A 72,089-nucleotide genomic window follows, 5' to 3' on the forward strand; every position below is an offset into this window, starting at 1 on the left:
TTATGGTTGGTTAATTTCAAGAGAGCTCAGATTCCTCCAATGTTCAATTCTGTTGGAATCTGATCCTGGCTGGAGAATGCTTGAGCAAGTAACCTCTTTAAGTTCCGGGCAGCATCTTATTTGGCTTGGTTGTCTTTGTACTGTTTGTTTTGTGCTGTAGTACTTACATGGCACCTTTAATGGCCCGCAAGCCAGCATTTCACCCCCAGAAGCCTCCTGCCTCTCACTATGCCTTATATCTTTCCCTTGAATGAAGGACTTCAGCAGGTCTGGTCCATACTCACCATCCCCAAGAGCTCCAGACGGTTAAAGCTGCACTTACAGTCTGTGCATGTATGATGTCATCTTGGGAAAATGTTCATTAGTCTAAAGAAAACCACTCCTTTATGTTATAAGAAGGACGTTAAGAGCCCATATCTAGTTTCTACATTTCCTCAAGCTACCAGAGGATGACGTCTGTCACAGCTATTAGAGATGCATTTTATAATGAGCATAGTGAGATGTTGCCGAAAAAGAATCCATACACCCTCCGGTTTCTTAGAAGCTGTTGAGTTGTAAGTTTTAATGTTAATGTTTTGGGAGAGTAGGTCTAAGGTGTAGCATATTAGAAACGTTAAGCATTTTTGACTAGGCCTGGGCAGAGCTCGCGGAGTTTCGTGGAGTGGTCCAAAAAGTCAGTGAGGTTCCGCGGAATCCCACAGATGGGCAGAGCTGCTTGACGCACCCGTTTGCACAATGATTTTGAAATCCAGTAGTGCGACAAGCATTCTCGAGCTGGAAACTGCACTCAAATGGCACAACGGGGTTAACATTTGAATAGGGATTAGGATTAGGAAATTAGGAATAGGTCATCTTAATACTAGTACTATAGGTGACCTGATTTAGAAAAGTACAATGTTACTGCATTTACCTTTGCCTGTTAAAATAAGTTGGGGAAATTATTAACTGTAACACTAATATTTTTATTTTATCTTCTTTATTTATCACTTCAGAATCCAGGGGCAAGAAGAAGGCTAGCAGTACGGTGGAGATCAGGGAGCCAGAGGTGCCACCATCAGTGTCAAGACAGGTGGAAGTTCCACTACCACAACCACCATGGCCAACTCCAATGCATCTCCTGGCCCCAGTAAGTCCTCCTGGTAATAATATTATCAGTTCCCTAACTTTTACCGCTCCACATTTAGAATAATTTTTCCCTTTTTTGTTTTTACTGTGTATGTCTCTTAATTCTTTCCAGCTCCTCTTTGTTCTATCTAGTGTTTGTTAACTTCTAGTTATCCCTGCATTGTCTTAGTTATTTTCTATATTTCAAGTTTCTGTAGTTGACTTCCCCCTGTCTATACAAGTCTGTCTGTAACTTCCTTTCTTCTGCGATGTCATTAAGCCTCCCCTCTTCCCTTATACATATTTTGGACTGATACTGTAAGACTATGAAAACTGATTTTAGGACAGGCACTCTACGGTGAAGATTGCATGCCCAAGTAAGCTATTCTATGCATGTTTGCTGAGAAGGCTTTCTTTGTATTGCTCGTGCTCAAACAGTAAAACTAGAGAGTGGACATGGTCATGGGTGGATCCCCTCAATGTTGTGTATCTATTATCATTCAATTGTACAGTAGTATACCAGCAGCTTTGATGACAGTGCAGCATGGTTGGAAACTAGTATAAGGAATGTCCAATTGCATTTGCCAACGAAAACCCTATGTCCTTCATTGACCAATTATTCCACCCCTTCATTGCACTTCAATGACTCAAAGTCATCATAGCTCTGCCCCTCTATTACAAAACGGTGTTGGTTGGCTTGACTACCTGGCTTTTTAAACATTGACAACCAAAATGCCCAAAATTATATTTTTGATAGAAGATAGTACAACCGAACTGTAGCGATGTATTGTGGTTGTATTTTGTTAAAAATTTTTATAATAGAGGAGGCATATGAGGCATCTAAAATGTGTCATTTTTATCTAGCCACATAGATTACCAGTGCTGTGGTTAGAGGCAGCATCAGCGGAGCTTATGAGGCGAGAGTCTGAAGGGGAGTCCCAGCGATGGCAGAGACGAGCGGTTATAAGTCACATTGCTTGCTTATTGACAATTACTAGTATACTCACTGCAAGGGGGTCAAGAAACCCCCACTTTAGCAGCTACAGCAGTGGTTGAATACTTTATGGCCTCTTCTATCTGCAACTCAGCAGACCACAGCTCAGAATGAATGCTAAAAATTCTGGGTTGATGAAAAAAGGGAAATAAGGATGGGTGAAAGCTATATAAGTGAAAGGATGTGTGTGTGTGTGAAAGGATGTGTAGGAGGGTCATAGGATTGGTGAAAGGGTATGTAGGTGAAAGGATGCCTGCCTGGGTGGGTGAAAGGGTTTGAAATGCTAAGGTGTTTTAAAGCAGGATAGGTGAAAGGGTGAATGGGTGAAAGCATGTGTGGATGGATAAATAGATGGATTGGTGGATATATGTGGATGAATGGATAGCTTTCAATGGTGAAAGACTGGATGAGAGAATGCAAAGCTTAAATGGCGGGTATCAAAGAGTGAAGACAACTAGAACAATGAAATGATGAATGTATAATTAATTGAATTAGGATAAAAAGAGCTCTTCTGGAGAGGGGTTTGCTCACCTACTTCGCTTGCTTGGAATGGTTTTATCAAAGCTTTGGTTCAACGTTGGGGTGCATTTATGTATTCTTCCTTGACTTATTATTTGTTAAGCGAGGCAGATATGTATCCCACCCATCATCAATCCTCACGTCCCTGCCCATGGCATTTTGCCAGTGCCACCCATGACCTAACTGCTGCATTGTTATTCTGCACTGCAGTGTTGGCTGTGCAATGTGCATCTTCTTCAGTTAATGTGGCAATTACAAAGTTTTCAATGCATGACAAAGCAAAAACAAGGTGTGTTTCCCTTCCATCCCACGGCCTACTCAGTTACCTCCTAGCACTTCACTCCTTTATTTTTTCCTAAGTTCTAGCCCATCCTACCAAAAAATTGACAAATTCATTATTGACATATGCCTCATTTTCATTTGCCTCTTTGGAGTCAGGGAAACATTGACAGACATTTTATAGAAAAGCAGGACCATTGGAGTTAAAGTAAGAAAAATGTCCATTACATCTGCCATAGCTGCAGACTGCAGAGAGTAGCAAATTAACGACTACTGATGTGCTAGTTAGCATGCCTCCAATAATTTAGCAGAACAAGAATACTTGCACTCCATAGTGTATTATGCCTTACTCATTAACGAGAGGTCATTTATTATTATTTTTCCACACAGTGTCTGTTTAGTGTATTATTAGAAAATCCTTTAAAAAAAAGAACAGTTTTTTAAAACTGATGTGCTGTTTTTTCTGCTTTTATTCCTTTCACCGAGTTAGTGCATTTGCTTTTTATGTGAAGCATGCGTGGGTAAAAAATGGCTGTCACTCTAATCACATCAAATCTGAATCTGAATGGCTCTAGGTGACCAGCAACGTACTGCTACTGGGCCACTATATAATGTTAAACAAGCACTTTGCACAGAGCATTTTTTACAATTTGTCTTTTTTCTGTCTTGATATAGCTACTCCTGCTGGTCGGCCACCTACCAGCAGCCTACCAGGCAGGAGCTAGCAGTCCAGCTGTGGCAGCAGAGGTTGATGGCCTAATGGGCAGAATTTTAGTGGCTGGTGGTCTTCAGGAGGAGGAGGTTGCTGCCACTGCCCATGGCCCAGCCTGCTGTCAGTGCCTACAGCTTCCCAGAAAGAACAATGCCAGCACTGCCAGCAGCTGGCAGCCGCCCCCTTCAACCACCAGTGATGCTCATGCTCAGTGTCAAGCTATCCACGTCGTCCCTTACCTTGCCTTGATAGAAGCCCTCTAGGATGACGCAGATGATTTCGCAGAGACGCAAGGGACCAACTTCCCTGATCACTAACTAAAACTTACTGGTTCAAAAAGTTACAGCAAGGATTTAACTAGAAATTAGGGAGGAGGGCCGGTACTGGACGTTGAAGTGTTGAGTTTTGGGTCTTGCTGTCGACCTGCGAAGCAACAAGCACAAAAGACTTTACTATTCAGATCCAAAAGATTTCTCCTAGCTATTCTGAGTCTTTTTAACTATTCTAGTCTAGGCACCTAAATTCTGTCCGGATGCTTTGATGTTCCCCTACCTGCGATCAGTAAGATGTTGGCGTTCGTCCAGTATTTCTTTCTAGGTAGTGGTGATGAAGTCGTCAGACGTCCTCTTGGATAAGTGGTCAGCTTGTAGGTGGTCAGCTTGTATGATCAAGTAGTACTATGCTGAAAATAAAAGGTTGGATTACTTTACATTCTTTAAAGGACTTTTCGCAAAGCTTTCTTAACTATTCTATAACTTACTTGCAATTAACTTCTTGCTTCATAGACTTGGGGCTCTTGTATGTTTCCTCTAGTTTTCAGGAAAGATAAGCTTAGACCAAAAGGCACACAAAATCCTATCACCTTACATCAGGTACAAAACTAAATTCGCAATCTAAAATATAGCACAGAATATTACACTCATGAAATCAGAAACAAAAGTTCTTCCCTCGAAAACTGAGATACTAAAATCAGAAATGTCCAAAGTCTCTTCCTTGCATTGTCTTCAGCTAGTTTAGAGTTCCAAAAATTATTGTTGACCTTTCTTGCGAAGGGCGCCTTTAACAAAAAATGAAAGTACTTAGCTTTCTATCACTTTGTCTTTCAGGGTCTTCATTCCGGTTGCCAAAGAAGAAGCGCCTTGAAGAGGAGCTGAGTAGAAGTCCTGCCGGTATTGAAAAGCCTTCAGGTAGGTTCCAACTCCAGACGCGACCTTCTCCGGTGGAAGTCAGAAGGCAAAGCGCCTTCCAGAAGACTGGGTGCGGTTTAAGTACTGGACCGCACCCAGCCCCTCCCGGTTACGCACTTAGAACGTGCGCGAAGACGAGGTCTTCAGATCCCTTCTGGACGCGCACCAAAAGGCGCGTGTGAGGGATGCGGGGAGAGAACAACAAAACCTTCTTAGAGCTAAGGCTCGGTTTTCAACAGCGCCAAGTCCCAATTCCTGAAATATAACAGATTAGACCACAGAAACCTGCGCAAGGCACAGTGAAAGCATGAAAGTTGAAAATACAATAAGATATAAGGCAAGAATAACAAGTTTAAACGCACCCAAACACACTGACTTTGAAGCGTGCGGGGCGCACGGGACAGGGGCGGGTTTCAAAAAGGGAAATGCTACACGTGCCTAAAGGGTATGTGTACTATATGAAGGGGGTCGTGGAAAAGGGGGTCGAGGAATCATGACAGTACTCCCTCCTCAAGATCCCCCCAAGAACAGTGGAAATGGGTTTTGGCTTATCTGGGTATCTTAAATGAAAGATTCGGACCAATCTAGGAGCATTCTTAAGATGTTCTAGGGGTTCCCATGATCTTTCCTCAGGACCATAACCTTTCCAGTCTATGAGGTAAAACAGCCTTCCCCTAACTCTTTTAGAATCCAAAATTGACTTCACTTCAAACTCTGGATTGCCTTCAACAATGATAGAAGGCGGAGATCTAGAAATACGAGTTTGGGGATGGAAAGGTTTAATTAGAGAGACATGGAAAACAGGATGTATTAAGTACTTGCGAGGAAGAGTCAATTTCACACAAACCGGGTTTATTACTTTTTCAATGGAAAAGGGGCCAATAAACTTTGGATTAAATTTCCTGTTCCCTTTTAATTTCAATTTTTTTGTACTCAACCATACTTTATCCCCTACTCCATACTGAGGTTGTTCAGATCGATGTTTATCCTTGGCTTCTTTTTGGGATTCTTTTGCTTTGGCCAAGTTGAATTTAGCTTCCTCTTGAATGGTAAACACTTTGGATACATAGTCAGAAACTGCAGGTACGGAATCATTGATGTTGTTAAAATTTTCGGGAATGCTTTTTGGATGAAAACCAAAATTACAGAAGAAGGGGGACATTTTGATGGAAGAATGTTCGGAGTTGTTGTAGGCGAACTCCAAAGGACTTAAAAGATCGGACCATTCTTCGGAAACATTAGGCAACATACAACGAAGATATTGTTCTATAGTTTGATTAGTTCTTTCAGTTAAACCATCAGTTTGGGGATGATAACCAGAGGATAAACGAACTTCCATATGTAACAAAGAACTCAGCTTTTGCCAAACCTTAGAAACAAATTGGGACCCCCTGTCCGAAATTACAACCGAAGGAATTCCGTGTAGTCTTATCACATGGGTCATGATTAAGTGAGCAAGCTCCAATGCAGTAGGAAGCTTTTTTAAAGGAATAAAATGGGCCATTCGGGTGAACTGGTCTACAACTGTCAAAATTGTATTGAATCCCTTCTTGGTTTCAGGTAGTTCGACTATAAAATCCAATGATATAGTATGCCAGGGTTGAGGAGGAATTGGTACAGGCATTAACAAACCACTAGGAGCCTGATGAGAAGATTTGTGTTGAATACAAATGCTACAAGTTTCTACAAATTGCTGAATGTCTTTAGACATAGAAGGCCACCAAAACTTCCTTTTAATAAGTTCCATAGTTTTCAAGATACTCGGGTGGGCTGACAAAACAGTATCATGATGAAGATGAATAACGGATTTTCGAATCTTTTCATTTGGAACGAAAATCAAATCATGGACCATCATCAAATTGTCTTTCTCAAATAGAAAAGGATGATCTCTTTTCAAATGCTCTAATTCCTTTTCTTTCAGAGCTTCTTTGATGTCATTAATGATGTCACTAACAGATAAACTTCCCTGAAAACAAGAAGTTGGGATTACAGGATGAACAATTTCAGGTTGATCTGGAACCTTATCTCCAAGTCTAGATAAAGCATCCGCTTTTAAGTTCTCTTTTCCCGGACGATAGGTGATTACAAAATTGTAGTCATTGAAGAACATAGACCAACGTAATTGTCTAGCAGATAGAGCCTTTACAGATCTTAAAGCTTGGAGATTTCTGTGGTCTGTATAAATCGTTACAGGATGACGAGCTCCTAATAGGTAGTGACGCCATTCTTCAAACACTGCTTTTATTGCTAATAACTCCTTATCAGCAATCGCATAATTTTGTTCAGCTTCTGATAATTTTCTTGAAAAGTAAGCTATAGGGTGCATTTGGCCGGTATCAGAATTTCGTTGTGAAAGAATTCCGCCCAATGCAAATTGAGAGGCATCAGCTTCCACAATAAAGGGTTGACTGGGGTCAGGATGACATAAAATTGGAGCCATAGTAAACCTCTTCTTTAGGTTCTGGAAGGCTTCTTCAGCGACGGGGGACCATAAAAATTTGACTCCTTTTCTCAACAACTTGGTAATGGGTGTTATAATTTGAGAAAAGTTCTGAATAAATCTGCGGTAAAAATTTGCAAACCCTAGAAAACTTTGGATTTGTTTCACAGAAGTGGGACTCGGCCAAGTTGTTACTGCTTCTACTTTTTTAGGGTCCATTTCTATTCCCTCTGGGCTAATAATATAGCCCAAAAAGTCCACTTTGGAAACATGAAACAGACTCTTTTCCAATTTTACAAAGAGTGAGTTTGAAAGTAGTTTTTGAAGAATGGCGCGAACCTGTTGAACATGTTCTTCCTCGGAATCAGAATAAATGAGAATATCATCTATGTAGACTACACAACAGATGTCAATGAACTCATGTAAAACCTCATTTATAAAAAACTGGAAGGCGGCAGGAGCGTTACATAGACCAAACGGCATCACTTGGTATTCGAAGAGACCGAATTTTGTACGGACTGCTGTCTTCCATTCGTCTCCTTTCCTTACCCTAACTAAATGGTAAGCTCCTCATAAATCCAGTTTCGTATAAATCTTAGCCTTCTTTATTTGGTCTAAAAGTGTAGGAATCAAAGGTAAGGGGTACCTGTTCTTAATGGTCACATTGTTTAAAGCTCTATAATCAATACACGTGCGCAACTCCCCTCCCTTCTTTGGAATGAAAAAAAGAGCTGATGAAACTGGAGACTTAGAGTGTCTAATGAAGCCGTTAGCAAGATACTCATCTAGATATTCTCTCAGATGAACATTTTCTGCCTCCGTAAGAGCATAAATTCGACTGCAAGGCAAGGTTGCTCCAGGCATTAAATCAATCCTACAGTCGAAATCTCTATGTGGTGGAAGGGTGTTGGCTTTTTTTTTGTCAAATACGTCAGATAGGTCATTATATACCGATGGAACCCCTTCCAAGATTAGTATATTGGGTGATTCCATTCCAAAGTCAAAACCTTGAATCACATCCTTAGATCTCTTAATAAGGAAGCAATGATCTGTGCAAGTAGAAGATTGAAAAGTAATTGACTTGGTTACCCAATCTATGATCGGGTTATGTTTTACCAACCAAGGTATTCCTAAAATCATTTTAAATTCTGGGGCATCAATAATGTTAAATTGTATCCTTTCTCTATGTATAGGAGAACAATCCATTTCCAATATTTCGGTCTGTCTATTTACTGGACCCGAAGTCAATTCTTTGCCATCCACAGCTCTGACGGTTTCTGGATGGTCCTTTAACAAAGACTTAAATCCTAACTGAAGGAAGAAATGAGAGTCTATAAAATTTCCGGTAGCTCCAGAATCTATAATGGCTTCAACCTGTCTAGAGTAAGATTCTGGAAGCAGACCTCGAAGTTCTACTAGAATTGAGAAGTGTCTACAACCGATGGGAGGAAGAGTTGAGGCCAAACTAGAGAACAAACCCGATAAACTGACCTCTCCCTTTACCGAGCTTTCTAGTTTTCCGACTTTTCTTGTGTGATAGCTAAGTCAGATGATTTGGTTTTAAACTTATTTGGTCGTGTGGGACATTCCTTCACAAAGTGTCCTGTCTTTCCACAATACAGGCATTGATTTAATCGTCGTCTCTTTTCTTTCTCCTCCTTTGATAAGGGACCACGGATAGAACCTATTTGCATAGGTTCTACAGTATCAGATTTAGAACTAGTTTCTCGGTTAGGTGTAGATCTTTCCTTAAAGAAAACTAACTTATGTTCAGACTTCCCTCGTTCTCCCTTTCTTTCTGAAATACGGTGATTCAATTTAACCACTAAGTCGATGAAAGCACTTATATCTTCGGGAGGATCTAAAATCTGGGTGATCATATCCTTTAATTCGTCCCTCAATCCTCTGTAGAAGATAGAGACTCTTTTGTCGTGAGGCCAATCTGCTTCTAAAACCAAACGGTTAAAGGTAGATATGTAATGTAATAAATCAGATGATCCTTGCTTTAAACCTAAAAGCTCATTATCTGCTGACTGAACAAATAGATGTTTAGCAAACATCTTCTTTAAAGCCCTCTCAAAGTCCTTAAAGTTATACAAAATCCGATCATCATTTTCCACTAAGGGGACTGACCAAAGGGCTGCGTCTCCACCCATGTAAGATAACATGAATGCAACCCTGGAGGAATCATCAGGAAAGGCTGTAGTCTTTGCTATAAAGTGCAAATGACATTGTTGTAAGAACACTGAGAATTTGTTACAATCCCCATAAAATCTCTCTGGAGGGGCTAAAGGGGTTGGTACCGGAGTCACAACTTGGATTTGCGTCTGAGAACCTGAATTGGAGGAACCCTGGAAAGTGGCTGGTTTCAAGACTGACTTCTGATGCACAGAGTCTTGGAGAGAGGACAAATCCCTTCGTAAAGCAGCGTTATCCTGTCTAATTGCGTCTAACACTGTGGCCAAATCCTGCAGGGTGATATGATCCATTGCGTCTGGGCGAAATTATCAACGTGGGCTTTGCCTTCTGTCAAGCTATCCACGTCGTCCCTTACCTTGCCTTGATAGAAGCCCTCTAGGATGACGCAGATGATTTCGCAGAGACGCAAGGGACCAACTTCCCTGATCACTAACTAAAACTTACTGGTTCAAAAAGTTACAGCAAGGATTTAACTAGAAATTAGAGAGGAGGGCCGGTACTGGACGTTGAAGTGTTGAGTTTTGGGTCTTGCTGTCGACCTGCGAAGCAACAAGCACAAAAGACTTTACTATTCAGATCCAAAAGATTTCTCCTAGCTATTCTGAGTCTTTTTAACTATTCTAGTCTAGGCACCTAAATTCTGTCCGGATGCTTTGATGTTCCCCTACCTGCGATCAGTAAGATGTTGGCCTTCGTCCAGTATTTCTTTCTAGGTAGTGGTGATGAAGTCGTCAGACGTCCTCTTGGATAAGTGGTCAGCTTGTAGGTGGTCAGCTTGTATGATCAAGTAGTACTATGCTGAAAATAAAAGGTTGGATTACTTTACATTCTTTAAAGGACTTTTCGCAAAGCTTTCTTAACTATTCTATAACTTACTTGCAATTAACTTCTTGCTTCATAGACTTGGGGCTCTTGTATGTTTCCTCTAGTTTTCAGGAAAGATAAGCTTAGACCAAAAGGCACACAAAATCCTATCACCTTACATCAGGTACAAAACTAAATTCGCAATCTAAAATATAGCACAGAATATTACACTCATGAAATCAGAAACAAAAGTTCTTCCCTCGAAAACTGAGATACTAAAATCAGAAATGTCCAAAGTCTCTTCCTTGCATTGTCTTCAGCTAGTTTAGAGTTCCAAAAATTATTGTTGACCTTTCTTGCGAAGGGCGCCTTTAACAAAAAATGAAAGTACTTAGCTTTCTATCACTTTGTCTTTCAGGGTCTTCATTCCGGTTGCCAAAGAAGAAGCGCCTTGAAGAGGAGCTGAGTAGAAGTCCTGCCGGTATTGAAAAGCCTTCAGGTAGGTTCCAACTCCAGACGCGACCTTCTCCGGTGGAAGTCAGAAGGCAAAGCGCCTTCCAGAAGACTGGGTGCGGTTTAAGTACTGGACCGCACCCAGCCCCTCCCGGTTACGCACTTAGAACGTGCGCGAAGACGAGGTCTTCAGATCCCTTCTGGACGCGCACCAAAAGGCGCGTGTGAGGGATGCGGGGAGAGAACAACAAAACCTTCTTAGAGCTAAGGCTCGGTTTTCAACAGCGCCAAGTCCCAATTCCTGAAATATAACAGATTAGACCTCAGAAACCTGCGCAAGGCACAGTGAAAGCATGAAAGTTGAAAATACAATAAGATATAAGGCAAGAATAACAAGTTTAAACGCACCCAAACACACTGACTTTGAAGCGTGCGGGGCGCACGGGACAGGGGCGGGTTTCAAAAAGGGAAATGCTACACGTGCCTAAAGGGTATGTGTACTATATGAAGGGGGTCGTGGAAAAGGGGGTCGAGGAATCATGACACTCAGACAGCCTTTTCCAGCGAAACATCCTGCAGAGGCTGGCATGTCTAGAAAGTAAAACGGCAAGCATTGAAGGGCACTTCAAGAAACTTCGGAACCACGCTTAGTGCCCTCTTCTTTAGCCCCTTTTTCAATATTTATTTTGGTGGGAGGGACTTGTTATGGGTGAAGAGGGTGGGGATTGGGATGGGAGTTGGGGAGGGACTGTTTCTTTAGACTTTTTGTTTTACATTGGTTGGTGACGGGAGATTTGTTTGCTGAGAGAGGTGGGCCTGTTTTGGATGGAGAGGGTAAGTTTACAGTTGTTTTTATTGTTGAAAATTTAAATGAAATAATATTCTTCTACTTTATGTCTGAAGTAGTTGTTTTGTGTTTTACTTTTACTTTGCACTGCTGCCTTTTTGTACAGCCTGCTTTTAATCTGATTTCATAGTGTATGTGTATAGGATGGCAGTTAGTTATACCCCTATCCTACTACTCCCTGTAACTATATTATTAATTGAACATTAGGGGTAGGATATGCTGCCATTGCCTTTTATTGCTACAAGAACCGAGATAAACAAGCAAATTCAAAGTAGTACTTTCTGCAGTAGAAGTTAGTTACTTACTAACTAAACTAGTTCACTTCACTCAATACTTCTCTTACCTGAATATTTTCCCAGGGTGCCTTCTTAATGTGGTGACAGCAGAAGCAGGCTAGTGTGCTAACAGGAAAGGAATCACAAATGTGAGGTCTCACACTCACCTAAGGGAGCTCTAACTGTAGGTTTACTCAAAAGGATTATCAATCAACGGCAACTAAATTGAAACCAAAAGAAAAACACACAGCTTTACAAAGAGTGAGACAAAATACTACCACCATGACACAATAAAGAAAAGAATGCCTGATACTATTACAAACACTAGCAATAGTAACTTATTCTGAGCAAGGGGAGCTATTTTTAATTTAAAACTAAAGTTATGAAATCCTGAAGGAGAGGTGGACTCTGAGTCAGGAGTGGATTCGACAAGCTTAAGCATTTACACAACACAAGGCCCGAATGATGATGTTAACAAATGATATCTCTATATCTAATCTAATCTCTTTTTCTGCATAGGTGTTGGCTATTGCTGGGATAATAGAAGATCCTGTAGTAAGAGGGTGTCAATTTCACCATATCCACCCTACAAGTGTTTAATGCATTTAAGGTGCAAACTAAGTCACACCTCAATAAATCACACAGCCCAAGGAAAGAGGGTTAGGGATTTGAGGAATGGATGGCAAAAGTAATTTGAGTAATGGTATGACAGAGACAAACACTACACAATATCACAATATTCATCAGGGTGATGAGCAGCACATCATCAACAATCTGTTGTGGAAAGAAATTAAGAAAAGTAGTAAGACAGTTTGATAAATGGTTTGCAAATAACCCTTCAGCTCAGAGACCTAAGTTATTACCAAAGCTAAATGTTCTGTCATTTATGCTTCAAAAACATAAACGTATGGAGTAGGGAACACTTAATAATTGCAGTCTGAGTGTGCTGAGGTACTGTCCGAAGTGATAAGTGCCTGGACAGTGTATACCTGAGCAATGTGCATTCAACTGGCCACTTGAGATTGAACAGGGACACAAGCATCTGGGTTACTGAGAGAATGCAAATGAAGGCAAATAGGAAGGGTGTTGGTTTGGTTACTCAAAGGATTGAAAATGGTCTGGTGCACTACCAAAGTTGAGGTACCAGGAGGGAACATTTGAGGACAATGAGATGGTGTCAGAGGCACAGAGGTATGGTGATCCTAGTCTCACTCTTAGGGGGGGCAAAGTTCATAACAATGTTTACTGTACAACCGTGACCAAATTGTGTGCAGCCTGGCTCCCTCTGTAATTAGTGATCCCACACAGTTCTATAAATTATGATTGGTAAAAGAAACATTATGCTGTTTTGCCAAATTAGTTGGTGCATCTGCATTCCTCTTGGAATGTCTGTCTTGGGTGACTGGCTCAAACGGTCCAGTGAGGTATGCAGGATTGTTATGGAGTTTTTGCCTTTTGTGGAGGAGAAGGAGTGGCCTAAGGATTGTAATATAAAAATAAAATTCTAGAGTCAAGGAGAAAGACAAAAAGTAAGCTTCATGATGAGTGCACCAACTACCAAGACTTAGAAACAGAGCAAAAGCACAGACTACTACAATCATTCATTTTATTACTTATTGGAGATCGATTAATTGAGAAGTGAGAACAATTGACAACCAATCACAGACAAGTCACTACATGTACCGGGCCGGTCAATCTCACAACTGTCCTCCTAACAAGTAGCCCAGTGCATGCATCATGTGATGATGATGTGGCATCACGACACAAGTCTGTCTCAAAAGCAACGTCCCCCAACCACAACTTCATAAAATAAGTTTCACATTTGAGCCACCACACACACGCTCAGCAGCATTTCACAAATCAATGCACCTCTCTCCAGTCCACAGTGCTGAGTAGGCCTCAGAGTCATCATTTTTATTTAAAGGTTTGTACCACGCTAGAATCGACTCCCGGAGGAGTATCTCTGCGCCCACCGCAAGGAGAGGTAAAAAAGAGTTGAAATCTAGGGGACTTACTGAACCTGAAACAAAAAGGTTTTTAGACGTTTTCTAAAGATCAGATGATCGGTGCAAAGTTTAAGAGACTCAGGAAGTTTATTCCAAAGGCAGGGTCCAAGCAAAGACAAAGCCTTTCTGCCCTGTCTTACTTTTTTAACAATTGGGACTTGCAGCAGAGATTGATTGCTGGAGGGTACGTACCTGGTTGTAGGGGATGAACTTTTCCGCTAAGTACGAGGGGCCTAGGCCATGAATACCCTTATGAACCACACAGCAAGTCTTGAATTTGACGCGTTGGAGAATCGGCAGCCAGTGTAGTTTTTCTAGCAAGGGGCGTGAGGAGGATCTAGATGGAGCATTCAGGACCAGCCTTGCAGCAGTGTTTTGCACCACCTGAAGTCTGCTGAGAACACCCTCATTTGCCGATGCCAACAGCCCATTACAATAATCCAGGCGACTGAGCACCAAGGCCTTGACCAACGTCTTCCTGGTTGTATCTGGGAGTAAAGGGAATACTTTGCGAAGTAGCCCAATTACATAAAAAGAGGATCCAGCTGTCTGATTTACGTGGTCTTTTAAAGATAGATCTCGATCCAGCCGCACGCCCTGGTTCTTTACCACCTGTTTGGGGCTAGAGACGGGTCCTAACTCTGGGGGCCACCAGTCTGGTGTCCACAGCATTGTGGCTTCCCCAAAAAGCATAACCTCCGTTTTTCCCACATTACACTGTAGAAAATTCAGGGTCATCCACTGAGAGACCGCCTTCATGCCTTCAGAGAAGGATTGTTTGACCACGGAGCTTGATGACTTAAAAGGGAAGAGGAGCTGAGTGTCATCAGCATATGACACTGGGATAAAGCCATAAGATCTCATAATGTTGGCAATGCTGACATCATTATGTTGGTTTTCTGTTTGAAGTCCATAGATGCGCTCAATACCTTTTTTCTTCTGGCTGTTGAGGTAGTCCCACCCTGAGTCCTTCCATCCTCCTCCTTCATACTCTGAATATTGAATCAGTCCAACTCCATCCCGACTCTAGCGAGATAGACCAGTAGTGCATTACTATTGAAGATCAAGAAGATAAAGATAAGTTGAGTATTTTTTTGTGTAGATTTCTGTTTGCTAACTAAAGTGACTGGTTTCGTCTTTGTCTCTGAAGAAAAGAACTGTGACCACTGCAAGTAAATCTCGCTAGAAAGTGGAAGAGCCAATAACCTTCAGGAAAAATCATTGCCCATCAGACCCCAAACATTGTAAATCATTGAAATCAAGTTTATAAATTAGTAGAACACCCTCCCTCACTGTCTGCCACCACATGAATAATCACTCATCACTGACAATCACTAAATATTATATCACTCATGGTGCAATAGTTGGTTACCTGTTCCAATCCAAGTACAGTGGTAGGTAGGTCAGGCAAGCACATATTTGTAACTCCTCTTTGATGCAAGCAAACATTGGATTTTGGCAGTCTTGTAAATCAAATTATCTTTACTGTGACAGTCCTGCTAGAGGATGAAAACAGAGGGCTAGGCATGGGAGCGAGACAGGTATTCAATCAATGTCCACCTTAGGTTCTGCGATGAGGGAGTAAAATTGTGCACAGTGATATGTATTATTGGATAAATCCTAACACCAACAATTACTTCAACACAACTATGACACTGCCACTTGGAGTGGTTCACCGCAAAAGACCACTTTAAGTAATGCATACAATGTAAAACAAGGAGTGTCCAAATAAATAAATAAATTTTAGCATTAATTCCGCTTGTTCAAATGAGACCAAAAAAAGTTTTTTTCTCAAGCAGGCTTGTTTGATGATTGCTTTCCAAAGTCTTGTTTATTTTCAATCACTTCAAAACATCCACTTGTAAAGAAGTATACATTTTCCGTTATCCATCAATGTTTTCCAAGAACAAAAATATTTTTCACTGCTACAGCCAGCCTACGCGTTTCGTCCCCCCAAGGACATCATCAGGGCTGTAAAGAATATAAAAAAAACAAATATAACTGATATGGTCTAATATACACCAACCATGTGCATACTGCTCCTGCCTATATGCCATTCTAATGATTTCATTTCCTAATTAATATTCAAGACAAACCTGCCTATATACCATTCTAAAAGTATTCAATGATACATATAGAAGAAAAAACAGAACCTTGCTATGGTGGTTATCGAAATGTTATATAAAAAATGACGATGTCATTGCGTTTTGCATCATTATAACCTTCATTTTAGTTCCTCACCTTAGAAAAATGTGATGATCCCTTCAAAAAATGGATTTTCACCCATGGATCATCTCATCCACAGCCACACCATATGTGTCCACAATTCACTATTTCCAATTCCACCTATAATTAGAGAAATTCTATGTTGTATATCCAAATTATTATATATCGGCAAAAAGGCCCTTCCCTCTTATAGAGCTAATTCAGCCACTAATCAAACTATGTATTCAACCTTAGTATACTGCTACCTCTTTATTATATTGTATTTTTATCTCAGTTACAGAAACAGGTCAATGGTGGCTATTCAACATATTCCTCAAGTAGACCTATTTAAACATCTATTAAGTAGAACTGTTATAAAAAGATAAAATATCACGCTCCCATCCTTCATCCTATCTTGAAATTCCAAGTTTTATCTCAAAAATAATTGCCCACTATTATTGCTCACCTATATAAGGCCTGGTAGCCTGGTGGCTTGCTTCATTTCATTAAAAAACAGTCTATCGACCGTCAATTTCCTAATGTGTACCTATAGTGAAAGTATACAAAAATCCGCTGTCATCCTCCATTCTAATTACTGTTCTTTACCATATATAAGAAAATATCCCCTTGTCCTTACCTCTACTAATATATCACACCAAGCTACTCGTCCCGCACTGTATCACCGTCAATTCATTCAAATTGGCCTTCTTATTCCTTTCAACCCAAATATCCTAAAAACCACAACAATTATACAAATTAATTTACAGCCACAAATAAATCCTGTTCCATAACAATAGTCCGCCTTATATTGCTGTCCCATTTACCTTCATAGACCGTACCTGTTCCTCATGTCCTGTTCTTGTGGCGACCGGTACGATAAATCCGTCGTCACACCTTCGCCATGCAAACACTATCTTTATTTCCTGGATCAACCAATCAAATTGGCCCTCTATTTCCCGCGAAAAACCTTAATTGAGCACCAAGGTTCCCAGTAAGGTCCGCCGTCTATTCTTCGTATTGTAAGCCTATCACCATCGGCTATGGCTCACAAGAAATACTTATCATGGGTTGCCTATATCTAAGTTTTCTCCCTGGTCCGCTATCCCCTGTTCCTGATTATCCAAAACAAACGTAACTGCATTACCGGTTCCCAACAAGGTCCGCTATCTTTTAATCAGGATATCCACCAATCCCTGTCAGGTATGACTACCGGAAAAACTTCCGAAGTGACGCCTCTATCCCGATTGTAAACAAAAGTCCGCTATCCCCTTCACAGGAAGTCACTAATCCCTTTACCGGAAATACTTTCACACCACCGTTTCCCAGCTTAATGCCAAGGTATTTACTTCGTGCTATCAGCCCATCACCTTTCTACTACCTCCTCCCCGAACACATGCTCGTTCACATGAACCATCCTCTAGCTTCCTCGATACATTTTTGAACACGCACAAATCAACGCATACACTACCCCAGTGCTGTTACAATTAATGAATTGACGTATCCGATAGGTTTGCATGCTGTTATATTTGAACTTCTTCAAACGATTAATGCCAAAAGGGCAAACATTGCATACACCACACGTCTAAAACCCATTCAGTGTGATGGGCATCCAATCCATCCTAGATCTTTGTATTGGTTGCACAGGTTGTACATAATTTCTGGTTATAAGATTACCAATGGTCGGACTCCTTCTATATGTTTTTTTAGGTACTTCTCCCAGGTTGCCAAGCAACCCTGGTACACCCATTAATAAGTGCCAATTCTTTTTCAGAATCCTATAAATTCTGTCCTTATCAGTACTGTAAGTGGTGATAAACGCCAGTTTCTTTTTTGTTTCCAACTTATTCTTGGGAGTCAATGTGGTGACTCTCTGAATCTGGGCAACCTTGTGCGTGTTCAAAAATGTATATTGGTAGTACAAAGAGACAACTAAAGATACGTATACAAGAGCACAGACGATCAATTTTAAATCAAGATCCTAAATCCCCCATTTCTGTTCATATCAAGGAATGTCATGGCACACAGCGAGAGTTCAAATTCCATGGCTTACAGAAAATTGAACCAGGAATACGGGGAGGGGAATGGGAACTATTGATCAGAAAAGAGGAGGCTAAATGGATTAGTCGCTGTAGAGCGGTGAAGGAAGGACTAAATAGTGATTCAGAACGACATTATTTTTTATAGGTCTGGAGAGATAACGAGTTTTCTATCTGTAGTGTCTTATCTGACCAGGGGATTAGCTGTACACTCCTTGCTTGTCTTTTCTTTAATTACAGCTCATTGGTGGACTGTTGGCAATAATAAAAAAATTTTTTTTTTAAATATGAGGAGCGAACTCTATTTTTTTAAACTAATTCATAAAGTATTTTGAATCAAAGAGTGATCGGCTCACCACTTTACAATACAGAAGTCATGTACCCGTGTAATTGATTTATGATGTTCTTTGCGTTGATGACAAGTAAGTCATTTAATTCATGATGACGTGTCTGGTCGGTGAATGGTTAATGCTAGCTGTTCATCAGACCGTGTTGATTGACCGCCGTATTTAAATAGTTATTTTACTTTTCGAATATTGTTTCTCGAATTTAAACATGTATCGAGGAAGCTAGAGGATGGTTCATGTGAACGAGCATGTGTTCGGGGAGGAGGTAGTAGAAAGGTGATGGGCTGATAGCACGAAGTAAATACCTTGGCATTAAGCTGGGAAACGGTGGTATGAAAGTATTTCCGGTAAAGGGATTAGTGACTTCCTGTGAAGGGGATAGCGGACTTTTGTTTACAATCGGGATAGAGGCGTCACTTCGGAAGTTTTTCCGGTAGTCATACCTGACAGGGATTGGTGGATATCCTGAGTAAAAGATAGCGGACCTTGTTGGGAACCGGTAATGCAGTTATGTTTGTTTTGGATAATCAGGAACAGGGGATAGCGGACCAGGGAGAAAACTTAGATATAGGCAACCCATGATAAGTATTTCTGGTGAGCCATAGCCGATGGTGATAGGCTTACAATACGAAGAATAGACGGCGGACCTTACTGGGAACCTTGGTGCTCAATTAAGGTTTTTCGCGGGAAATAGAGGGCCAATTTGATTGGTTGATCCAGGAAATAAAGATAGTGTTTGCTTGGCGTAGGTGTGACGACGGATTTATCGGACCGGTCGCCACAAGAACAGGACATGAGGAACAGATACGGTCTATGAAGGTAAATGGGACAGCAATATAAGGCGGACTATTGTTATGGAACAGGATTTATTTGTGGCTGTAAATTAATTTGTATAATTGTTGTGGTTTTTAGGATATTTGGGTTGAAAGGAATAAGAAGGCCAATTTGAATGAATTGACGGTGATACAGTGAGGGACGAGTAGCTTGGTGTGATATATTAGTAAGCATGGGAAATCCGTTCCGCTTGCGGAATTTGCGGATATTTGGCAAATTCGCAATCCGCGAACTCTCGCGAATTTGCCGAAAATCCGTACATTCGCACGCAGCGGATTTTTTTTGCTTGGTGATACAATTTTGCGGCGAGCGGCGTTCACTTACCGTCATTCAGCGTTTGCAGAGTTGTTTTTCTCCATATTTTGCGCGTGCTGCGCCATTTTGGATCTTGCTGCGGGATCCCGCGGGAGTTTGGCGACCGCGATTATGTCATCGCGGCTTGCCACCTTGCACAGCACGCATCGCGAGAGTTCGCAATTGCGAACACGTAGATGCGGCGGGCAGCAACAATCTCGCACTCGCGAAATTGCAAAATTTGCAATTCTGCACAAGAAATCCACCAGCAAGCAGCATAAACCTTCTGGAAATGATGATTTTTATCAGAATAACTCCTCAGGTTGACATTTGCCTGCACTTTATTTTGCAAGGAGTCCATTTTGGGGGAGGGAGGAAGGAAGTGCCCCACAGTCTCCAACTTCCTGTTCCTGTCCAGCAGGCTCCTCCCAGTGCTTTCTTCATGTGCTGGTCACTTTCATTTGGACCTTGACCTGGAAGGATTACTTTTTGTGGATGCTGCTGGATATTTGAATTTGAGGCCTTTTTTACTTTCTTTGGATCACTTTTGGATTAGAAATCAACTTTCACAAGTAAGTTTGTTTGGGGCATTACAGTTGCTGCAACTACAATTTTGGAACTTTTTCAGAACATTAAATAAACTATATTGTGGGTTGCCACAGTATCCAGTAGGACCAGGGTTAGTTATGGGTGCATGATACAACTGTTTTGTTGAACTTAAACATCATTGAGGCCATGGATGGGCTGGGATTGTGCTGAATTTTGTGGGGGTTTTTTTTTTTTTTGGGCTGCTGGTGGGGCCTTTTGCCCAGGGGTAGTGAGTGGTGCATGGACTGAGTCTGCCTGTGGGGTCTCACTCTCTTTAATGTAAACATCCTGGATGGCATTGGATTGTGGTGATTTTTGTGTGTTTTTCGTTTTTTAGGGTGTACTGTTGATGTGGACTGGCCATGTGGGTGGTGGTGGCCATCTTGAGTGGTGGTACAGGCAACATGTGCTTGGGGTTCAAGGGGCCATTTTGAAGACAGGCAGTGTCTGAGGCCTGCACCCATTTTGCCTAGCTTTCATCCATTATGCCCAGGGGTAGTGAGTGGTGCATGGGCCTAGTCTTTCTGTGGGGTGTCTTCTTGAATTTAAACATCATTGAGGGCATGGATGGCCTGGGATTGACTTTTTGGGGTGTATAACTGATGTTCCTCTGTCTTCCATTGCTTTTAGGTGCACAAGAGAACCACCAGTGCCAGGAAGAAGTCCTGCTGTGGTGTGTGCAGCACAACGTCACGTGTGGCCACAGACAACTCTGCAACTTGTGCAACTGCGGCCTGCTGTTCAGAGTGACATCTGAAGAAGATGGCCCCAAAAAAAGTTCCCCGTAGCTCCTCTAGCATGAAAGATGCCAGAAAGGAGCAGAAGAAGCAAGTTACCAAGCAGACTGGTGTGCAGCCCGCCACATTTTTGGGGAATAAAAAAAAAAGTACGCCTGCAGCAGCAGCGGGATCTGCTGGGGACCAAGCTGGGAGCAGCACCCCCGCTCCATTGGGCTCAGTGCCACCACCCCCACGCCAACGTAAGTCCAAGCCCTTGAGTGCTGCAGAGGCAGCCAGTCTACTTGTTCAATCACCATCGACCAGTGATGTTGGCTCATCGCAAGAAAGTAGCAGCAATGTCCCTCAATCAACACAGGTTGTTGTAACACATCTGACGAGTGTTGAACAACCACAGCCGCAACAACAACCACATGTGCAAGTACAAGCCCAAGTACATGTGGAAGGAGAGGCGGCGCAAGGAGAGGAGCAAGCAGAGGTGCATGGAGGGGCACAGCAAGTGCCCACAATAGTTGTTCCTCCAGAAGTAGGGGCACATCTGGAAATCGACAATCAAGCCGAGGTATCATTCGAGGAAGCCACTCCTCCTGATGATCATTCATTGTCTTCCACATCCCGAGCAAGGAAAAGATCAAGGTTGGTGGTGTCTACATCTTCTTCAAGCCCACCTTCTTCTGATGATATGGATCTTACTTGGGAACCAGCACCACTGCCGTCTGAGAGTGAGCCTGAGGCACACCATGATCTGACAAAGGTAGCTAAGCGTAAAAGGAAGGTCGTCGAAACTCTCATAGTTATGGAGTGTGATGACGCTCAACAAGAAGTGGCGTATACTCCTGCTGCTGATGACTCTCACAACGACGACGCAGTCATCACTAGCGTCACTGAAGCCCCAGCGGGCATGCAGCAAACAGACATTTTGACCCTAGCCCGACAAGCTGCTGAGCGTGATGATGAAGTCGACGAGGAGGCAATGGGAACACCACAATCATTGAAGTTAACTAGTACACCACAACCTACCGCTTCCATATTTCTTACTCGCCAGAAGGGACCTCCATCCACCTCGGCCTCAATTAGTGGTGGTGAAAGTGCACAACGTAGTAAAGTTCAGCAATACACATCCTCCACTTCATCTGGCATTAGCAGCATGACCACCACCAGTATCGCCTCCTCCGGCCCCAACAGACATTTCAAGTCCGCAGTTTGGGACTTCTTTAGTGTTTGCCCAAAAAAGGAAAACATAGCCATTTGTAGCATTTGTAAGCTTGCAGTTAGTTGTGGTAAGCTTGGTACCAACTATGGGACTGGAGGCCAGAGAGGTCATCTTGAGAGACAGCACACTGTCCAATGGTTTGCGCACCTAAAGGAGATCAAGGAAGCCCGAATTGCAAGTCGAGAAAACGTTGATGTTCCATCTGATGATGACGAGGAGGAAGAAGCGTCACACACTTCACTTACACCCAGTACCCCTGTCAGCACACCCCCTGTGAGCCACACTAAGAGTGTGGGACAGAGTGAGACACCAATGCGAAAAAGTTCATCAGCGAGCGTAACTGGGTCGAAGAAGTCATCATCATCATCCCGTAAAATGGTCCAGGGCAACATTAAAACAATGTTGTTTTCAGACGCGCCATATGAACGCAACCACCCAACGGCGCGTCTGTATAACACTAAGCTGGCTAAAATGCTAGCGCTGGATCTTCTCCCTTTTTCTTTTGTAGAAGGGGTTGGTTTTCTAGAATTAGTGGCAGCGCTCTGCCCTAAATGTTCCTAGCCGGTTCTATTTTGCCCGAGTTGCGGTTCCAGCACTACATGAAGATGTGCTGGAGGTGATTGGGGCAGCTTTGCAGAAGAGTGCTGTTCACACTATACATCTGACAACAGACATGTGGACCAGTGGTGCAGGCACTGATTACATGTGCATCACTGCACACTGGGTCTCTTTTTCAGGGCTTAAAGCAAAGCTAAACGCAGGTGTTGACCTGGACCAAGTTTTTAAAGCTGCTCGGAAACATGCAACACTAGCCATGTTTGGCTTGGAGCAACGTCATACAGCACAAAACATTTTGAATGAGTTTAACACAAAGGACTTTCACTGGCTGTCCCCAAAAAAACGCGACATTGGTTATGTTTCCACGGTTAATGGCGCCAATGTAGTTAAGGCCATGGATCTGGGTGACTATTTCAGAGTGCCGTGTTTGGCGCACTGTATAAACCTGGTTGTTAAAAAATTCTTGGATAAAGAGAGTCCAGCATGCGAGTTAGTGGTCACCTGCCGAAAAATGTGCAACCATTTCAGCCATTCTTTTAAGGCCCGGAAGCATCTGAGGCGCCTGCTACATGAACGTCGAATGCCAGTGAAAGCACTCATCCAGGAGGTGCCAACACCTTGGAACTCAACCTTCTACATGCTTGAGCGTCTGTATGAGCAGTTTACGGTACTCGATCAGTATTTCTTAACACTGGGTACAGCTGTGAAGGACCTGAGGTTACATGCGGCGGAATGGGAGCTAGTTAAAAGCCTGACAGACATGCTTCGTCCTTTTGAGGTATTCACGCGTGCAGTCAGCAGGTGATAGAGGGGCCTTTTTTATCGACCTTGGTAGGATGAAGGTCTGATGTGAGCCCTACTTGACAAAATCTGAAAATATGCTAAAATGACCAATTTTCACCATATAAAATCAGCAAATGAAATCCCACGGATCCCCTGAATCCCGGGTTTGTAGGCCTAAGCCAAAGGCCAAAGGCCACCGCCTTATGTTAACAAAATCCACTGGACCTAAATAAGTTTTAAACGTGCATTTCTGATGTACTGAACACAGCGAAGCAATTGAGCAAACCTGGAAAGTACAGTAGCCTTTCACAAGCCCCATTGCAAGACACCCCACACACACACACGTACACAGACCCACCCAGTACAAAGTTGGCACATCTTGGACTCTTGCAGAAATATTGTTTTGAAAGATAGCTTGCATGAAATAAAAGCCACAGCACCTCAGCACCTGTCGTAAGTTCCGCTCTCACATATACGTTTAGAAATGTACGTAACAAAATGTTCTTTTGTCAGAAATTTACAAAATGTTCTCTTTTAAAATGTACGTAACAAAATGTTCTTTTGTCAGAAATGTACAAAATGTTCTTTAAAGATGTCCTTCCGGTGTCCTAGAACACATGTGGTTAGACCGTCTGCACTGAATGGGCGTAGGCCAGTGTGTCACTATAGAACCTGGTTCCGCATTTTCAGGTATATCAGACCCAACCGTCAAGTCTGAAGCCAGAGCTCTACTGATATGTCTTTTGCATGCAAGCTCTCCGGCTAGTCGATTGTCTGACTTGGGACGTCAATTCCTCTCTCTCAGGTGGTGGACTTCCTAAGCCGGATAATACTTCTGTCTTTTTAAATCTCTGTCCTTGCTCTGTATTTTCCATTCACACCCAATTCCTTGCATTTTAGGTTCCCTTAAGCTATTAGGCCCTGCTGGGATAGTCTCCATAGCTAAGGTGCTTCTAGGCACTAGACTTTATAGAGTGTTCTGCTTTCCCTAACTAATTTCAATTGTGCCTTTTTAAAAGATCCCAGTCCTTTTGCACCTTGGATCTCTTTGGAATGTTATACTTGCATGGGTATTAAATGCATTTTCTGATGTACTTAAGACTTAACGCCACTTCAAATGTGATCTTTGTCATCTCATATCATTGTTTCTTGCTCTCTCAGTGAAGTTTTGCGTTGGTGACCTGTGACCACGGCTCATGACCACGGCAGGGTGGTTTGTGACTCGTGACCACACCCTAGAGGGCTTCCGTGCTCCCCTCATCACAGGGAGGACTGTAATTTGGGAAAAGCTATCCCATTGTTGCGCATGCTGGAGCACAAACTGAAGGCGGTATCTTCTAAGTTTCAAAAAGATGAAGAAAAGCAAGAAGCTTTTGTTTTGGCGGAGAAATTATTAGAGCGCCTACTTGGCGATGAACGTCTTCAAAAGATCCACTCAGAACAGCATTACATTTGTGCTACTATTCTGCATCCACGCTACAAAAAGGCGCTGGCAGGCAGTGCATTATTTCCTTTTTGTGATGAAGATGTTACAAAGTACAAAAATTGGCAAGCCTTGTCAGCCAAGAGGTTTGAAAGAGAACGGAAGCAAATTGAAGGAAAAGGCAGTACATCAGCATCAGCAGGCCATCCCCAGTCAAAAGACTCCACTTCTGCACCTGTGGCTGTGGCAGAAGTGACCTCTCAGCTGTTAAAGACACCGGCAACCGCATCATCTGCACCAGACACAACAGAAATATCGGGTGATGATAGTGAAGAGGATTGGCTAGCTGAGCTTGGGTTTGGTTTTCAAAAGGTCCGAGCAAAAAGTAAGCAAAGTGGAGGAACCGTGGAGAACCTTGAGTCGATGGTGCAGGACTATCTGAATGACTTAACAGAGGTCTATGTTAATGCTGACCCATTGGCGTATTGGCATGGGAAAAAAGAATTGTGGCCAGAGATCACCAACCTGGCTATACATTACTTGTCTTGCCCACTCGCAAGCGTGTCTTCTGAACGTGTTTTCAGTGCTGCTGGTGGCATTTTAACTTGCAAACGGACCCACCTCTCGCCAAAAATGTGGAGAGGTTAACAATGATCAAGATGAATGAGCACCTCATGCCACCAGATTTCAAAGTACCAGATCGCACGACGGAAGAAGACGAGGAGGACAGCAACTTAGATGAGGGAATTTCTTCTGTGTTAGGTGACACTGACCTACTCCTGTCTGAATTCGCAGAGTATGAGGACGAACTCTTCTTCCCTGACACCGCGCCCTGAAAATGAGCCAATGAATCAAAAATTTTCTTTTTCGTACTTATTCACTTTTATTCCTGTGTTTCTGTCTTTCTTTGTTTTGCACAGTTAAGTTACAACTTTAATGTTATGTTATGTTATGTTAGGGCTATTTGTATTGCGCACGGCTGCTCCAGCGAAGGAGCGTCCCGGCGCACCGACAAGGTGGCGAACACAACACAACAGAAAACAGAAAATATTATTTAAAAATGGGGGTATGGATTTTAACATAACTCAGAGAACAGAAGGGTTTTAGCGGCCTTGCGGAAGGAAAGCAAGTCGCCAAGGGTCCGGAGTTTCAAGGGGAGAGCGTTCCAGAGCGCGGCTGCCCGCACCCTAAAAGAGCGACCCCCCGCCCGACTGAGTTTGAACCGAGGGGCTGCCGCTAGTTCTTGGTCCAACGAACGCAAAGTGCGGCCCGGGATGTAAGAGCACAAAAGTTGGCACAGTAAGGGAGGCGGTAGGCCCTTCAGAATCTTGAAAGATATGCACAGTACTTTAAAATGGATCCGCTGCCTAACGGGTAACCAATGCAAGGCTCGCAAGGTTGGACCGGCCGAGCAAAACCTAGGAAGACCTACGATTGCTCTGGCCCTGTACTTTTGCTTTTTGGCTGTTTGGGGGTCTTCTACTTGTTTTCGCCTGGGTTGACGGCTCTGGGGCCATTGCTGGGAAGGTCTAATACCGGATAAAACTGGTTTGGACAACATCCATGAGGAAAAAGTTTTTGCATTTTCTGACTTTTTGCTCAATGTAGCGTTTTCGGGTGCCTGTTTGGGGGGCTTCCTGGTGTTTGTGGGTGGGTTTCGGGGTCTGGGAGCACTGCTGGGTATGAATAGTGTTGATAGCAAGAGGTTTGAAGGAAATCCATGGAGGCAGAGGGGAGTTAGGGCCTAGCTGCAGAGCGTGTGCTGAGTGATTTTGGAAATTTTCAGAAAAGTGACTAAGTCCCAATTTTTGCACTTTTGCTTTTTGGCTGTTTGTGGGTCTTCTACTTGTTTTCCCCTGGGTTGACGGCTCTGGGGACATTGCTGGGAAGGTCTAATACGGGATAAAATTTGTTTGGACAGCATCCATGAGGAAAAAGTTTTTGCATTTTCTGACTTTTTGGTCAATGTAGCGTTTTCGGGGGCCTGTTTGGGGGGCTTCCTGGTGTTTGTGGGTGGGTTTCGGGGTCTGGGAGCACTGCTGGGTATGAATAGTGTTGATAGCAAGAGGTTTGAAGGAAATCCATGGAGGCAGAGGGGAGTTAGGGCCTAGCTGCAGAGCGCGCGCTGAGTGATTTTGGAAATTTTCAGGAAAGTGACTAAGTCCACATTTTTGTACTTTTGCTTTTTGGCTGTTTGGGGGTCTTCTACTTGTTTTCGCCTGGGTTGACGGCTCTGGGGCCATTGCTGGGAAGGTCTAATACCGGATAAAACTGGTTTGGACAACATCCATGAGGGAAAGCCTTTTGGCACTTTTTGTAACTTAGGGTTCGTTAGGGTTAGCCCTAGCAGCAGGATTGCATGTGTTTCGGGGTGTTCTTGATTTTTGCAACTGAGTTCTGGGGTCTTAGAGCACTCGTGGGAATGTGTAATTTTGGTTACAAGTGATTTGAAGAAAATCCATGGTGGGAAAGGGGGGATAACTTACTCTGGGAGAGGCACTTAGTGTTGAAAACATTTAGTCATTTACACTTAAAGGAAGAAAATGACACAGACTTAAGTTTCAGGAAAACAAACTTACTGTTAAACCCCCACCCACCAGACTCAAAAGCAGTAAAAAACAGGTATGCTCAGATAAAGTTTCAAAAAGTATATTTGTATAGCCCTAACAAAATAGTCTCCCGCAAGACCCTCCCTAACCCCAACGATTGTCCTTCAAAAGTCCCAAAAAGAACCCAACTCCCAAATCCCACCCACCAAAAGTCTCTAAAAAAGGGGCAAGGGACAATACGGCAGGATGCTGTTCACTGTAGCGGCCAGGGCATCATACTCCTTGCGGAGGGTGGCATGGTCGGAGCGGAGGCCCTCCACCAAGTTCTTATAAGTTAAGACCTCCTGCTCCAGGTAGGACACTCTGAGGCATAAGCGGCGCTGGCGTGCCTTGCAACTCCTGTGGGGGGCAGCTGATGTATTTGCTGCTCGGCGGTGGCGGTTGGCTTTGGTAGCCCAGCTCCGTACCGCTGGAGCACTGCGCTGGCTGGCAGCCCGTGTGGGCCCGAAGGAGGATGCAGCTGTCGCAGTAGATGTACTAGTAGACTGCATGTCCTCCTCCTCCAGGGCCAGCAGCTGCCGATATTCTGCGACAATGGCATCCAGCCTCCGTTGCCGGGCCATTCGAGCCTGCTCCTTCCTTGATGGTTTTTTGGATTTGGAAGCAGCAACTATATAAAGAAAGAAAGACATAGTCTGTAACCAATGCTCTTAAGATTAACACAAAATGATTGAGCAGAAAGTTGTGTCACAGTACAACTAGCAACTTGAAAGCACAGTACATAACTATTGAGGCCAGTATCTATCTAACCTCCCACTTCTTCATCCTTGCTCTAACATTAGTGTGAGTTTAAGGAACAAATTCTACGAGCACTATGGACTTCCATTACAGTCGACTATGACAGTACACCAGTCTTATTCTTCTCTCTTGTTTAGGAAAATTGGTACGTTATCTTCTGCAAGCCGGCATAATGCCAGCGCAGTGAACTTGCACCCGAGAAAAACAGACGCACACCATGATGAGTGAGACAGACTTGCGTTACTGTACCGGTACAGTACATGCAGGTGGTGAAGCTCATATTTTTCCATTACAGGTGGCACTGAGAATACTCTGTTAAAAGGGCTACTGCTTAATTAATTTAACTTTCACCCTACAGTGCAAATGAGTACTAGAGAAGGAAAAAGTAAAAACTAAATAATCTGATTATCTATCACTTCACATGGGATGTATTTGATTACATATGGGATGACTTTAGGTGCTTTGCTTTTTTATTGAGTGAACAGTGATACACCCACACATGAATGACGTACTACTACTAAACTAAAATTATTAAGAGAGGTAGGGAGGGTCCACCGTAATAACCGGATATATGCTGTGCTTGCAGTTGCAATACAAACTACTGCTACTATTCATGGTAGTATTTGGACAAAATTACAACTTCTTTTCCTTGCCTTTCCTACACTGGAACGGACGTGCGGGTGCGGTGTTACATGCTCTTCAAAGTAACACTTAGTTCGTCCAGTGACCATCTACTCTCTCTAGATACACATATGCTATCTAAGAGTCAGATAGTACCATGATCCAGGCATCCATCCATTCAAAGTATATGCACACATACAGTTTCTGTTTCACCCACCAAGGCTGTTCTCCTTCCACCCATTCTTGCTTCATCATTCACCCAGCCATGCACCATACCATATTCTTTCCTTCTCAGCCACCTCGGGGACCAAGCAAACACATATCATTTTTCTTTGCCAGTCATCATTAAATTTCTCGTCCTTCCACACTTACTTACACCCTTCTTTCGCTTTTCGTTCATCCCATCCATCAAGTTCATCTCAGATCTGATTGGCATTCTTCTCGCTAAAAACTTCACAGCTAAGTCGAAGTACATTTAGAGGAGGCTACTACCTGGTTGATTTATAATACACCCGTGCAGAAAGCACACTCTGCAGTCTTCAATCTCAATAAGTAAGGAATATATAGCTTACCTCTGCCCGCCACCACCGTGTGAACCCTCACAGGCACATTGGTGTCGTCCGGCACTTGCACCGCCTCCTCCCCAGAAGTGTTGTCCTCCTCATCATCCAGCACCACCACCTCCGCGCTGGCCCCGCCACCAGATGTTCCACCTACAAAATACATTTAAGATTGTTAGAATACACCACTCACTACTATATAATATTTGGTCTAGGAATAAAGAAATGTGAAAAAAACAGAAAACAATGTAATAATTTGTGACTGTCTAATCTAAAGTAAAAATGTTCCTTTTTCCAGGGAAGGCTCAGTGCATAGAGCTAATGCTGACTAGAATGGGAGTCCAATGGAATTGCCAAATGTGCAATATTAGTTAGCTACATAGACAGACTAATAAGAATAATCTAGTAATACCACAGGGAGTCATAGTCGAGGCAGGATAAGAATTTAGATACAGTCTACAAGAAGATCAAAGACGATTTAGAAAAAATCGAATGAGGAACGCTAGGAAAAAATAGGTACTCTATATTAAAATGAAAACTTACTGGGGCCAGCAAAGGAGCCCTCGCCTGGCCGATCCTGGCCTTCTACAGCAGCAGCAACCACCTCCTCCTCTGTCCTCTTGCCCCTGGGGGGAGCTGATGTACAACATGAAAGAAAGAAAGACCCGAAAACATGGATGATTGTTGTCAACCAAATCAAACATTTCAAAAGAACAATAACAAAATATTTTGGCGAAATAGCAAATAGACAACTATTCCACTGGATATATTGACCGATCTCATGTGGTCACCTACGTTATTAGTATTGCTTGATTTGCGGACCGTCGACTTGGAAAGTTCTTATGTAACTCACTAAACAAACTACTAAAAAGGTTCGCCTAGGACTGGCAGGCAGCAGTCCGCAGCACGCGAAGTGACAGACAAAGTCCATCGTGATTGCAGATCAGTGAATACTCAAACTATCAATCCACCACCACTATTTCTTCTTATCGCCATGTGTACAAAGGAAGAACTGAACTTGAGTCTGTAGGGGCTGATTTAGAAGCCCCTCGCGGCTCTTTTGCTCCATTGTTGCGATACTTTTGTGACGCAGCGGCAGAACAAAAGAGGCGCCATGGTGCGGCGTATATTAACAACGTGACGCATATGGGAGATGCATCACGTTGTAAAGCCCTGCGCCACCAGGGGGCGTTCCGGCGCAAGGGAGGGCGTTCCTGCGCAGGAACGCATCCTAAAAGAGGCTGAGGGACATCTACAAGATTTCAATCAGTCACTTTGAGGACAATGATGCGTTACTCAAACCCTGCGCCTGCTTGAAGCAGACGTACGACTTGACGCAGCATTGGGGAGATAGGGCACCCCAGAGCATTGATGGAGCAGCACCATCGTTGCGACGCAACTCCAGCAATGCGCCGCCTTTACGGCACAGAAGCGTAACGCTTCGGTGACGTTTTGGGCACATGGTGCGCCGCATTGTAAATACGGCGCACCATGGGTGGTGGTGGCGTGGCGCACAATTACTGGCGCATCACTGCTACTTTGCAGGGATGCGCTGGTAATTAAAAATCTGACCCTTAGTGTCTAGCATTACGCAGTTCTTTAAACTACACTCATGCATAATTTCACAGGCCAATGAAATGAACACAAAATCGAAAACAAATAAGCATAGTAGCAGCGCTACTGAGAAGGAGAGCAGTGCACCTGAAATGCACAGAAGATTTTGAAATATAATTTACCTACAATGTAATGAGCAGCATTATTGCTCTTGGTAAAAAACAAAAATTTGCAAGATAAATAATAACACACAGAGCAGGAGAAAACAGAGTAGTAAAGAAATAACTACTACTACTCACCAAGCCCGGGGATCTCAAGGCCGAGCAGGTCCAGCAGATCGCGTTCCCGGTCCAGGATATCCGTCCAACGGTGGGTGACCTGGTTGTAGGTGCGCCGGACCCGAGAGTGTTGGTACATGGCCCGGCACACCTTCTCCCACCGCTTCCGGCGGTCCCGGATCCCGTACCCGCTAGCGATCCTGCCGCCTGCCATGATGGTCCTGGGGAGGCGGCACTGAATATAAAAAACTAGTGCGCCCACCTCCTCCGCGCTGAAGATCTCCCGGCGTTGGACATTCTCCCCCCTCAAACACCCGCATGGGAGCCGGGCACGGGGTGCGGGACCCTTCCCCTTCTCAGGATGCTTCCCGGCTCCCATTACCATGGTCTGGGCAGAAAGGAAGCTAAATAATAAAGAAGAAATAGAATAGGGAAGAAGAAAAGAAAAGAGTTTAAAAAAGTAGTTTAAAATTAACCAAAAGTAGCAGAAAACACAATAATATAGAGCTAGAAAAATAGAGGGATAGATAATAAATAAAATAGATCAAAAAAAACTTCAAACAAGCAAAGGATGGCAGAGATTCAGAGAGGATGCAGAAAGCATGCCCAGAACCATAGCAATGAATGAGAAACAAGATGGCCGCGCCCGTTCACGACCGCGTGGGTAAGTTCGCGCGAGATTTTCCTCGCGATCACACGCGAAATTGTACTAGCGAGCCGCACACTTTGCGAGATTACACATAGCGCCCGGAAACCGAATTACGTCACGCAAACAAGATGGCTGCGCCCATGTACGACCGCTAGGGTAACTTCGCAAACGTTGCGCTACAAGCGGCTTGCGAACACGCAAAAAATCACGCGAACAAACACGCCGCAAAAAAACCAAATCCTGTATTCGCACAAATTCGCGGCTTCAAAATCGATCTCGCACGAATTCGCGCCCCGCGAATCGCGCGAAATTGCAGAAAAACGATTTTTGCAAAACTGAAAGCACTCAGCAGGTGCAAAAGTTCAATCTTAACATTTTTAACCATTCCCTCTAGTGCTTCCTGAGGGGCCCCTACAGAGTTCAGTTGCCTATTTGCAACTATTCTATGACCCTGCTCTGACCCTCACAGCAGGCTCATAGAATAGCTACAAGTAGGCCACAAAGGTCCTGTGAAAAAAAATTGCACTGCAACAGAAAGCAAATTACAGATAAGGAAGCAGGTGCCAGACTGGCAGTTTAAATTCAGTCCACATGAGAGAAGGGTTGCACACCATTACTGTAAACCACGATTAACTTATTATTTCAACCCAAAATCATTTCCTTGAGTGGCGTGCTCACTTTTTTACGTGCCCAGCCCACACTGCACGTGTGAAACATAAACAACAAAGGTAGTAGGGTACTCCTTGTGACCCCACTTCAGTGGCAACAGCCTCATTTTTCAAAGTGCATTTGCTTCCTTTGTGTTCCCCATAGGAGAAAACATTTTATCATTCTTTTCTTTTTTCCTTATTTTCATCCAATCTTAATCCCAGTGTACTCAGTTGCACAATCATTTTACTTGTGATGATCTGTTCAAGTTTATATCCTCACGCAAGGCGCATTGCAAAATTTCCCAAGTTTCTCATGTATCGGCGGGCCTTCCGAACCTCTCGACCAAACACACGACAAAAGCATAGGTCCTTTCAAGCAGTTTGTTTATTTCTCATGTCCAATGCATTTCGGACCCAACCGGTCCTTCGTCAGGGAACATACTGCAATAACAATGAAGTTTGTATTACCAACCAACATTTATACCTATGAAAATCACTTCATTTTTAATTATACCATTATATGTTACATTTTTAACTCTACCGTTATATATTACATAACAACCATACGTGACATTCTGAAGTTTCCTTTATATAACATGTAAGTCTGACACCCTTCGTGTTTTCCATTAATCTTGTACTATTACTACGCCCCTTCTTCCTCCTCCACCCTTCCCTACTCCATTCCACCAACTGTACTATATTCCCTCTCCTCTCCCTTCTTGTCTCCGATTCAGTCGGAAGGTTCTGACCTTATAAAATAAGGAAAAAACGAAGCAGGGAGTGCGTCAACTTTCCACAAAGGGAGAGGATGAGGTTTTCAGCAAAGCAGGTACGTTGATCTCAAACAAATACATGGAAGGGAGAGAGGGAGGTGTAAGAGGAGTCGGTCGGAGACAAGAAGGGAGAGGAGAGGGAATATAGTACAGTTGGTGGAATGGAGTAGGGAAGGGTGGAGGAGGAAGAAGGGGTTTGAGTACAGTGCTGGGATAAGAGGAGAGAGCAAAAGGCTGAGGGCCCGAAGGGAGAGCGTAGTAATAGTACAAGATTAATGGAAAACACGAAGGGTGTCAGACTTACATGTTATATAAAGGAAACTTCAGAATGTCACGTATGGTTGTTATGTAATATATAACGGTAGAGTTAAAAATGTAACATATAATGGTATAATTAAAAATGAAGTGATTTTCATAGGTATAAATGTTGGTTGGTAATACAAACTTCATTGTTATTGCAGTATGTTCCCTGACGAAGGACCGGTTGGGTCCGAAATGCATTGGACATGAGAAATAAACAAACTGCTTGAAAGGACCTATGCTTTTGTCGTGTGTTTGGTCGAGAGGTTCGGAAGGCCCGCCGATACATGAGAAACTTGGGAAATTTTGCAATGCGCCTTGCGTGAGGATATAAACTTGAACAGATCATCACAAGTAAAATGATTGTGCAACTGAGTACACTGGGATTAAGATTGGATGAAAATAAGGAAAAAAGAAAAGAATGATAAAATGTTTTCTCCTATGGGGAACACAAAGGAAGCAAATGCACTTTGAAAAATGAGGCTGTTGCCACTGAAGTGGGGTCACAAGGAGTACCCTACTACCTTTGTAGTTTAAATTCAGTGACACATTAATCAACCCCAAATTAATTCATGTCAGTTGAAGCAGGGCAGGTGTGCTTGCTTTTTTTCACCCCCATAATCTACAGTGATAAGCAAACCAGAGGGTGGCAGTGATGTACCAGAGGGTGGCATGGGTGTACCAGAGGGTGGCAGTGGTGAAACAGAGGGTGCTGTGAACCTGTGATGATGAACCAGACGTAGAAACAACATAGTCGCGGCCGTTGCGAGCCGACAAGTAAGTTCGCAATTGCGAACTGGTACAAAATCCTCGCGAACTGGCAGAAACCCTTGCGAACAAAAAAAAAAACATTCGCGAGAGTTCGCGGATTTTGCGGATTGCGAATCCGTAAATACGCAAGTTCGCGGATTGCCAATTCGGAAAATCCGCCCATACTTATATATTAGTAGAGGTAAGGACAAGGGGATATTTTCTTATATATGGTAAAGAACAGTAATTAGAATGGAGGGTGACAGCGGATTTTTGTATACTTTCACTATAGGTACACATTGGGAAATTGACGGTCGATAGACTGTTTTTTAATGAAATGAAGCAAGCCACCAGGCTACCAGGCCTTATATAGGTGAGCAATATTAGTGGGCAATTATTTTTGAGATAAAACTTGGAATTTCAAGATAGGATGAAGGATGGGAGCGTGATATTTTATCTTTTTATAACAGTTCTACTTAATAGATGTTTAAATAGGTCTACTTGAGGAATATGTTGAATAGCCACCATTGACCTGTTTCTGTAACTGAGATAAAAATACAATATAATAAAGAGGTAGCAGTATACTAAGGTTGAATACATAGTTTGATTAGTGGCTGAATTAGCTCTATAAGAGGGAAGGGCCTTTTTGCCGATATATAATAATTTGGATATACAACATAGAATTTCTCTAATTATAGGTGGAATTGGAAATAGTGAATTGTGGACACATATGGTGTGGCTGTGGATGAGATGATCCATGGGTGAAAATCCATTTTTTGAAGGGATCATCACATTTTTCTAAGGTGAGGAACTAAAATGAAGGTTATAATGATGCAAAACGCAATGACATCGTCATTTTTTATATAACATTTCGATAACCACCATAGCAAGGTTCTGTTTTTTCTTCTATATGTATCATTAAATACTTTTAGAATGGTATGCAGGCAGGTTTGTCTTGAATATTAATTAGGAAATGAAATCATTAGAATGGCATATAGGCAGGAGCAGTATGCACATGTTTGGTGTATATTAGACCATATGAGTTATATTTGTTTTTTTTATATTCTTTACAGCCCTGATGATGTCCTTGGGGGGACGAAACGCGTAGGCTGGCTGTAGCAGTGAAAAATATTTTTGTTCTTGGAAAACATTGATGGATAACGGAAAATGTATACTTCTTTACAAGTGGATGTTTTGAAGTGATTGAAAATAAACAAGACTTTGGAAAGCAATCATCAAACAAGCCTGCTCGAGAAAAAACTTTTTTTGGTCTCATTTGAACAAGCGGAATTAATGCTAAAATTGATTTATTTATTTGGACACTCCTTCGTTTACATCGTATTCAATCAATGTCCTTGAAGGGATTTGAGAGGCATCTTCACTGCACAGTGGTCCAACTCCAATCCGGCCATACATGTGCCTAAAAATGGGGCTGCATAAGTCAGACACAAACATGTTCCACTAGCTATACCCTTTTTTCTTTTTTGGCAAACCAGTTCAATGAAAAATAATTAAAAAGTTGTTTGGTGGCCTACTCAGTCAAAGAAGTAGAGTTTGTCCTCAAACTCAGAGGGTTTCGCCAGAAGTTGGTCAGCTAACACACTTGAGTTTGACTCTGAACAATGACCCTCATTCTCTTCCTGTGATATTTCAAGAATGATGTAAATGCGTGGTATAAAGTGTTGGTTCATTCTGATCATGGCCAATCTCTCCATGTTTTGCGGTGAGAGACTAGTCAGTCAGTCAGTCAGTCAAAATACTCTTTATTCGATTTTTGTTAAAATCATAAAAGGCACAATGCAAATACAAGAAAAATAGCATCACTTGATCTCATTACAAAAGTTTTCTACATAATGACTTCATTTCATCAGATTGTTACGCAAAAGTACAGAAATTTACAAATCTATTTACAATTATTAAAGATTTTCCTTTAAAAACAAATTTGTGTTAAAACAGGTCTATCTGGGGTAGTCTTTTCTTCCTAGATCTAAATGCGGCGGTTAAATAGCAAGCAACACTAAACATGGTGTAAGTATCTGCTAACATTTGGAGGGAGATTAAGGCTGGCCTTATTTGAGTAAAACCAGCCGCTTTCAAGACCGGGAATAGGTATTTTTTCCTTTCATTGCTATAAAAACCACAAAAAAATATAAAATGGAGGGTGTCTTGAGCTGAAAATTGATCACATCCACATGGCGGACCATCTTCAGGTTTTGACCACACCGGGAAATTTCCTAAGGTGTAATGGATTAAGTTCATCCTAAATTTAGTAAGTAGGAGTCTATGAAGAGGATTAGTCACAACTTTTAGATATGGTTCCAAGGTGGGCGAAGTCGTTAAAACAATATGTGCCCTCACCATGGGTTTTCTCAATTCCAACTCTTCTCTATCCATACGGGCCCTCTCCAGAAACATCTGCTTGATCCATCTGACATCCTCCCTTCTGATGTTGGTAGGGTCGTTAAAAAGTTCCGGTCTCCCCAGCATGAGTAGTGTGGATTTAGTGGATTTTAGCCAGGGAATTTTCATGGCATTATCCCTTGCAATAACGTCCTTAAGAATGGCATGATTTAACGTTAGCTCGGAGTTCAGCCATGTTTTGACCCAGAAGAGGAGGGGGGCTAATTTTAATTTATCAGAGATATAAGGTAAGCCTATTTCCTCGTGGATAGAGAAGGTAGGTGTGGAATCGGGGACAGATAAAATGTTCCTAATGATACCATTTTCCACCCTCTGTATTTTTGCCGTGTCTGCGTAACCCCAAATCGCAGATCCATACATGGCGATTGGTACGCACTTACTGTTGTATATTTTAATCACCGCCTCCATTGGTTTGGCTCCCAGTCTTTTTGTAAAGGCCAACAGGGCTGATGAAGATCGTGCTAAGCTGAGGCTCTTTGCTTTAATCTGGGAGACCCAGGACCCTCTTTGATCAAAAAGGACTCCCAGATAAGGAAATACTGGTACCCTCGAAAGAATCTCCCCTTTACAAATAAAAGATTTTTTCTGCAACATATTTACTCTACGACCAATAATCATAGTGTGAGACTTGGAAACATTGATTTTCAAGTCTAGATTCTCCATAAAGGAGCCAAAGCGGTCCAGAAGAATCTGTAGGCTAATTCCTGTTCGTGCTATTAGGACGGCATCGTCCGCGTATAGGAGGGCTGGAATCTGGGCTCCTCCTACATGGGGAACATCAGCCAGTCCAGTTTCTAGACTAGTCCTTCTCATTGTGAAGACTGCGCCAGCTACACTGAGCACATGCTCAGCAGACACCCTGGCTACCGGACAGACCACATACTTTAAGATGGCCATCATGCTGAGCTGTGGCCATTGGCACGTCTTTGCATACCGAACACAAATGGGTTTTGATCCACATAGAGCGCTCTTTAATTATCCAGATACTCATGGAACATCCTCTCAATAGTCTTTGGTGCAGCCACTTACTTAACCTGTTTTGCCCTTGCCTCTACACTAGATTTAAACCCTCCCCTTTGATACCAAGTCAATTGAGAGTTTATGGATGATTCTCTGTTTCTGTTGTTGTTGCTGCCGGCGTTCTTGTTGCTAGTGTTGGCTGCTGTGAGACAACAGGAGTGATCTCTCTGGATGTTGAAGGCGGCACCTCAGAATCTCTTTCCATGAGTTGGACTCTATGTTGGAGACATTCTTTTTCCAGGACTCTGGCTCACTCTAAAGTCCATGTCTTGTATTTTGAAAAATCCCCTTCTGAAAAAGGAATGAAAGTGGGCAGTATTTTTTGTAACGTGGATCCTGTTTGGATGACACAATCTGTCTTTGCAGTCTTTAATTCTCAGTCAAGTGAAGGGTTAATCTCTGCAACCAAGATATACACATTTGTTTTCATCATCCACAGCTGCAGACTTTCAGGCACACCTTTGAACTGGTCCTTTAGCAGATACAACAATTGAATAGCTTTGCCCTTTGTACTGTACTCCTTGCTGACTTTCCGTGTGAAAACCGCAAAAGGAAGTATCATCTATGCCAGGCTTTGACTAATTTTCATTTGTCAATCCCAATGGTCATGTTTTTAGTTACACCCCCTCCCCTTTGAATGATATAGTCATTGTTTGGTATGTACTGTTGCAACATTTAATAGTTTGAGTTCCAATGTGTTGGCACCTGCTGTATGAGGGCTTTAAATGGTACTCTATTAGCAAGCTAGATGATCCTCAACTGCTTTAAAAGAATGGCTTAACTGAGTGCAGATTCTTCTGAAGATGGTTAGAAAGTTGCTGACTAGGAATTTGTTTTTTCCAAAAAACCTGCACAATGAGGTTGATGCAATGTGCCAAATACAGGACCATGAAATACTTTCCATCTGCCATGGGCCAAACTATATTACTGCAAGAAGAACAATTGATGGACAAAATGCTGCACAATGGCAAACATTCACCACAGTACAGAGATCTGGGCCCAAATCCCTCATTTTTTTGCTCCCCATGCCATTCCAGTTCAGACCCAGCCATATGATAATCAGTCTTGACCCTGTTCCCCATGGGAAGAGTCCAGCCCAAACTGTCAGGCCAGGTCCTCCCTGGACTCGAACCACGCATTCTGGGACCAGTTTCAGGACATCACCCCTCATCAGCCAGGCTAGCTTGACTCCAGTGGCATGAAGACCAGGGGACCCACTTCTGGGCATACCCATCTCACTCAGGGTGACAAATGCAAAAACTTAAAAGAACAATTGATGGATAGCAGGTGGTAGGCTCAATGTGCGTCTGGTTGGGACAGTTACTGTATGCTGCTGTGGTGTCTCAATCTGACTTTTGTGCCATAGTCAGGTTGCTGAGGTGGGTGATGATACTGGTGCACTGCTGGGGACAGGGCTGCTTTGCATAAAGAGGTAACCCTGTTCTTCCACATCACCTAAACCTCCCAGTGTGATTGGAGGCTCCAAATCTGATTTCCCTCTCACATCACCTTGACCACCACCATGCGCAGAAGTTGATTAAGGTTCGCCTCCCAGTGGAGTATGTGATGTTTTTTCAAATGGATTGCTCGGTCTCTAGTGCCATAGTGTGTACCAAGCTTACCTCGAGGAAAATACCTGCCTGCTAACTGTAAAAAAGTCCCTAACTGGGGAGGTGTACTTTTTCAGTAGGCCACTGGTTCCACTACCATTTCCCAAAGAAGTGGAGGTAGGCAAGTGTGTCAACGATTGTTTCTCTGCAGTGCCTTGTTCTGCTGAGCTAGTGGTGGACTCAGGTTGAATAGGGGTAATGTTGGTCTCCTCTGATCCAGCTTCCACAATGACGGCTCATCAACCTCATCCCCTCCCATAATTGTAAGGCTTTCTAGAACTGTCCATTTCCTGAGCCTTTCATTGCATATCCAGGTCATCAGAAGTGGGGCTTGGAGAAGATGGTGGAGTACTTTTCATTTTTCTTGCTCGAGATCTGGAAGCCAATGGTTGCAAAAGAGGAGATTCTGGCTCAGCAGGAAGATCAACCTCCTGTTCTCCTCCTACTTCAGGATGATCTATTGCTGGCTGTGGCTCTTGACCACTTTCCTGTAACGATTGGGTACTATTTTGTGAAAGAGACAAATCCAATTCAATGTCACGGCTCATCGGCGTAGACATGATTGCAATGGCTGCCTTGCTGAGAGACATGGCCTGGGGCTTAGGATGGGGTGGTACAGCTGATGCAGGAGTGCTGCTCCCAGCTTGCTCCCTAGAGTCCAGTGCGGCAGGAACACATGAGCCCCAAAACTTTCTTGGCTGTACCTATCTTTGGGGACATCTTGAAGATGTAAGTTGGCAGTGGGACTTAGCTGCAGAAGCGGAAAGGATTGGAGGACTCACTTGACTGTCTGGCTGTACTGTGGGTGATGTCTCTTGGGCACCTAAAAGCAAACAAGCAAGAAAAACATTTAGTGAAACCTGGCATTGTTGCAGTTTGAATTAGTACAGACAATATAATTTAGCGTGGTTGCTCAAGTAATCATTATTATCCTGAGCAATTAACAAGAACAGTGCATTCCAAAATCCAACAACACCATCAGAACATAATCAGGATTACAATGTACAGATGTAATTGCTTGCTTTGTGTGCATCTGAGGGAGACATCTGTAGAAGTCAGGAAGGTACAGGGGAAAACTAAATAATACTTAAAAAAAGAATGCTGGTTTGTGCCTATGGCAGGCAAAGTGGACTATGGGGAAACTGAATACTCCTTTAAAAATGAATGGTGTTGTGTGTGTATCTACGATAGGCAGGGGTCCGGGGTAAAATGGAATATTAATACTTAAAAAACGTATGTTGTTCTGTGGCTATGCACTTATTGCAGTCAGGTGGTTAATGGATGGTGGAAAAATGTGGAAGAAAAAAAAACATTGAAATAATTTTTTTTAAAAACCTTAAATACAAAAAGAAAAGAAAAAATAATTTGAAGAAAAAAACCGTAAAAGAGAAAAATTAATTAAAAAAATAATTGCTGGTGGACTAGTGGGTACTATGGGAATATGAAACCCCTTTTTGGAGGCAAGGAGGTGCAGGTAAAAAATGTAAAACAATGCATTTAACATAAAACACTGTTAATAAATAATATACAAATACTACAATGATCCTGATGCATCATTTTATTAAACTGATATCAAGGAAAAGTAAAAAACAATACCAAGCACAAAAATGCATAGCCTGGGCATATAATCTCCCTTTGAAAACTGGAAAAAAGGGTAACTGCTCAAAATGACTGCTGGCCAGGTGGTCAACCAACAACAGAAAGCAAGGAGGCATAGCCACAACAAAGAGCACATGTAGGCCCATGGCCAAGGCACGCTGGCTGGCTACACTAAATGTCCACCGACCACGTGCTCAACCAACTACAGCAAGCAAAGAGGCATGGCAACAACAAAGAACACATGCTGGCCTATGACAAAAGCACACTGGCTATCTTCATAAAATGGCTGTCGGCCACATGGTCAACCAACAACAACAAGAAAGGAGGCATGGCCACAACAAAGAACACATGCTGGCATATGGCAAAAGTAAACAGGTCCAAGGGAGACCTGGCTTGACATTTCGGTCTGGACTATTCCCATGAGGCACAGGGTCAAGACTAATTTGCATATGGCTGGGTCTGAACTGGGGTGGTGAAGTGAGCTAAAGAACGATGATGGATTCAACCCAGATATGTGACTGGGGGTGAGTGTTTAAAAAGTTTCAGCACTCCATCCATCATCTCCTTGTGTTTGCATATGGCAAAAGCACACTGGCTGGCTACCGGAAATGTCCACCGACTGCATGGTCAACCAACTACAGCAAGCAAGGAGGCACGGTCACAATAAAGAACATATGCAGGCCTATTGAAAAAGCACACTGGCTGGCTACACAAAATAGTCACCGGCCACATTTAAACAACAACAAGCAAGGAGCCATGGGAAACAAAGAACACATGCAGGCCTGTGGACACTGACTACACAAAATGGCCTCTGGAGCCCATATAAAGATGTTTGGAATAAACACTATCACCAGAAGCCACTGCACATTGCATTTTATGAAGTAAAGTGATACTGAGTCTGTTTCTGGAAGGGTCACCCTCTTTTAACTCTTTTAGCACTAACCCCTACCTGCGGATGTTAGATCAGTAATTGCATGAATTCTTTTGGCAGGAGTGGGGAACACAAGGGATTGTTATAAATCTTTATTTGACAAGTGCTTTCTGTTGATGTTTCGATGAAGTCTAACCATTGGCTTCAATTCCAAGAGCGCTGGATAAATAAATTGTGTGGCCCTATGGATAGATTGTGAAGTTACTGTATTTTATCTTGATGTATGTGCAGGGGGCCAGCTTGAACTGATGGATTATAACAGCATGAGATTTTATGCTTTTAATTATCTGAAAGTCTTTATGTAATGTTATAGTTTTAAATAACTTAAAAAAATAAAAGTTGACCTCACCTCTCCCTGACCAAAAGCATGAAGAACAAAGACAAATGGTGGCCTATGGCAAACACACACACTGGCCAGACAACGGAGACACTGGTAACACTGAAGAAAACACTACCATTAATTCAGCAATGGCAAAATGAAAATGAACTGAGATATAAAATTTGTTACAACAAGTCACCACACATCCTCCCAAGACATCAAATATCACCTCACATATACACTTTTTCATACTAAAAATATGTGGAATACAAAAAAACATTTTTTATTTAATCCAATGGCATCCCAGCCCTAAATAATGTTTTAAAACAACATATACCACAGAAACAGCTGTTTCATGCACCCATGACTAGTACTGGCCTGGGACTACTGGCTGGATGGTCCGTTGGCAGACTAGGCCACATAGTAAAATAAATGAATATTGCAAATTGAACAAACATGGAGAAAATGTACTGAACTGTTTAGCATTGTTCCTTTACAAAAGAAGACAAATTGAATATAAAAATATAACTGGGCCTCTACTGAAACTGCAGGCCACCCAGCACAATACATTTTTAAATTTGAATAAAAATAAAAATAAAAATAAGTACTATTGCATGCCCTCTATACAATAAACAATACCTTTATAGAACAGTTTTTGAACTTAGTTGTGAACTCTCCGAAACAAAGTCCTTAAATACAATAGTATATATGCAGCAGACAAATAGAGTAGAATAGTAACTCGAAAAATCTTTTTCAAGTAGATTTAGCTGCCTCTTGAGTAGAGAATATGCTTGGGGTGCAGCTGCGGTCGCTCGTGCTCTCACCAGCCTCATGAAAAAAGCACTTAAAACTGCGTTAGCGTCCCCTGACTCTTGTGGGTGCTCGCTAGCGGCCGGCAAGTCTTGCTGCACTCGCTAGCACGGGCCAAAACAAGTCCCAAACGTTAAACAGAAAAACTCTGCTTTGCGATGTGAGGCAGAATTTATTTGGAACTCCACGTTGCATGCGGAATGCAGAGTTCATGAATTACGCAAACTCCACAAGCGGAGTGAATTTCTCCGCACAGGCATCTTTTTGACCCAAATAGGATGAGTTACTGCCAATGGAAATCAATTTCCACATGTGTCTGGATTTTTCACCCTTGCAGTTTCTTAGATGTCCAAACACTGATGTGATAGCAACCAGATCAAGTAGAAATCTCTAGTATCTGGATAGGCCGAATTTCCACCTGCAGAGACTAAATGAAGACAGCAGAAATATGAGTATGAAGCCACACATAAGCGATAGAACAACAGTGTCCAACCCAAGGATTCGTGGATCCATTGTAATTTATCAGGATAGTCGCATAAGAAATATATATAGCCATTGAATTAAAGAGGTACACATTTTTAAAGACAAAAGTCAACTTTAAAATCTGCTACATCTTTGGCCCTACTGAACCTACACATCACAATTCTCACCTGAATGCTCAATACCATAAAGCATTTTTCATGCTATTGAAGCATAATAAGGTCATTCAAAAAAGCTAGAAGTAATCTAGAAATTCAGTCCCCCTAACATCTCTTTGACCAGTCCCAGACAAGGTCAGAAAAGTCACCATCTCAAGCAAGATTTTTATAACCTATTTAATCTTATAAGACAGTTTTTACAGTTACTAATTAACTAAACCTTTGTTAAAAGTCTCCCCATTGATGGAAAAATACACTCTTGTTAAATACCTCCATCACACTGAATTATCTGTACAGAAGCAATCTTCAACTGAAAATGTTATAGGTTCACTGACAAGTATTCTTAGAGAACCTACCATGTATGGCTCCCATTTATTACAGCTTTTACCTGAGACATTGCTGGAATTTCGATTTCTGCAGTGTGTGATGTCCCGCTGTGGACTGCATGTACCCCACTTCACACACTCTCTCATGGTCCTTCTTATCTTGCTGGTAGTGTTTTACACTGGATCAATTCTTCCTGGTTCACATTTTGACCTTGGTAAGCCATGGATACTTGAGACTCTTATTCTGTAGCACACTTACAAAGATGAATAAGCCTTTATGGATTGGGTTTTCTGCACAAAAACAATCATGACCACAACACAGGCACCCATGCATCAGAATGTGAGGGTGCCTGCATTGGTGCTTGGCTGCAACAACAGTGCCAGTGCAAAAGTGCTCTATATCTTAATAAGCATGTCTCATTTATGCTCTCTCCCTTTCACACAATACAGAACAGCAAGTTCTGTTGCTGCACTTCGTTGCGTAAAACAATAGCAAATGAGCCTTGTTATGCCTCCAACAGAGCAAAGGGCTAAAAATAAAATTGGCACACTTGCTCTGCACCAGCATTGCTTACCTCTCCAGTTATCAGCCTCCATGCCACATGGTCCAATACTAAACTGCATTCAGATATACGTTTAAGACCTGTCCCAAATTGGAACTTAATATCACTTTAGAGCATTGGTACTCACAAACTTTCTTTCTGGGCCAAATTTACAGTGTGGTGTGTGGCCGAAGGCCACAATGGTGGGGGTGGGGTCAGTGGGGGAGGGGGACGGGGCTCGAGCAAAATGGTGACCATGAGGTTGAACACAGGCCCCTGCAGTGGACGCCTTTGTCCACTGAGCCACCAGACCCGGCATACACACATCTTTCTCTCTCTCTCTCTCTCTCTCTCTCTATCTCTCTCACTCTGTCCCCCTCTCTTGCCCTTTCTCTGTCTTCCACTGTCTCACTCACTGTCTGTCTCTCCCTCTCTCTGTCTCCCTCTCTCTCTGTCTCCTTCCCTCTCTCTCCCTCTGGCTCCTTCCCTCTCTCTCCCCCTGTCTCCCTCTCTCTCCCTCTGTCTCCCTCCCTCTGTCTGTCTGTCTACCTCGCTCTGTCTCCCTCTATCTGCCTTGCTCCCTCTGTCTCCCTCCCTCTGTCTCCCTCTGTCTCCCTTTGTCTGTCTTCCTCGCTCTGTCTCCCTCTGTCTCCCTCCCTCTGTCCCCCTATGTCTGTCTCCCTCCCTCTGTCTCCCTCTGTCTATCTCCCTCCCTCTGTCCCCCTCTGTCTGTCTCCCTCTGTCTGTCTCCCTCTATCTCTCCCTCTGTCTCCCTCCCTCTGTCTCCCTCCTCTCTCTCTCTGTATGTCTCACTCTGTCTGTCTCCCTCTGTCTGTCTCTCTCTTTCTCCCCCTGAAACCCTCCCTCTCTCTCTCTTTGCCTCCCTCTGTCTCCCCTCCTATCTCCATCTAACTCTGTCTCCCTCCCTCCATCTCCCTCCCTCGTTTTGTCTCCCTCTGTCTCCACCCTCTGTCTGTCTCCCTCCCCCTGTCTATCTCCGTCTGTCTCCCTACCTCTGTCTCCCTACCTCTGTCTGTCTCCCTCCCTCTGTCTGTCTCCCTCTGTCTGTCCCTCTGTCTCTCCCTCTCTCTCGCCCTCTGTCTCCCTCTCTCTCTGTCTCCCTCCCTCTGTCTCCCTCTGTCCGTCTCCCTCTGTCTCCCTCTCCCTCTCTCTGTCTCACCCCGGACTCCCTCCCTCTGTCTCCCTCTGTCTCCCTCTGCCTCCCTCTCTCTCTGTGTCTCCCTCTTTCTGTCTCCCTCTCTCTCTGTCTCCCTCTCTCTGTCTCCCTATGTTTCCCTCTCTCTCTGTCTTCCTCCCTCTCCTTCCCTCTGTCTGTCTCTGTCTCCCTCTCTCTGTCTCTCTCTGTCTGTCTCACTCCCTCTGTCACCCCTCCCTCTGTCTGTCGCCCTCTCTATCCCTCACTCTCTTTCCCTTCCTCTCTCTCCATCCCTCCGTCTGTCTCCCTCTCTGTCTCCCTCTCTCTCTCTCTGTCACCCTTTGTCTCTGTCTCCCTCCCTCTGTCTCCCTCCCTGCCTCCCACCATCTGTCTCCCTCCCTCTGTCGCCCCCTCCCTCTGTCTGTCGCCCTCTTTATCCCTCCCTCTCTCTCCCTTCCTGTCTCTCTCCCTCCCTCTGTCTGTCTCCCTCTCTGTCTCCCTCTCTCTCTGTCTCCCTATGTCTGTCTCTGTCTCCCCCTCTGTCTCCCTCCCTGTCTCCCTTCCTCTGTTTTCCTCCCTCTGTTTCCCACCCTCTGTCTCCCTCCCTCTGTCTCCCTCTCTCTGTCTGTTTCCCTCTGTCTGTCACCCTCTGTCACCTCACCCCAGCTTCCCGGGCACACACACGAGTACTTCACAGGTCTTTAAAAGACCATTGACTTGTTAATGAGGCTTTGTTGTGAATCGCCCGGCCCCCATAGAGCAGAGTGTCTCGGACTTCGCTCTACTGTGGCTGTGTTTGCTGACACTTCAATAAAAAAAAAAAACACAGGTATAATGTCTGCAAGGTCCGCGGGCCTCCAAGAAAGGCTTGCCCGGGCCGCTGGCGGCCCGTGGGCCGTACTATGAGTACCCGTGCATTAGAGAATATGCCCCTGATAAAAGTCTCTATACAAGTTTTGTTACTCACCCAACTATAAAATAAACTTCCTGCATGGAATTTTGCTGCTGGAGCACTCTCCAACACCTAATAAAAAGGGAGTTTTTCACCCCCTTTCTTGGAAATTTAGCATCAGGGAGTTTGTAAGACTCTTGGGGTCTATATGCTGTTTTTTTGGACGGAAGAAGGATGACATACACATTCAATCTGATTGGTAGGCTTGATGAATTGGTTTTATTCTTAACCTAGAGGTAGTAGCACAGATTTTAAAGGGATGGTGTAAGTGATTAATCCCTGCTAACCTAAAGGGAAAATTATATAAAGCTGTGATTTACCTGGATGATAAGATTGCAATTCTCTATAGGTGGAATAACTGAATTACCTCAAATTTACACGGAGATGCAGCCATACCCAGCCTTGAAACAAATCTAGTTTAAATCACAAATTTTCATGGGGAGGTTCTTAGCCAAACTGTGTGTCAGAGTGCTTTTCCAGTTAATGAAAATATGGTAAATTGGATCACAGGGACCTATTACATGGAGTTAAAAAGCGAAGAGTATTTTAAGGTATCATTCTGATGACAGATCATAATTGGGCAATGGTAAGTAATTTTAAAATACCTCTCATTGAATAAACACAGAATCATCTGACACCTTGATAAGAAGTGGGTGGAGAGTGGTTACAAAAAGATGTAAGCACTGAAAAGGAATGCTTTTAGTTTTTTAGTTCTCGCCTGCCAATGCGCTTGCTCATTGCTGGCGAGAGATATAGAGGGGCACCAGAAAATCCTACCAAGAGGACTTTGGAATGCGGATTATGGCCAGTGCATGTGCGACGGGTGCGCACTCGCCATTTGCTCCCCCGCCCCCCCCATCAGACTTGAAAGGAAGCCGCTCTCACACCACCATTTGTCTGAGCCTCAGCATCAGACTTCAAAGGCTGAAGCTCCCCCGCCCACCACCCGCCACAGCAATGCTAAGAGCTTGTCCTCACTGTAGTCACGTTCCAGCAAAGTTCTTTCACGTTAAACTTTACTTTCTTTATACCAACTTCTGTCTCCCGGCCACCCCTGCAATTATTTCCTATTGAACTTTCGCCTTTCATTTCTTTCATATCTGCATTCTCAGTTCATCTGTTTTCTTTCTGAATATATTTGTGATTTTTTTCTTCACTCATTCATGCCACCATTTATAACCCTTCAAATTTCCTCATTCCCGTCCTTGTTATATCTTCCTCTGCATCGCTCGCTTGCCCTACCTCTGTCTTGCTCGCCCCTCCTCCTCCATAGAGCGTCTCGCGGTCCTCCTTATTGTCACCTCAGCTTGCATTAACCCCTCCTTTCTCCCCTTTCGGCCGCTTTGATCTTCTCAGTGAGCTGCGTGCCAATGCTTGTGTGATTTAGATGACGGAGACTCGGGCCGGAGCAGGCGCCTGCCTCAAGACTCCGCTTGCCTCGCCTCTTCATGTTAATTTGTTGGGTCATCACCTCTCAGCATCCCTCCTCGCCGTGCCACAGCTCACCAACCTTCACCCCCTTCCCTCGCTCGCTCTTTCCCTATTCCGAGCCTCCTTTTTTCTTTCTACCTCCTCTCACTTCCCCGAGCTTAATCACGGCGTCTCTGCTTCCCCACTGAGTGATTTAGGGCAAATTCTTTTTCACGGAGCCGCTTTTGTGCACATCACAAATGACCGCACCTTTCCCATACTTTCCCATTCTTCAAGCATCCAATCGTATAACACATGGATGGATGGATGCCTAGGTTTGTAAGTTTCATATAACGAAGGGAATAGTTCTGATGTCAAACATTAGGTATAGCTCTGCATCAAATGCCAGGACTAATGAGCTTTGCATAACCGTTAATATTTTGATGGGAAATGAAAGCAAGTGGAAGGTGGGAATGAGTTATCTGTTTTTCTTTATACTTTGGTGTGGTTTTTAACAGCATGTGAAGTCTAGGGCTTTTTACCACATTTGTTCTAATATGCACAAATGTGTGTCATATTTTCAAGTGTTTCTTTGGGGAGGACTCCCTAAAACATTCTTGACGACGGTTTGGTTAGAAGAAATTGAATGTTTCATGGTTTCTCCTTCACAATGGCCTGAAACACCCTTGGCTTTTAAACCGATTTTGTTGAGAAGTGCCCTGTAAAATAGACAATTTCTACTCTTTTAGATTTTTGAAGGGGAAAAGGGTAAACCTCCATCAAACCACCAAGTGGGAAAATGGGACTCTTTTATTTAATCTGTTTGACTCCGGGCAGGAGATACACATCACCGCTCTGAAACAGCACGTGCCACCACAAACACACAGTTCATTAAAATTCCAATTTACGAATAATCTGGACCCACTCAATAACTGTGTTCTTGATCAATGAAAACAATGTCCCTGTTTTGATCACTACAGGTTATTCCGCCTAGAGTGAACCAGAGAACGCATTAAATGGTAAAACAAATTCCCAGGATCCGAACAGAAGCATTCTAGCACAGTGCACAATGTTCTTCCTGGGTTGGACCCTTCCCAAGCACATTTAGGACTGCTTCCATTGTGTAGGTGTGGAGTGTAGATGAATTCTGTGAACAGGATGCTTCTAAGAAGACATGCTGACAGCGGTGATCTGGCAACATGTGCATCTTTTGTGCTGTGAGACTCAGGCAGCTAAGACATTTGCACAGCACAATGTCCTTGTGCAGTTTTTTACATCACAAAGATAATATTATCCATTTAGTCATTGTTCTCCTGTGTTATGCAATATCAGGCACCTAATTGTTCACTTAAGAGCAGTGCTCCTGCGTTTTTTGATAATAGACATGTGACACCCTGCGTTGTTTAATATCCGACATGCGATACAGTTAATATACAGAAAGGCATTCTGCCTTGGAGCTGCTTACTTCTGAAAGCTAAAATGTATTTATGAAAGCTCCATCCACCTAGGCTATCTTATATCAGACATGACACCTTTCTATAAAGGCAGGATGCTCATGTGCTCTTTAATATCAGACAGACAACTATTAGAGATAGAAATGTGCTTCTTTGATTCTATTCACAACTGAAAGTTACTGTACATTATGGGATGGAGCCCAAATTCTGTTGACAGCCAGAAATGTAATATATCTATAGGAACACATGCTGCTCCTAAGCTATTCAGTATGAAACACAACACTGGTTTTCAAATGCTCCTATATTTTATATTTAGAAGTGTAACAGATGCACATAAAAACATTGTGCACCAGTATTTTATTTTATTAGGTGTGGGATTTTACAGTTCAGTATCAATCAGACCTGTTGCTTACAATATACATAGAGTGGCTGTGGTTCTGCCCTTTTCAACCATTGACTTTATTCAACCAATCTCTTTCAGCTGTTGCCTTGAAACCTTATCAATCAAAGTTTGGCTGAAGCCAGTGGAATATTCAGGGTCAGTCTTTGCTCAGACAGCACCCTGGGTAAAGCTAAAGTGAGCGCCTTTTCTAACACCCTTACCCCCTCAAAGCTCCCCGCCTTTACCCTTTTGCCTTTTCCAACCACTGTATATAATAGCTGTTACTATGACACCACTTAACATTGTTGTTTCTGTGCTATTCTTTTGGTGAGAATGAAAAAAGCCTGCTCTGCAGTCTGACACTGTTGTTTATTGTCCTTATCACCAAGAGAGAACAAGCATTGGCATAGCCAATAGGTCTCGCTTTTTGGAACTTGTAAGTATTTAGTTGTGCAGCACAATATCCACACACAAGCACACACACACACAAGCACACACACAATGACACACACACAACCACACACACATAACCATACACACACACAACCACACCCAATCACACATACAACCACACACACACAACCACAGGCACACACACAACCACACACACACACAACCACACACACACACACACCACACACACAACCACAAACACACAAACACACACACAACCACACACACAACCACACACACAACCACACACACAAAACCACAACCACACACACAACCACACACAACCACACACACAACCACACACACAACCACACACACACATACAACCACACACACAACCACACACACACAACCACACACACACACACCACACCACACACACACACACACACAACCACAACCATACAACCACAACCACACACACAAGAACAGCCACAAGCACAACCACACACACAACCACACACACACACACACACACACACACAACCACACACACAACCACACACACACAACCGCACCCAAACACACACAATCATACACACAACCACACACACAACCACACACAACTACACACACACAACCACTGGCACACACACAACCACACCCAACCACACACACACAAACACACACACACAACCACACACACATACACAACCACACACAAACCCACACACAACCACACAACCACAAACACAACACACACAACCACACACACACACAACCACACATACACAACCACACACACAACCACACACACAACCAAACACACACAACCACACACAACCACACACACAACCACACACACAACCACACACACACAACCACACACACAACCACACAACCACACTCACACAACCACACAACCACAACCACACACACAACCACAACCACACACACAACCACACACACACATAACCACACACACAACCACACATACACAGAACCACACACACACAGCCACACACACCCAACCACACGCACACAACCACAACCACACACAAAACCACACACACAACCACACACACAATCACAAACACATCACACACCACCACAAACAACCACACAAACACAACCACACACACAACCACACATAACCACACACAACCACACACACAACCACACACAACCACACACAGAACCACAACAGCAAACACACACACACAACCACAACCACACACACACAACCACAAACAACCACACACACAACCACAAACAACCACACACACAAACCACAAAGAACCACACACACAACCACACACACAACCACACACACAACCGCACACACAACCGCACACACAACCGCACACACAACCGCACACACAATCACACACACAATCACACACACATCCACACACACAACCACACACACACAACCAAACACAACCACACACACACAACCAAACACAACCACACACAACCACAAAAACACACACACAACCACACACACACACACAACCACACCCACGCACACAAGCACACACACAAGCACAACCACACATACAACCACACACACACACACAACCACACACAACCACACCGTCAGTGCACACTTTCACCAGGCATAGACACCATCATTCATCAGTGCACGCTTTCACCGGGCACAAACACCACCAGCTGCCAGTGCACACTTTTGCCGGGCACAAACACCACCAGCCGTCAGTGCACGCTTCCACCAGGCACACACCACCAGAAGTCAGTGCACGCTTTCAACAGGCACACACACACCACTAGCCGTCACTGCACGCTTTCACTAGCCACACACACACCACCAGCCATCAGTGTGCGCTTTCACCAGGCACACACCACCAGCCGTCAGTGCACGCTTTCACCAGGCACACACACCACCATCCGTCAGTGCATGCTTTCACCAGGCACACACACCACCAGCCGTCAGTGCATGCTTTCACCAGGCACACACACCACCAGCCGGCAGTGCACACTTCCACCAGGCACACACACCACCAGCCATCAGTGAACAATTTCTACAGGCACACACACCACCAGCCATCAGTGCACACATCAATTGTTAACGCATCCACAATTAACTATTGTAGCAATCGCAGTATGGCACACTTTACTTTTAAACATATTCATCTAAAGCGCAGCATGCCACCATTGCTACAAAAATAAATACACTTTTTTTTGGACAACAATTTATAGACTTTTGTTGCAATTGGTGTTGCAAGATTTAGCAATGCCAATAGCTCAAACTTAATTAATGCGAGACCTATTGCATTGCGAATGCTTGTTTGGGCCTGCAGGTTGTCTTGTTACCTTATTTGCGGATTTTGAGAGTTCGATAGTGAACGAGGAGGACTTACGAAGAACTTTACGGCAGCAGTGTGATAGTTAAAGTTTTGGACTGTGGGTAAAGTGATGTGGTCCTCCTAAGCATCTAGGGGCATATTTACCAAGCAGTAGGGTCGCCCTTGCGCCACACAATGGGGCACAAGGGCGACGCAACTGCTAAGTAAAATTCATCAAGCCACGCAAGGCCAACTTGCTTGACTTGGCGTGGCTTGATAGATGGAGTAATGCAATGCAGCACAAATTGCTGCACTGTGTTACTCTGCCCCAGGGAGGCATTACATGGGTGTAATGTGGGTTTTCCCACGCATCCACCCATGGATTTTGACGCATTCCCAGATTTATCATTACTAGTAGACCTGGGAATGTGGCAAAATGCTACACCTCTCAAGGTGAGGCATAACGAGGAGAAATATATTTACTTCTTCTTTTTTGTTTCCTATTTCTTTGTGTAAAATGCCTCAGAAGATTGTTTTTGTGCAGGAAGGTGCCCCTTCCTGCACAAAATTAATCCTGCTTACAATGCAGGCACCCTTACACCATTGTGCAAGGGTACCTGTGTTGGTGCTAGGCAGCACATTGTACGCCAGCGCTGGGAAAATACAGGAATGTGCCGTATAATGTTAGATATGCCGCATTCCTGCCCTTTCCCTATCACGCCGTGCAGCAACGTGGCTTGCTGCACTGTGTGATTTTTTCAATAAATGTGCACCCTAATGCTGTGGAATAATGTTAGGAAATCCTCAAGGTATGTGGCTTGTGAACTTAGAAGGATTTCTGGATTAGGTAGAGAGTTTGAATTTGATCTGCTGTCCTTCAGCAACCACTTTAGATGGTTTAGCAGGATGATGGTGGCATGTGGAAATTGGGCGCGGCCAGCTGGACATAGGATGATGGTGGCCTCTGGATTAACACATGGACACTGGCACGTGGGATGATAGTGAACACGTTAGTAAGTGAGCTAAGGTTTTGTATTTGAGTTGAGGCTGTAGGGAATACCAGAGACAAAGATCACAAAGATAGTTATTGGGCATGAAGCATTATTTGCCATGAACATCCATTTTTTGGTTGAGGACAGAAATAATAGAGGACGCCAGAGGTGAATACTTCAGAATTCAATACATGGCATGAAAACGGATCTGAGGATATTGTAAGCTAGCAAAAAGTTGTGTCCTATGAGAACACTTCACGACTGTGACTTAAAAAGAGCAAATTAGCAGGAGACTGTTAGTGGCCAGCCAGGGGTAACACAGGGACCTGCTGCCACTGCGAAGCAGGGGCGCTCCAACCCTTCAGGGGTCTCTAACCCCTCAAGGGATCCCCATTCAGCCCAATGCCAATGGATATCTTTGAGATTTGAGAGACACGGGCCAGGAGCGGCCTGTGCATGTAAGAGCGGTGAGGAGGGGGGAGTCGACAAACGACGATGTGGGAAAATTAAATTTAAAAAAACACTTACCTTGCGCTCCCAGAGTCTGGGCCGCTCTTCACATTTGTCGTTGTGGGTGGCATCAATTTGGGTTATGTCACATTGTGGCACTCATACAAGGGTCAGCATAAATTATTGATCCGTTTTCTTTGTTTCAGAATGTCCCTGGATAAAGGGAATTCTATGATCCTGGTACTGTTGGACCTGTCTGCAGCGTTCAACACGATTTTCCATGATATCTTGCTCAGCCGTCTGGAAGAGGTGGGGCTCAGGGGCTCGCCACTGTCTTGGATGAGTAGCTTTCTATCTGGCCGTACGCTGAGTGTCAATATTGGCTCATTCCGCTCTGCACCTGTGGAGCTGACCAAGGGGGTACCGCAGGGCTCCTGTTTGAGCCCCACACTTTTCAACATTAATGTGGCCCCCCCTTGCCAGTCTGATGAGGTCATACGGTTTCATCCCTGTGTCGTATGCTGACGACACACAGCTTCTCTTCCCATTTAGGACATTAACCACGGCGGTTAAACAGTCCTATTCCGACGGTATGAGGTCTGTATCACAATGGATGGCCTCGAATTTCCTGCAGTGTAATGTAGGGAAAACGGAGGTGATGCTTTTTGGGGAAGCCCCACTGTTGTGGATGCCGGACTGGTGGCCATTAGATCTGGGCCCCGTCCCCATCCCCAAGCAGGTGGTGAAAAATCTGAGTATTCGTTTGGATCAAGGTTTAACCCTAAAAGAGCAAGTTAACCAAACAGCTGGCTCCTGTTTCCATGCTATCGGATTACTCAGAAGAGTGATTCCACTACTTCCGGACTCTACCAGGAAAACCCTTGTACAAGCTCTAGTGCTCAGTTGCCTGGATTATTGCAATGGGCTACTGATCTCAGCGAATGATAGCTTACTTAGCAGACTTCAGGTGGTCCAGAACACTGCTGCGAGGTTAGTCTTGAATGCACCACCCAGATCGGCATCGCGCCCCCTTTTGGAAAAGCTCCATTGGCTGTCCATCCGCCAACGGATTCAATTCAAAACTTATTGTGTTATTCATAAGGGTCTGCAAAATCTGGGCCCCATGTATCTGCAGGAGAAGTTTGTTCCTTACGTTCCAGCACGTGCTCTTTGCTCCAGCAATCAATCCCTTCTTCAAGTTCTCCCCATCAGAAGGGCAAGACTGGGAGGAAAGGCTCTCTTCTACCTTGGCCCCTGCCTTTGGAATAAACTCCCTGCCTCTCTCAGGTTGTGTACGGATCACTTCACTTTTATGAAACTGTAAAAAACCTTTCTGTTTCAGACTTAGTAACTCTCTAGGACATCAGGACCTTCCACTTTGTTCTGTTGATTGAGCGCAGAGATACTCCTTCGGGAGTCGATTCTAGAGCTATACAAACCCATAAATAAATAAATAAATAAATACATAAAAGAAAGCATTGTGATACATATTTTCAAATTAGGGAGGATCAGGATTCGCCTGAACAGAACTGTCCTTTTTATGCTTCCCCAAAATAATTCCAATTCCATTCTCAGGTCAAGAATATTAACAGTCATTCCAGGCGGGAGGATTGAAACTCTCTGCTGTCCAATAATCGAAGTGTAAGACAGAGAGAAAGATGAGATGCCATACAACTTAAAATGCACTAATAGGAAGTACGTAAAAGCGAATCTTCACCTATAAATATGCATCTTGCCTAGAATATCATGAATACATTATGAAGTCAGGGACTGAACATAGAAAAGTTATATTTTTTATGGTATTCGCAGGGATTCTGAATGGCTATCTGCACATTAAGCACAGATGGTTACTCACCAAAGTACTGCATGGGCGCATAAAAATGAGCAAAATTAAGAACCATTTAAATCTCTCCTTTTAGATTATTTTCCATCTCTCTAGGTTCAATTAGTGCATTATAAAGCACAGTGTTCGCATAAATATGCTCAGAAACCACATGCTCTGAAAGAACATTCATTAAATATTCAAATACTTGTTTGTGCACCAAGTCAATGAAGCCGGATGCTCCCACGAGCTGTACCCACTTTTAAAAAAAATGTGAAGTGGGTTCTTCCATATGTCAATAATTACCTTCATTGTGCAGGGCCAGCATTTTGACATGGGTGCACCTCCCAGACCATAAGCCACAGGCGCCCTCATATGGGAATACTTACTTACAGTATGCCAGTGCCCGCATTTTGACATTGACATCATCTGTATTTCTTCAGTGACAAATTACCTTTAGTATGCCATGCTCAGCATTTTCTCACAGTTGCCTCCTTGCCCATGTGCCATGGTTGCCTTCTCCAATGCCAAAAATTCATATGCCAGCAAATTGCCATGGGTGTACTGTAGGTAAAGAATTACATATGGTTTGCCAGTGCCAGCGTTTAACAAAGGTGTCTCATAAGCCAAGAATTACATCTGGTGTGCCAGCGTTGACCAAAGGTGTCTCATAAGCCAAGAATTACATCAAGTGTGCCAGTGTCATTATTTTGTCATTGGTGCCCCCTATGGCAAGAATTACCTCCAACATGCCAGCTTTTTGTCTTGAGTGCTCTCTATGCCAAAAATTACCCCCAGTATGTCATGACCAGTGGAAGACTCACACATGTAACACAGTCACACACACAACCTCTCTTTCTCACTCAGGTTTACATACATTCATTGTCACTCATACTTCTCACTCACGCTCACTGCCACACATTCTCACTCCCTCATTCTCACTACTTCACTCGCTTACAACGTGTCATACTCATTCTCACTTACAGGGTCACTCACTTGTACTCCCACTCACTGGCACTCACTCTCACAGCCTCACGCTCTCACTTTCATTCCCTCTCACTTGCACTACTCTAACAGTGTCATGCCCTCATTCCCACTCGATCTCATTTTTCTCCCACTCATTACCACCAACAGTTATACTCACTCTCACTTATTCTCACTCGTTCTGATTATCAGTTAACCTCACCCACTTTCACTTATGCACACACAAATGGACACCTACTTTCACTTATGCTCACCTACTTTCACTCACTCACACTAATTCTCACACATACTCATTCTCACTCCCTCACACGCTCATACTCACTCACCCCTCCTCACACTCATTCTTGCTCATCATAACCCACTCTGTAACTACCACTCACTTTCACTCACTCTTACGCAACATTTGAGGGAAGATGTTTGTACTTTCTTCAGTTGCCTATGCTGGTCCACTTCAGTTGCCAGTGTTGGATAGACCCTTGAGGCAAGCACACAGCTCCCAGAAACCTCAGATACTGAAGAAGAATCCTGAATACTGGCGTGTGCACCGGCTCCAGCTTGCAGCTGCTTGTTTTGTGCCCTCTCCCTGCCCCGATTCATCAGAGGGTTCGGCGGGTTCATTGAGGCGCCTGATCCCACCCACCCTCACCTGTGATGAGATGGGAAAGGGTGCAGTGACAGGCTGTGACAGGCTGACTCAGGTATGGCTCTCTCTGCACTACAGTTGTGAAGCACAGCGTATCAAGGATCAAGGATTTCCTTTACAGGTAATTCTGCTGCACACGAGTAATGGGGAAGCATCTTGGCATGTCAGACCCTTTAGACCAGGGATGGGACATCACAAGCCCTGGTCAATCTACCTGATGGCTGGTGCAAGCACCTCGACGTGCCTGACCAGTCACTAGGTAGATGTAGAGCTTCGGGCTGCTGCCTGGGTTGTCACTTTGTATTCCATGTTCACTGCTGGTGAAAAAAAGGGGGAAATAAACAAAGAGGGTGGTGTTCCAATTGCTGATAAGTGTGAACTTCCACTGTTCTCTTTTCCAACTCATATGGCCACAAATTATCGAGAACAAAAAAAACTTTAATGCAGGGAAGATCAAACGGAAGAAAGGAATCTGCAACTGTGTGTAAACCCTCCTGAGTGTTGAATTCTGCCCTGCAGGAGGAAAATAGCTCTATAGATCTGCGACCAAGTGACAGTTCGCAAACACATGCTCACTCTTTAATATTACCAGCACTTCGGGTGTTGGTCCACCTCCAGCCAGCCCCATGGGCATAGAACTGAGATCGTGCGACTAGTGTGGCCCGAGAGGTGCAACCGTTGAACAAAGGACTGGGGTCACAATCTGGGTCACTTCTACTCACCTTCCCTTCTACTCATTTTCACAAAGCGGGTGGGCTTCCTGCCCATCTCCCACAACCTGTGCCCGGAGCTGTTGGAGAAGTAAGGATCCTGCAACGGCCCTTGGATGGCCAGAGGTCATCTGACTCCAGTATACAAAACCAAGAATGCATTGTGGGTTTCCTGCCAACCTCAAGCAAGCGATATTTACAACGCACATTATAGTGCTTCATTTGTTTTTATAAAAAAACATAGGAGCCGATGCTCAAATGTTTACGCTGTAGTCCACCTGTAGTCCACTTTCACCACGAGCAAGGGTTCTAGTTTATGGCAATACTCAGCTTACTTAAAATTCAGGAGTTTTCAAAGGCCCAATTTCTAATGCAATGCAAGAAAATGGCTAACGAGCAGTATCTCTGAGATTGATTGATGCCCATTACAGAAGGTCGTGTTACCACTGGAATGTAGACTATTGGTGAAGAAGAACTAGTAATGAGCTCCTAGAATGCTTATGGTTTCACTGAGCTCTCATTCATGCTGGAAAGCATATAAAGAAGCATGTTACCCACAGGGCCGGACTGGGAACCAAAACCGGCCCTGGCAAAGTGCTCGCTCCCCCCCCCCCCGCGGGGGGGTTGGGGTTGCCGCCAAGATCTTTGCCAGGGCCGGTTTTCTACCGATTTTGTTACAGGGACGTTTTTGCAGCTATGCTGCAAAAACGGCCCTGTAACAAAAACGGCCCCACCCGTGCGGCGCACCGGGGGATTGCCCGGTGCTCACTTCGGCCAGTCCGGCCCTGGTTACCCATCCACTGTAAGTGCTACAAAGCCTTACCAGGAGTGTAAAACACTGTATAAATGTAATAGCGGAGTAATTAAGCGATATGCCAGTTGATACGTGTTAGAAATTGGGGTGTTGGTTGAATGGTGTGTGATTCCTGGTCAAGCAGCAACCACAATCCTTGTTAGGATGAGGCATAAGCAAACCCCAAATTAACCTATGCTCTACCTCCTAGTAGCATGGCACAGAGCAATCAGGCTTAACTTAGAGGCAATGTGTACAGTATTTGTGCAACACTTCAAACCGTAAAACAGTGAAAACATCACATAAAAAGATCCCAGACCAGGTTAGAACAATAGAGCTTGATCTAATAAATAAAACAAGACTGAAATGACAAAATTCCAATCAGTAGAACAAAACTTATGAATTGTTAAGTCATAAACTACAATGTAGCCGCTGAAACCAGAAAGTACAAACCGCGGCTCTCTGGTCTCACTGCACTGAGTCAAAGACAAAACTTCAGGCTCCCTGCAATGGAGGGTGGGTAGGATACAGTAGCAGATTATTCCAGCTAAAGTTTTACCTTCCCAATTTTTGTGCCAGAGTCTCATTCACATTGGAGAGGGCCTTGAGGAGCAATGAGAGCGTCACAGATTGAGCTCGGCGTGGCTTAAAGAACAGGCTTGCGTCGCAGACAGGCAGGCTGGAGCTTCATGTTGGCACCCCCCCCCCCCTTCACCCCGCGGGCTGTCAATGGTGCTGTGTGAAGAGACAGGCTGGTGCCTGCTCGTGCTGTTTTTCAGAGCAAGCAGCGTGGTTCTGGTGCAAACGGACCATTCACGGTTGTGAAGAGCTCAAAAGCTTGATTTCAAGAGCTCAAGGGCCACACCAAGGGTCCAGGGTCTGAGAGGCACCACTTGGGGTCAGGAACACACTAACAACAGGTCCAGGAGCTGTTGGGGAGCCTTTTATGTCCCTGAGGCTCAGATCAGGAAGCCAGCAGACTAGCCCTTTGAATCACTTTGGGGTTCTGGGTTCAAGATGGAGTTGCAGATCCATTTCTTCTACCCCAGGCAAGAGGTAGCAGGTAGCAGGTTGCACAGCAGGGCAGCAATTCCTTGTAAAGCAGCAGTCCAGCAGAGTGGCAGTCCTTGTAGCAGCACAGCAGTCCTTCTTCCTGCAGAGTACCCACAGATCCAGAAGTGTACTGAAGTGGTGGTGTGTGAGGTCCTTCTTTACACACAGTTGTGCCTTTGAAGTGGGGAGACATTTCTAGAGGAATGCATTTGAAATGCACAGATGACCTGCCTTCCCTGCCCTGGCACCAGACTAGCTACAGGGGGTATCCAGACCTTTGTGTGGTGACCGGACACAACCTATTCAGGTGTAAGTGAGGCTGGGCTTAGCTCTTCCCTCGCATCCTGCCAGTGATGGCCCATCCATTTACACCTAAGCTCTGATTATGTATGGCTGTCTTGGAGGAATACACAAAGCCCAACTGCCAACTGCATCCAGTCATGTGAACAGACACAGGCTGCAGGCACCAAATGGCTAGAGCAAAACAATTGCAACTTCCTAAATATGCAAAAAGAACAGATGGTGGATGGAATGATGAACAAATCAAACATTCACCCCAGTCACAGATCTGGGTTAAATCCATTATTTGGTAGGTCGCCCTGTCATTTCAGGTTGGACCCAGCCACATGCAAATAAGTCTTGACCCTGCTCCCCATGGGAACAGTCTAGCCCAAACTGCTAGGCTAGGTTCTCCCTGGACCAGAAACAAGTATCTTGGGACCACTTTCGGGGTTTCACCCCTCATCAGCCAGAATAGCTGAAATCTGGTGGCATAGTGAGCAAGGGACCCACGTGTGGGCATACCCTTCCTACTTAGGCTGACAAACGCAAAAAGAACAGATGATGGACAGAATGCTGAACAAACCAAAAATTCACCCCAAGTTACAGATATGGGCTAAATCCATAGTTTTTTTGCTTGCCACGCCATTCCACTTTGGCCCCAGCCATAAGCAAATCAAATCAGTCTTAACCCTGCAGCCCATGGAAAGAGTTCTGTCAGTACTACCAGATCAGGTGTTCCCTGGACAAGAAACAAGCCCCTGGGACCCGTTTTGGGTATCACCCCGCATCAGCCAGGCTAGCTTGAATCCGGTGGTATAGCAAGCATGGGACCCACGTCTGGGCATATCCTTCCCACTTAGGACAACAAATTAAAAAAGAACAGATTATAGACAGTTCCCTGAACTGGTGGAAATTATTTGACATTGTTCTGTATTCTGCCCATCAATTGCTATTTTTGTATTTGTCACCCCAAGTTGGACGGTGAAGCCCAGACGTGAGTCTCATGCTCACCATGCCACTGGATTCCAACTATCCTGGCTGATGGAGGGGGGGTAAGAAGATTCCACTAAAATGCCCCTAAGATGCTTGTTTCTGGTCCATGGAGGAGCTGGCTAGGCAATTAGGGCTGCAATGTTCCCAAGGATACCAGGGTCGAGACTGTTTAGCATATGGATAGGCCCAAACTTGGGTGGCGAGCAAAAAAATCAATGGAGGTAGACCCAGATCCCAGTACTGGCGGTGAGTATTTGACAAATGTTCAGCATTCGGTCCATCAATTGTTCTTTTTGCATTTCAACAAAACAAGAGAGATTTTCTCAATTGTTGATGAACTGGCAGGCCCTGAGAGAGTCTCGGCGCAACCAGTGCATTCCCAACAGTTATGCAACTCCTTAAATCATTATTGTTTTGAAAAAATTATTTCAATAAAAGCCAGTATTCCAGTGTCCAACATTTTTACCGCACCTTCTTTACCTCGCCAAAATCTAGCTGTACTTAATCATTTTCCTCTTATTACCACAGAATCCTTTTTTAAACTGACAAACAAATTTAAGTCAGGCTCTCCTCTCGACTGTGGCCCTCCCCACATCTTACGCGAAGCTTTCAGTGCCTGTCCTGATCCCCTATATCTCTTCTCAATACTTCAATCAGCAGTGGTACTGTCCCCGATTATTTTAAAATTACGGAGATTCTTGCCATATTAAAGTAACCCAGCGCCAACTCCTAAGTGATGAGCAACTACCGCCCGATATCCCTCCTGCCCGATCTGAGTAGGATTCTGGAGGCACACGTGGCTGGCTGTATGAGCTCCTTTGTTGAGGAGTCACTCCATCTGGACTCCCATCAGGCGGGCTTCAGGCCTGCTCACTCGACCGAGGCTGTCATTCTGACAGTCATGGACAAATTACGAACTGGAGCAGACCTTGACTCCCCTCAGGCCCTGATCCTTCTCGACCTGTCAGCTGCCTTTGACACGGTCGATCACAACATCCTGATCGACCGTGTCCACAGCGCAAGCGTTGGGTGCCAGGCACTGAAGTGGATACATTCCTTTCTGACGGATAGATATCAATCCGTCTGATTAGGCAACTTTTGTTCAAAAAAAGGAAAACTTTCATGCGGAGTCCCACAGGGCTCCTCTCTATCCCCCCTTTTATTTAACCTGTACATGCAGCCCCTGGTTATCGCACTGAAGGAAATGGATGTCCTGGTGTTTAACTATGCAGATGATCTGCAATTAATTTTCAATATTCAACCCACAAGTTTATCAGAATCCAATCTGCAGTCTATTATGACTTACATTAGCAATTGGATGAATTTGAACCAACTAAAACTGAATCCCGACAAAACGGAGCTGATCTTGACAGGTGGTACTCTAAACCCATGGAACGCCAACTTTTGGCCTTCCTCTCTGGGTCTTCCGCCTGTTCCAGCAGCTACGGCAAAAAGCCTGGGGATTATGATAAGCCGTGACTTATCAATGAAATCCCAGATCAGCTCGGTGGTGTCGGTTTGCTTTCTCATGTAAGGAAAATAAAGAAAATAAAAAGATTCCTCTCTACAGAAGCATTAACCCTGGCTGTCCTGGCGCTTATCATCTCGCGACTGGATTATGCTAACTCACTTTATGTTGCAATTCCAGCATATCAAGTACAACGCTAACAATTAATCCAGAACTACGCGGCCAGGTTAATTTTTCAACTCCCGGCCCGTCAGCATGTAAAGCCACTGCTCAAACAACTTCACTGGCTCCCAGTGAGCCAAGTGTCTTTAAGTTAGGCTGCATTGTACACAAGGCGCTGTCAGAAGAAGGCCCTAAGTTTATCTCCAATAAGATTAGGAAATAGATCCCTTCTCGCACCCTCCGATCTTCTGGTCAACAGCTTCTGACCATTCCTAGATTTAAGCGCATTAAACACGGAGGGATCCGGTTCTCCACGCTGGCTCCCCAAATCTGGAACTCTCTCCCCCTCTCAATACGGACCACTGACATCCATCTTCAGTTCAGGAAACAGCTAAAAACATGGCTATTCTTACAAGCCTATTCCACCTAAGCCACCAATCCACATAGAGCCCCGTCCTCCGAAGCACCAAGAAACCTACCCGGTGAACGTTGCGCTATATAAGCATTTTAACATTAACATTAACATTTGTCACCTCAAGTGGGACGGGAATGTCCAGACGTGGGTCCCGTGCTCACCGAGCCACCAGATTCAAGCTATCCTGGCTGATGAGGGCTGATACCATGACACCGGCCCTAGGGTGCTTGTTTCCGGTCCAGGGAGGACCTGGCTTGGTAGTTTGGACTGCACTGTTCCCATGGGGAACAGGGGCAATACTGATTTGCATATGGCTGGGAACAAACTGGAGTGACATGGTGAGCAAAACAAACAATGGATTTAGGCCCAGATATCTGTACTGGGGTGAGTGTTTGACATTGTCCATCATTCCATCCATCAATTGTTCTTTTTGCAACATTCTAAATGTGGGATTTTCAGAATTGTAATTTAAAATCACACTTCACCATAATTTAGAATTTTACACTAGGATTCCAGAGACACAAAACATGCATCAATCATCTCTTCCCATTTGGAAATTACAGTTATAAAATGTACTTAGGCAACTCCAATGTTAGTCTATGGGAAAAATAGGCCTTGCTGTAGTGAAAAATGAATGTAAAAGTTTTTCACCATCAGGACATGTAAATCTTAAAAGTCCATGTACAACCTTTTAAAGACACTGCACACTAGCTTTGGGGCTGTCCAGGGCCAACCTTAGGGGTGACTTATATGTATTAAAAAGGAAGGTGTGGGCCTGTTTTGCCAGGGCAACATGACAGGTTAAAACTGCACACACAAGCTTGCAATGGCAAGCCTGTTACATTTTTAAAGGACTACTTAAGTGGGTGGCACAATCAGCGCTCCAGACACACCAATAGCATGTAATTTACAGGCCCTAGGCACAAGGAGTGCACTTTGCTAGGAACGTATAAGTAAATTAAATATGCAAATTGGGTATAAGCCAATGTTATAATGTTTTGAGCAGAGAGCACAAACACTTTCGCACTAGTTTGTAGTGGTAAGGTGCGCAGCATCCTAAGTCCAGCAAAAATGAAGTCAGCAAAAACAGGAGTTCCGAAGGCAAAAAGGGGCAAACCATACCAAGGATGACAAGTCTAGCAATATATGCAAATTAGACTATCGGGTAACCGTTTGTAAAGCACTTTTTTATTCAGGTCACTTCATATCAACGTTTTTACTCAATTCAATACATTAATTAATAGTAACTAATACTGTAAAGTACTGCCTACTACGTCTGGGTGAAATTTTAATTACGTCTAAAATCAGCGAAAATCTCAAATTGCCCATTGCAAGACATTTATGGACTTTTTTAAAATCTTACACTATTATGTGTCTTTTTTTATCCCACACCTCAACGTTTCACTACAGAAACATTAATGAATTTTTCATGTAATATTTATTGAGTAAAAATTGTACAAATTCGCACACCTTTAACAAAAACCACACCTGCCCATATACGGCAACTACCATAATCTTTTCTCTGAAATATTGCCTTATCAGAGATTTTAGCTAGTCACAGAACACCTTTATTACTGAGAATACCACGCATTTCAGCAGATGTCTTTGACCCTGGGTGGTAGCGCATAAGCAAGAAGCATGTTACAAAAATAAGCCAACCCTTGTGATTTTGTTTAGGTCTGGCAGTGGCCACTCACAACAATATGCAAATTTATGATCGCAGAGCTTTATGGGTAAAGACATTTACATCTTCGAGAAGCATGGCTTAATGTACAACATACTATTCTTCTTTGCCTCCATCAGTACTCATTTGATTTTTCTGAAAATGTTCAATCGTGCTTGTACTCTGCAGCAAGAAATGCCAGGTTGAGGTAAAAACCCATGCATTTTTTAAAAACCTATATACTTTGTGTCTTGCAACATGAGTGCATTCAAATCATCCGTGGTCCCCTTTTATCACACATTATGTTCTTTTGGGATACCGTTGGGGTGCTCCTGTACTGGACATGGGTATCTGGATACCCCTGAACATGCAAACTTACACACGTGACCAGTTTAAAACACACACCTCCTTCGTCCAACAAATCAACTTGAGCCTCAGACAACTTCCAATTAGTACCATACTGGAATGAATGCAAAAAAACCCTGACATTAAAACACACAAAAGACTGAGCAGAATGAACACTAAAGCAAAAAAAAGAATACGTGTCTCTTTAAGGGCCAATCTATGGTAGAGACAACAGTTCTCTCTTCCGCAACCTGCAAATATAGCACTCGCCAACAATGTGCATTCCAGAAATGTTCCTTTTGTGGATGATGTCTGCTTAAGTTTTGTAACCGATTGTCCCATCTTTTATTGGGTGGCCAACTGTATTCACAAGGGGAGGGCAGCTTGGGCATTTAACTATAGCCCCTGCAGGTCTACCATTAATTTGCAGACAAGGATAGACGGGTTAACATGAAAAACAAGCATTGGCAAAGCTAATATATCCTAACTAATTTAGGAGAGCGTATTGTGATAGCTACATGTTGCCTTATGTCTTCTCTAGGCCTGGGTGGAGTTTGCGGAGTTGCGCGTAAAAAACTCTGCATGATGTGCGAAGTTCCGCAAGGGGGGGAATGAAGTAGGTCACGTCGTTCGTGCTGATTTTTAGTGCCGGTTGTTTGTCCCGCACTGGAAAATTTGCGCAAACAGCACCATGCACAGCGCAAGTAGGTGCTGCTTCTTTCTGCCGCTCAAGTAGATGTTCTACTCGAGTGACAGCTCCTTCAATGTAAACGGAAAATTATTTTTCAACCCGAGCGGAAAAGGCCATTCACGACTACGCATGTTGAGAAATCTCACCAGGAGGTGGTCTGAAGTAAGATTTTCCTCACTCGCACACATCAACTTAATGTAAAGTCCCCCAGACATGCTGCAGTGTGAGAAACTTGACGTTGAACAGCATTTGTGATCCAGAGCGCTTAGAACTCAATCGAGGTATGAGTGCTATATTACTAATATCAGCTTTCCAGGCTGTGAGACTGGCTCGGGTGGTGGTGGCCAGGGTCGGACTGAACTAGAGTGCAACCAGGCACTGCCCATGGGCTGGTCTGACAGATCAGTTTGTCCACCGGTTTTTAGAAGTTTGCAGGCCTGTTTTATAACCAGGCTGGCCCGGTTCCAGACGGAAAGCCAGGTGGTTCAAGCCCGCCCAAGATATCCTCTTTGCCCACCCAAGCCCATTTACAATTAGAAAACTTTTGTTTTTTTTCTTAATGACTTGCCTGGGCCTGGCGCCTCGCTTTCTCATATTAATTGTTTACCTTTCATGCATAACACCAAGACCCTGGGCTACTTAAAGTGCCTGGGACAGGCGTGAAGTCAGTCGGAATGGTGCCTGTTGTCATGCATCTGTGAAAAGCAGGGCTACCTGTGACACTCCCACTACATCAAAAAAGACCTTCCCAAGCTCCCTTCGCCTCAATACTTAGGAGTCTTACCATAGCAGAACGAATCTGCTAGGATTTTGCCATTCCAAGAAAAGTAATTGGAAATAAATGTACCTACAATCAAACAAACATCCCGAAAATAACTTGAACTATTTGAAGCCATACGCTAGAGGCTGTGTTTTTATTGTCTCCCAAAAAATGCTGTCCGAAAAAGTCTCTGTTTTGGTTATATGAGTAACTATAAATGGATTATACCACTGCTGCAACATGTCCTTAACTGATAAGACAATATAGTGGTCTAATACACTTGCTACTGATATGTTCCTACAATTTGTGGCTTCACAAACTGAAATGTTGCTGCTCCCTCTTTTATTTCTGACACAAGACAACAAGCGCTGTAAAAAAACATTCATGTCCCGGCATTCATATTAATTCTGAGCTGCTAAGTGTCCCTCAACTAGCTAACCTGAGGTATTTGAGTTGTGTTGTTTTGGAGCATTTTGGAAACTAGAGTGCATAACTCACACCACTTAATGTCATTAGCTAATGAGTAAATATCAGCTGTGGAAAAGAGGAAAATATGAAGGGGCACAGAGATAAGAGATGGAGAGGGATGAGAGAGCAAGTACAGAAAAGATAAGGGTATGGAAGAATAAGATAAAAAAAGGCAAGGAAAGATGCATCAAATAAAAGTAAAGGAACGAGAAGAAGGAAAAGGAAGAAATATCACGAGAGATGGTTCATTAGTGAGGAGTAGGAGGGCTGAGAATGTCATAAAGTAGAGTAGGCCATAAAGATGTTATGAAAGGTGGATGAATGAAGATGAAAGTGCTGTCCTAGGAAGTAAGATCATGTATTAGAATGGAGCTAGAGAATAGTGAGGAAAGTGTTTGGTGGGACTGGGGAAATGGGTAGGCTTGTACTGAGGAGCATGATGAGAAGTGAGAAGGGAGAGGGAAGTAGGGAAGTGTGAAGCCAAAGGACGAGGCTGTTTAAGGATGAGTATGATGAGAAAGGCAGGTGGTCAGAGATAAGTGTGATGAGCAAATGATCAGTGGTTGGTGAGGATCAAGAGAAGGAGGCTCAAGAGGCTGGAAGAGATTGAGAACAAAAGTTACAGACTGGGAGTGTGTTTCAGAAAGAAATAAAGGGTGGTGGGACTGAGAGAGACTAGTGGGAAAGAGGAAGAGAACGTGAAAGAGGCACTAATATGCCAGTCACAATTTAGGAGCAACTGTACAGATCCGAGGTACTCACATAAGCTGTATATTTTCTCTTCGTTTCCCTTAAAACACACTCTGCTCAAGTAACTGCAACCAAATATTCTTTTAGAAAATAGCCACCCAATTAGAAGTTCAGTCATCAACATCAGTAGCTGTACTTTTGGTACAGTGGGCAGCTAAGGGTAGAAACAGGCACCCATTTGATGGTTAGTTGGCTCACCTCAGGATGTCAACTTTGTTTGTCCTTTTAATTGTCTTTGCTATTTTTTGGTGTAAGCTACAGCAGTAGGCACTATCCACAACTTTTGCACAAATTGCACAGTCCTTACTATCTCTTGAAAATACATATAGCCTCCATGCCTTTGTAGATTGTGTGCATGCTCGTGGGTGCACTCTTTCAGAGGTGGCCAGTAATTTTAGCAAGGAGTGGAGTGGAAGCGCACATTTTTTCCCCGGAGTTTTATATAGCGCAAACTAGACCCGAAGGTATCAGAGTCCTTTACACGAGTACCAGTTGCATTACATAAGGATACATTCATTTTATTAGGCACAGATAGATTAAGTGATTAGCCCATAATCACAGGATGTTGAGCGTCCCTTGCCAAGACTCGAACCCGGTTCCCCAGTTTCACGGTTGACCGCTGTAGCCATCAGGCTAAATCCTCTCCTCTCAGCACTTTCGTACACATACACGCTCACTCACTCAGACCCATGCATTCATTCTTGCGGGGACACACACCCAGTCACAACACTCACTCAAATACACACACACACGCAGGCACGCACGCACACACACACACACACACACACATAGACGCATGCACCAAATAACAAAAAACTACACTGCAGCTTTCGCAGGTCCTAGGAGGGTTGGGACTGATGCTTCTATCATTGGCTGACCTAAAGTCAGTCAGTGAGGGAAGGCAGCAATCCCTCGCTCATCACAGAGTGAACAGGAGTCAGTGAGAATGCTGACCCCATCCCACTCAAGTGACAAAGTGCCACTGATTAACACTCTGCCCTGGACGCTTCAAGGCTTAAGACTGAAGTGCCCAAGTCTGAGGTACTTGGGGACTCTGCCCTTGGGCTAAAGAACGGTGATGGATTAAACCCAGATATGTTGACTGGGTGTGAGTGTTTGATTGGTTCAGATGCTCCTTCCATCACCACCCCCTTTTGGACCGCTTTGTTCACCATAAGTTGGCCGGGTATGCTCAGAAGTGAGTCCCTTGCTCACTTTGCCACTGGATTCAAGCAAGCCTGGCTGAAGACGGCTGTAATGCCAGAAACCGGTCCTAGGAAGCTTGAATCCGGTCCAGGGAAGGCATGGCTTGGCAGTTCGGGCTGTACTGTTCCCATGAGGCCCAGGGTCAGACTGATTTGCTTATGGCCATGTCTGAACCGGGGTGGCAGAGTGGGCCAAAGAACGGTGATGGATTAAACCCAGATCTGTTGACTGGGTGTGAGTGTTTGATTGGTTCAGATGCTCCGTACATCACCACCCTCTTTTGTACCGCTTTGTTCACCATAAGTTGGCAGAGTATGCTCAGACGTGAGTCCCTTGCTCACTTTGCCACTGGATTCAAGTAAGCCTGGCTGAAGACGGCTGTAATGCCAGAAACCGGTCCTAGGAAGCTTGAATCCGGTCCAGGGAAGGCATGGCTTGGCAGTTCAAGCTGGACTGTTCTCATGAGGCATAGGGTCAGACTGATTTGCATATGGCCATGTCTGAACTGGGGTGGCAGAGTGGGCTAAAGAACGGGTGATGGATTAAACCCAGATCTGTTGACTGGGTGTGAGTGTTTGATTGGTTCAGATGCTTCATCCATCACCACCCCTTTTGTACCGCTTTGTTCGCCATAAGTTGTCAGGGTATGCTCAGACGTGAGTCCCTCGCTCACTTTGCCACTGGATTCAAGGAAGCCTGGCTGAAGACCGCTGTAATGCCAGAAACCGGTCCAAGGAAGCTTGAATCCAGTCCAGGGAAGGCATGGCTTGGCAGTTCGGGCTGGACTGTTCCCATGAGGCACAGCGTCAGACTGATTTGCATATGGCCATGTCTGAACTGGGGTGGTAAGAGTGGGCTAAAGAACGGTGATGGATTACACCTAGATCTGTTGACTGGGTGGGAGTGTTTGATTGGTTCAGATGCTCCGTCCATCACCACAGCCTTTTGTACTGCTTTGTTTGCCAAAAGTTGGCAGGGTATGCTCAGACATGAGTCCCTTGCTCACTTTGCCACTGGATTCAAGCAAGCCTGGCTGAAGACGGCTGTAATGCCAGAAACCGGTCCTAGGAAGCTTGAATCCGGTCCAGGGAAGACATGGCTTGGCAGTTCGGGCTGGACTGTTCCCATGAGGCACAGGGTCAGACTGATTTGCCTATGGCCATGTCTGAACTGGGGTGGCAGAGTGGGCTAAAGAACGGTGGTGGATTAAACCCAGATCTGTTGACTGGGTGTGATGGTTTGATCCGTTCAAATGCTCCGTCCATCACCACCCCCTTTTGTACCGCTTTGTTCGCCATAAGTTGGCAGGGTATGCTCAGACGTGAGTCCCTTCCTCATTTTTCCACTGGATTCAAGCAAGCCTGGCTGAAGACGGCTGTAATGCCAGAAACCGGTCCTAGGAAGCTTGAATCCGGTCCAGGGAAGGCATGGCTTGGCAGTTCGGGCTGGACTGTTCCCATGAGGCTCAGGGTCAGACTGATTTGCATACGGCCATGTCTGAACTGGGGTGGTAGAGTGAGCTAAAGAACGGTGATGGATTAAACACAGATCTGTTGACTGGGTGTGAGTCTTTGATTGGTACAGAGGCTCTGTCCATCACCACCCCCTTTTGGACCGCTTTGTTCGCCATAAGTTGACAGGGTATGCTCAGACGTGAGTCCCTTGCTCACGTTGCCACTGGATTCGAGCAAGCCTGGCTGAAGACGGCTGTAATGCCAGAAACCTGTCCTAGGAAGCTTGAATCCGGTCCAGGGAAGTCATGGCTTAACAGTTCGGGCTGGACTGTTCCCATGAGGCACAGGGTCAGACTGATTTGCATATGGCCATGTCTGAACTGGGGTGGCAGAGTGGGCTAAAGAACGGTGATGGATTAAACCCAGATCTGTTGACTGGGTGTGAGTGTTTCATTGGTTCAGATGCTCCGTCCATCACCACCCCCTTTTGTACCGCTTTGTTCGCCATAAGTTGTCAGGGTATGCTCAGACGTGAGTCCCTTGCTCACTTTGTCACTGGATTCAAGCAAGCCTGGCTGAAGACGGCTGTAATGCCAGAAACCGGTCCTAGGAAGCTTGAATCCGGTCCAGGGAAGGCATGGCTTGGCAGTTCGGACTGGACTGTTCCCATGAGGCACAGGGTCAGACTGATTTGCATATGGCCATGTCTGAACTGGGGTGGCAGAGTGGGCTAAAGAACGGTGGTGGATTAAACCCAGATCTGTTGACTGGGTGTGAGTGTTTGATTGGTTCAGATGCTCCGTCCATCACCACCCCCTTTTGTACCGCTTTGTTCGCCATAAGTTGGCAGGGTATGCTCAGACGTGAGTCCCTTGCTCACTTTGCCACTGGATTCAAGCAAGCCTGGCTGAAGACGGCTGTAATGCCAGAAACCGGTCCTAGGAAGCTTGAATCCGGTCCAGGGAAGGCATGGCTTGGCAGTTCGGGCTGGACTGTTCCCATGAGGCACAGGGTCAGACTGATTTGCATATGGCTATGTCTGAACTGGGGTGGTAGAGCGGGCTAAAGAACGGTGATGGATTAAACACAGATCTGTTGACTGGGTGTGAGTGTTTGATTGGTTCAGAGGCTCCGTCCATCACCACCCCCTTTTGGACTGCTTTGTTCGCCATAAGTTGGCAGGGTATGCTCAGACGTGAGTCCCTTGCTAACTTTGCCACTGGATTCGAGCAAGCCTGGCTGAAGACGGCTGTAATGCCAGAAACCGGTCCTAGGAAGCTTGAATCCGGTCCAGGGAAGGCATGGCTTGACAGTTCGGGCTGGACTGTTCCCATGAGGCACAGGGTCATACTGATTTGCATATGGCCATGTCTGAACTAGGGTTGCAGAGTGGGCTA

The sequence above is a fragment of the Lissotriton helveticus genome, chromosome 3_1, assembly GCF_964261635.1.
Source record: "Lissotriton helveticus chromosome 3_1, aLisHel1.1, whole genome shotgun sequence".
NCBI classification, from domain to species: Eukaryota; Metazoa; Chordata; class Amphibia; order Caudata; family Salamandridae; genus Lissotriton; species Lissotriton helveticus.